Source organism: Hakea prostrata, chromosome 1 (genome assembly GCF_041222555.1).
Source record: "Hakea prostrata isolate BN-2017 chromosome 1, UWA_Hpros_2, whole genome shotgun sequence".
NCBI lineage: Eukaryota > Viridiplantae > Streptophyta > Magnoliopsida > Proteales > Proteaceae > Hakea > Hakea prostrata.
This window is the reverse complement of record NC_142600.1, coordinates 64,389,067-64,461,155: the sequence shown is the minus strand read 5'-3', so window position 1 is coordinate 64,461,155 and position 72,089 is coordinate 64,389,067. Positions and strand designations below refer to the sequence as shown.

The 72,089-nt window shown below is 38.8% G+C and overlaps 1 protein-coding gene across 1 annotated transcript; it reads left to right on the top strand.

Moving 5' to 3' along the window:
* The first annotated feature begins 45,604 nt into the window (after positions 1 to 45,604).
* LOC149029400 (homeobox-leucine zipper protein HAT4-like) lies at positions 45,605 to 47,765 on the top strand. The gene is made up of 3 exons (XM_089141768.1): positions 45,605 to 45,881; positions 46,349 to 46,659; positions 46,739 to 47,765. The coding sequence occupies exons 1-3, from the start codon at positions 45,728 to 45,730 to the stop codon at positions 47,186 to 47,188; spliced, it is 915 nt and encodes a 304-aa protein (XP_088997894.1). The 5' UTR covers positions 45,605 to 45,727; the 3' UTR covers positions 47,189 to 47,765.
* Positions 47,766 to 72,089: the final 24,324 nt, after the last annotated feature.

Here is a 72,089-nt window from a genome sequence, read left to right as displayed (position 1 = left end):
TTTCAGTTACTGTCTCTCATAATTTTATAGTATGACTCATCAATTTGATGCCTCTATAGATATTACAACTTTGAAAATCTCCTTTATTTTTATAAATTAGAACCATGATAGTTTTCCCCCATTGATATGACATTTTCCTTGTACTTATAAGCTTATTAAACAACTTGGTTACCCAAGCTAGCCCATAAGCTCCTATGCTCTTCCATACTTCTATTGGGATTTCGTTGGGACCTTTTGCCATACCTACTTTCATCCTCCTTAGAACTTGTTTTACGTTGGATATCAAAATTATGTGTATGTATGTTCGTCATATACAAAAAACAATGCAACGAATGTATTTTTGCATAGGATCCTCCACGTTTGAGATTGTGCAAGGTCCGAAAGGTTGTGGAAGGCTGCCACATGCAACCATGACCTTGGAAGCTTCTTTCCTAAGTTTAAATACTTCAAGTTTTATAGGAGATTGTATCCAAGAGTGGGCCAACTTTATTTGAACAAAGTTCAAAGACTTTCCAACAAAGGACATTGATCATAGTTGGTGCTCTACTTGGTACTTGGTAGATTTGGAAATCTCAAAACAGTGCATATTTATATGGTGACTCCTCCCTCAATGAGACTTATGGCAGCAAACCAAACAAGAATGGAGTCTCTACTCTTGACATGCATCAAGGGTTATCTACTACCATGTACCTAAACTATCTTAATAGAATAATCCCTAAACAACTCGATCACTACATCATCCACATAGACGAGGCATGGAAACAGAAGACACAAGAAGGTAGCAAAGGTGTTATTATATGGGAGCATGGTGGACTCTTCTATGCAACTAAATGTCAATGAGGATATGGGTTTCTGGCAACAACATTGGAAGCAAAGGCTTCTAGAGATCCTTTACTCTTGGCAAAATCCATTAGCCTCTAGCAATGGTTGTGTATAATGACTTCCCGAAAACAAAGGGTATTAACAATAGTAGGAAAACTTTTACAGACATTTTGCAAATGAAGTAAAAGGCTTTAAGGGCATCTTATAAATGCCACCACAAGATGTCTCTGAAAGATGCAAAATAGAGGCATTTTGGCAAATGCCTCTAAAAGTCTCAATCTGTTGTGACACGAGATATAAAGGCATTTATGCAGCATTTGTAAAAATGCCACTAAAGGAGTTAGAGACATTTGTTTAAACAATAGAGGCCTTGTTTAAACATTAGAGGCATTTCACAAAAGCCTCTAGTGTTAGAATTTGTTGTAGTTCGACTTAGGACTGCAGTACCTTATGTGAGCAATGACCTTGAATTGCTAAGCTCTTATAATGCAGACTTAGGTATCATGTGGACATTAAGACTACTAGTGGCAGATGTCACTTCCTTAGTTCATGTATTGTCTTATATTTTAGCAAGAATCAAAATTGTGTGGCTCGTATTGTCTTATGCTTTAGCAAGGATCAAAATTGTGTGGCTCTGTCTACCATCGAAGCTGAATATATGGCCACCGATTGGTATGGTTCCCAGATTCTTTGAATGAAGTAAACCCTTTAAGGCTAGGACAATTCTTAATGTTTGTCCAATAAAGTGTGACAATGCAAGTTCCATCAACTTGAGAAAGAACCCAACACTTCATTGTCATGCCAAGCACATTGATGTTAGGCACCATTTTCTTCAAAATTGGATTCAAAAGGGTGAGTTTAAAGCTTGAATTTATAGAAATTAACCTAGTGCCAATTGGCCGACATCTTCACCAAACATAAACCCTGAAAAGAATGCACATTGGGTCGAATGATCAACCAGCTCCTAGAAGCTGGTCGTGATGGTCAACCATCACAAAATGCGTATGATTCTTAATATAAAGCCCCACATGTGAAATTACTTTATTCCCTATCTATTTTGTGTCTAAACCCTTCAATTTTCACTCCCCACATACTGTGAGAGAGATTTCGTGAACATACAGTCACACTCACCGGGTCTACTTATGTCAGGCAAGGGTACTTATGTGGGTCCTACACTCATGTGTGTATAGCTGTATGGGTGGAGAGGATCTCCACTATTCGTGAACCCTTAGAGAGATTCTTGCACATATCCCCTAAGATATTGCTTCAAAATCTCCATTCTCACATCCTTGCATCTGGAAGTCTGAGTTCTCTTGCTCTCTCAATTTCAGATCATCTCATCCTTATTTCTTCTTCATCCATCAATCCAAAGGATGATTCCCCCAGGAAATGACAAAAGACTATGGTAAGCAAGTAAAAAAGGCCCCTATTCGATGAGAAAAAAACTTTGTTGGGTCAAGCATGAAAGAAACTGGAGGCAGAAGTCCTAGAAAATAGTTCTTCAAAAAAGGTATGTTGTCATTCCCACTATTAAGGATGTTGACGATAGTGGAAGTGGAAGTGCAAGTGAAAGTGACTCCGAAAAATATTTAAGGATGAGGATTAGATTCTGAGGAGAATTACCCGAGCAGACTTGGATGACTTATGGGAGGAGATCTGCGTTGACCATGAAGTACTAGAGCTCTTGAAGACGATGAGAGCAAAGCATGATGAAGTAAAGAAGTCTCACGAAGAGGTAATGTGTACTGCACACTTTCAACTGGATAACACTTCTGCAACTCTTTAGACTAGGAAACATTTGATGGTTGTTTTCAGTTTGAGTTGTAATGGATATTTTAGTACTCTCTAGTTCTTGACTTCAATTCTTATGTGGTTTGGGTGATTTTTATGGTATTAATCCATGGATGTTTTTTATGATAGCACTCTATATTTAAACAGGTGCATGCTTGTTTCAAATTTGATACAAATATAGAGATTGCTATCTTTTATATTTTTGTCCAATATTTTTTATGCATCTATGGAGGAGGGGGAGGCCCATTCAAGGTTCACCATGTGTGTTTATAAGAGGGAACATGCCTATCATTATGCTCACTATTCCATCCATTAAGGGGGCGAGCCTTCCTTTTTTTTTTGCATGACAAAACAGGGAGAAGAAAGTAATATGATTTAACTACTCAATGGCCAAAATGTTTTTGAATCTCAAATTATTCTTTTATTTTTGAGATAGATACATTGCTTCATATGATACTGTAGGCACAAGCTTTTAATTGTATGTTTTAGTCTCTGTTGAACCATATTTGTTTGTCAGCAGCATTAGGAAAGGCAGGATTTGTTAGGGAGATAACCTAACCACCCAATGGGGAGATTGTTAAGGAAATGACCAACTACCCTTGAAATGTTTTGATCATCACGAACACATAATTGAGAGCTAGCTAATGATCTATTTGTGTGTTTAAGATAGACATGTTGACATACAAAGCTAAACACTCAAGGGAAGAGTATAAATTGCAGGGAAGGAGTCCAAGCACTATGAAAAGATGGAATAAAGGACCCAAAGTGTGGAAGACCAACAAATGAGAATCCCCACGTGTAAAATACAAGTTCAAGGCTCAAGAATGAAGAAAAGACCATTCTTAAAGACCATGCATATAGATTAGGAAAGTGGCAAATGAAATTGCATGCATTTTTCAGGTTAAGGATTTTAAGAAACTAAACATATGGGCAAAATGGACTACCAGGTCAACCTCTAGGGATGTAAATAGGATTTCAAAGTTATTTTTGGAAAGCCATAAAAGAGCCATGGATGAGTGTCAATCGATTGTGGAATCCGGATCATCATCCGACGGGTTTACCACCACAAATTCGGTGAGACTCACCCGTAAAAAATAAAAATAAAAAAATAAAAAAACCCTCCCATCACCCAACCCCTGGGTCCCCCTGTATTTATGGTGGTAAAGTCGTCGGGGTAGCACTTTCCCGACGGGTAGCTGATCCGAACTCTCGATTGTGAGCTAAATAAGCTTGTAGGCCAACACCATTATAGAGAGCTCATGGTACATACCGTGAAAGCCTTTTTGGTCGACCAACAAACCTATCTAGCCCCATAGTGGATGGTCACAGTCAACAGTCAATTGACCATGGAGATAGCCAATCTTCTAATGTCTAGAATGAGTTGGTCAACTGTGAGTTAAAAAAATACAACCATTCCGCCATCATGCATCTCCTTTAGGACCTCTTCTGCTTCCTGATATGAAAGGCATTAGAGCATGATCAATTCCAAGGTGAGAGAGGCCATCATTATTGTGCCATCATTATAGCCACCAAACCTCATTTAGATCCAAAATCCATTTGGAGATTCATTTATGTTCTGATGTTGATCTCAAGGTAAAGATGGAAGAAAGCTTAAGACTACTACCTATGCATTCATCTCATTTCAAAGAAAGCCACCCCTAAGGTCTTGTAAGTATTTGCAATTTTTTCTTTTTTCATTACAGGTAAACTTTCATGTGCATGTGCACAAGTAGACATATACAAAGGTATATCTGACAGAGGAGGGGAGTAATATATCTCATATATATGGCATGATAATTAATTTCTACAAAAAATGGTATAATTAAGTAATTTTGAGATTTGTGTACAAAAGTACTAATAGATCTCATTGTACTTTATCCATCCAGTTTGAACGGTTGATAAAACTTGTCAAAATTATAGTCATCCATAATTTGAAATCACAATTGTTGGGAAATGCCATGTCAACATTGCCAAATCAGCCTCCATTAGAAACATGAATTACTAATGGCTATACTAAGTTGTGTTTGTCTAGTTTAATATGAGAGCAAGTGGACCAAATCCAACTCAATGCCAAATGTCTAAGCCCAAGTCAAGGCCAAGACCAAGCCAAGATGGACATGAAGAATGGAGTACAAGATGACTTAAAGAACATCAAATGATCATCAACTCAAGCTCAAGCAAGAAGTGTCACGCCCTCCCAGCCGGTACCCTATCTGGCATACCCGAGAGTGTGATCCACAGCCCGAAGATCAGGTATCGAGTGATCAACCTCCCACATAAACAATAACATAATCATGAACAATCATAATAAAAGTGCGGAAGATAAATCATAGATCCAATAAAGAAAGAATGAATCATAAATGAATCAGAATAATAGATATAATCAGAGTATCAAACAGTTAAGTAAAGTGAAGCAAAAATCCCACTTTACATCCAGCGGAAAAGTAGCTCTAAAGAATAAACTAGACAAAATCTAATCCCAGTAGCAAGTACATTGGGTAACTAAATTATTCTCCACTTTATAGACGACATCCTTGTATGTATAGATCTCATAAATAGCACAAGGACGCTTCCACTCGATGGTCGGACTAAGCATCGTACGGAGCATAACCACCCGCGGGATCTTCAGAGTAATTGTGGTAACCGCAATCACCTTCCTGGAGATATGTCTCTTCGCCTTGCGCTTCTTCATAGGAACCGTCATAGTACTCAGTACCTGCAGGATAGTCTAACAACATTGTACAATAAAGGAATGAGTTTCGAAGAAACCCAGTAAGGCAGTTAAAATCCATAATAACATAAATGGCGGATTCCGAACAAACATAAATGCAATATGATATGAGACAAACAATGAATGAATGAATCTAACTCTATGGATGCTGGTCTCTATTGGCAGACATGCTTTAAGTCATAGCACCGTACTTCTTTAGGAAAGTCCACTCACATCCTCAACCATTTAAGATATCTTGGATTCTCTCACGGATCATTTCACCGGTCTTGAGCAGCCGATTGGTAATGGGTCCTTCATCCCTCGGGACAAACCTTGGCGGGGGTTAAGTCAACACACTCTCTCACAACCATTTGGTATAAGTACTGGCGCATGTCGGGGTAAAACCTAGCCAAATGCAAGTCTTCTACTTGGTTACATCAAGTCAGATCCGGATACTTCCATTCCTCGTCCACGACGATCCTTTCCGGTATCCTTCACACTAGAGTCGGCGTATCCTATGGCACCGACCAACTCGGACTACGGACTCATCAACCCTATTGATCATCCACATATGGTAAACGGGAAGCTCTCACGTCCTCTCACGGGTTGGTTACCGGTCTTAAGCGCCCGTGAGCCCAAGTCTAACCATATGCAACCCTACCAATAAATGGCCCCCACAATGTGATTCCTGTCCTCTCACGGGTTGGTTACCGGTCTTGAGCGCCCATGAATCCCCATTGCTACCACGGGTCGTTCGGTCTCAATACCCCTCCGATTAGGGTCCGACATAACAGGACATCCTAGCCAAACACTACTAGACAATCCTAGATATGTCATCCAACGGTTTAGGAAGGTGTCCGGAGGGCATCTCCGGAAACATCCCATAATATTCCCGTAGTAGTCCAAGGACAGAAGTGTCGAAAGGACACCTCTCCTTTCCAAACCATACGTAAGCATACACATGCATCAATTCATATCATCACATATATGGTAACTACATATATGGAAAGAAATCGATATTACAATCACTTGTATAACATTGGTAAGTAAATCATATATGAATCAATTCAATATGAATAAGTAATGCTACTGTAATCAAAGTTATGCAACAGTAGTATATCATTGTAAGAATCTAATTTAGGAAACATATTCATGATATTCAAATATAGAAACTAGATTCATGCTATCTATGTAATTAAGAAAATAACCATCCTTACCTTTTATAACTCGCAAAAGAATCCTAAGAAATCAAGTAAGATCTCGGCAAACTTGAGAAGAAGGTCCTAAACAAGTATATACAACATATTAGGAAAGATCCCTAACAGAAAATATATCAAAACATCCGAAACAGACCAATTACGGGAGTTGCTTTGTACCCATTGGTCGAGTGGATTGGTCGAGTGGTCCAGTCGACCAATCAGTCGACCAATGCGACGATAACCTATAAAATCAGAGTTTTAAGATATGAAATCCGAATTTGGTGGTTCAAAAGGGTACTAATCAAGGGGTAGACTACATCAGTAGTATTCTAGCATATAGGGGACCTCAAAACACTAATCAAATCAAGGTATCAAGATCCAAATTAGGAAACAAAAAGTTACCATAATTAACTCAAACATGGATCTTGATGAATTTGAAATAGAAAACAAGGACAAGAACAATAGGAGGATGGATCATTGCTTTCGGTAATGAAAACATGAAAACATGCATAGGTCTTCATGGAATAAGGCTTAGAAGCATAAATCTAAATAAGGAAATAAAACCTACCATATATGTAACTATCATGCATCATGAAGAACACATAGTAAGGTAGGAGAGAACAACTAGAATTCTATGGATTATGGATCATGGAAAGAAAACACAACCATTAACCACTAACATGATCAATGAAAGAAGATCCAAAGAGATCAGAATTCAGATTAGAAGATTAACAGAGATTAAATCATGGTTTGATCATGAATCCTTCAAAAGCTTGCAATGATCTTGGTTAAGATCATTGTTCTAGCCTTAAATCCTTAGGATGATCATGAGAACATGTTCAGAGATGTTTGCAACAGAGGATGCAGCATCTCTTCTACTGTCTCAACTCAAAAAGGAAAGAAAAACAAAGATGGAGGAGAAGAAGAGAGAGTAGACATACCTTTTGATGCAAAAAGAAGAGTTCCGACGAAGATCCGTCAAGAAAACACCAAGGATGCAAGAGAGATGACTTGCAGAGGTCTTTGGTTCGTTCCAGAGGGTTTGGAGGCAGCAAATACGAAGTGGACTCGAGGTTGGGCTTAAATAGAGCAAGAATCAACCTAATTGCCAAAGACAGCACTCATTGGTCGAGTGGATTGGTCGACTGGCCCAGTCGACCAATCAGTCGACCAATGCTGACAGCAAGGCCAAAACAGGGAATTGAAGGTCCAGATCAAATCCAAACCTAAAGGGGTTTTGCACACAAGTCAAGTGACTTACCTAATAGGTAGAAATGCCTTCAAACCAAGATAGAGAGCACTCCAAGTCCATCAACTAATTAGATCTTCATCAGGATTCAGTTTCCATAAATAGAACCTCATCATCAACTTTCATGGATTCAAAGCCAGACACCAAGTCCTCTACTGGGATGGCCCAAAGCTGACTTCTTACTTTACTTCGGGTCATCGGACCTACAAACAACAAGGTTTCCGGGTCAAGGTTAGGGCTGGGTTTCACAAGAAGACTTAGCAAATTAGGATTTAATTCACTTCATGTACACTCATATGTAATTGCACTCAATTATACGCGTATCATGTCACTAGACTGACCTATGACATATTAGGAGAGTGTATGAGGCTTAGGGTTGGCTAGAAATACTAAAAACCCAATCAAGTCTTTGTTTGCACCTAACTGTGCAATCTATGCTTCAGACGGACGTTCATTTGATCCAGACAGTCGTCCATTTGGTCATTGAAGCTCAAACAGAATTTTTGTCAATTTAGATGGAGCTCCGTTTAAGACAGACTACTGTCTAGTTAGACATTTGAGACAGACTAATGTCTAGTTAGACGGCACTCTCTGGTTAAAAATCTGCAACGGCTAAATTTTTAACGGCTACTTTTTAAATGAGACGGACGTCCGTCTGCGCTAAAATTTGCTCATTTTCTATTCGTTGGGGGTTGGGCTAAAGCACTTAAAGGCCATCTATATAAGCCCAATTTGCCCCATTTGAGACTTTGAACCTTGACAATTGATCAACTACTCCCCAAACACTCTTAAGCTCTCAAATTACAAGAAAACACTTGTTTTGCCTCTCACCCTTATTCCACCCTTGAAGAACATACCAAGGTATCTAAGCAAGCTCATTGGAAGCAAAGCTTGAGGTGATTAAAAGATTTTTATTGGAACATACCAAGGTGTCTAAGATAATCTTTGTTTATAAAGGGTGCTCTTGCCCCATAACAAAGATTGTAAAATGTTTGATCTCTACCCATCGTATTAAAAGAGAATTACTAATTAAATACTCTCTTGAGGCCAAGAGAGGAGTGAACGTGGACTTGTAAAGTCGAACCACTATAAATTCTTGTGTTGTGGTTGTTTGCTATTGTTTAAATTTCATTTGAATTTTCAATTTACCTTGTATTTCCAATCAAACCGAAAAATTAGGACAATCCACTAGTTGCAACCTAATCACCCCCCTCTAAGTTGCACCAACAACAATCGTTATCTCAAATTAGTCCAACCAAATGAAGTATTAGAGTTTAAGAAAGGATTGTTTAACAGCGGAAGTCTACTTTCTCGAGATGCTCAAAATACTAAGTAGCGCCCTCATTTATCACTTCAATGAGAAGAATTTAGCACACGGTCACAAGGGCAACTACTAAGTCATAAGTGATCTCTGTGGCCTCAATAGTACTCGGCTTCGTAGGAGCAATCCGAACATGGGCATGAGTCTCCATGTGTCCACGCCTCCTTGCCAGTCGGTCCCTCAAAGAATTCTGATGGCAATGAATTCTCCATTTGAACGGAGTCTTCACAACCTAAAATGAGATATATATATATATATATATAAGGAATGAGTTCAATAGAACTCAGTGAGGTCAACATGACCATATATCATGCATTCATCGCACATTCTAATAAACAATATAGGTATATTCATATAAATGAGATGAATAAATGAATGAATGTGCAAGTATGCTCTAAACTCTAACTATGAAGTCTCTATGGTAGACACAATATTAAGATGTACACTAGCCTACTCTAGCCTCTAGGTGATCTCGTCACTCTTCTCTCAACATGAGACGTCTCTTGGGGTTCTCTATGGCAATTGAGTCGAGTCACATCAAACCGTGGTTGGGGATTAGGTCACCACTCTCTCACATCACCATTGGTCTGAGAATTGGCGTGTGTCAAGGATAATTCTAGGCCAAATGCAAAAGCATAAAGTCTTGTACTACATGTGGTCCAGATATATTCCCTCATGCCCAATGCCCTATTGGTCTAGTATCCTTCTCCACCTAGGAATGATATCCTCAATGAGAAGCATTTGTTGGACCCCATTCCTCAACCTTATGGTCATCCACATATGTTGGGGTGGATGTCTCTCATGTCTTCTCATGGCACTCAAGTTGTCTATTGGATGCCCCATGAGCCCAACCCTTACATATGAAACCCTACTATTACATGATGAAAGTGGGCCTGCTTGATGCACACAGGACCCAACCACTGCCACCGTTGGTCATTCGGCTTCATTAACCCTACCGAAAGGGTAGTATTACTGAAGGGTTACCTAACCCAACACAATTAGACACTCATCGATCATGCACCTAGTAGGTCTAAGTGAATGTAAAGTCCCTAGGGTAATGGGCGAAGCCACAACCCTAGGTTGTATACAAGTATAGGTGGACAGTGTCCTACCATCCAATCCACACAAGCATCATTTCGCAATCATCATTCAAGTAATTTGAATAATAAATAAATATAACATCACATTACCTTCCGTTCATGCAAAATCACACGCAATTCATAATAATTTAAGATATCAATGTAAATGAGAGTTTAAACAAAATTAACAAATACACAAGATATGACAATATATTTTCCTCACCTATCAAAGACAATAACAATCTCAAAAGAAAATGAAATCCACAAAAGAGAGTATAAGTGACTCAAAATAACTCTAAAAACATGAAATAAGCAACAAGCAAGGATCGACCTGGGGTCAAAGGGGGGCCAAAACACACACCCATACTAGGAGGCGGTTGATTGAGCCTCCTAGGGCCGTTCGACCGCTCCTAGTTGACTGACCGCCCACCCTAGGGCTTCAACCAATTTGGTCGATTTCAAGCTCATTTCGAAACCAACTAGAAAGGGGGTTTGGGGTCTTCAATAGAATAGTAATAGGGTCCCCAAAACACCCTTCAATCACCCCAATTAGTTCCCAAAAGAAAAGCCCCAATTTGGGCTCTCCGAGTCTGCCTGCGAGCGTCTAAGAGAGGTTGAATTAGTGTCAAATGTAAAAAGGGTTGCATGAACCAACACATTCAATGGGGTTTGGCGACATAAAAGGGAGACAAGATTAAGCATTCATTGCTACTCAACATCAACAACCACCATCACATAGCATTTAATATCCATAAATACCTTCAACAGTAGTTGGAAAAGAAGGGTTTCATGAATGTCTTACCTCTGCACGTGCTTATCGCGATGAATAGTGCTTTGATGCTTCACCACGTGCAAGGAATCTACCAAACTCTAAGGTTTTCTCCACTCCCAAGCTCTCAGCCTCTCTCTAGCATAAACAAATGTGTTTATGAGGGGAAATAAACATAAAATAGGATTTCAAACCCAAAATTCTGAAACGCCCCCAAAACTAGGCAGGGGCAATCTATCCAAGCATGCAACCGCCCCCAATTGACCGGCCTTGTTTCTCCTTTGGGTGAAGGCTGATTTCAATAGGCTTTAGAGGGTAGAAGGTCTTTTCCAGGCCTAATCAATGGTATAATTTACCTTGGCATTTGAGTCCTCTAGCACCTGTTTTCAGGCATGTCAAAACCTCTTTTTAATGCCTTCTAGACTGACTTTCTCTTTCCTCCTAAACTCTGTTAGAGTGGTTGAGTCTCCTTCTTGGTCATCCACTTCTATAGGTTCAACTTCCGAACCTCTGGGCTCAACTTGAATGGTCCAGAGTTGTCATCTTCTCAAACACCATATTCGCGGTTTTGAAATCAATGCGTTAATGGATTAGGATTCTAGGGGATTTCACAAAGATTGTGATGTTTATCAAAAATGCTAATCACGTAAAGTATAGCAAGAGTACTTCATTTCCTGAACCCAAAAAAAAAAAAAAAAAAAAAAAAAAAAGGTACTTCATTTCCTTTTTCTTTTTTTTTTTTTTTTTTGTGGTAATTTAGAACTACTTTTTTTCTTACATTATGAATGTGAGTTTTTTTTCTTTAAAGTTTTCTAATACCCCATGATAATTGGCAAAAAGCATAGATACCCCAAAACTATATAAAATTAGCAATCACCCATTTTTTTTTTGTTAAAAGTGTTAATTAGTTAAAGGAAATGACAAATATACCCTTAGTTGTATTATTCAAACTATACCTTATAATATAAGGAAAAAAAATTCAAAAATACCCCAGAATATATAGCAAAAATCACAGACATCCTAAAAGTATATCAAATTGGCAGACACCCCCCCCCCCCAAAAAAAAATCTCTTTAAATGGCACAATGATATACTCCGTTAGTAGATCCTGAAAAGTCATGATTAAATAATTCATAATTTCTAAGTTGCCCTAATGTCTTGTGACTTTGCAGTATTACTCTTAACCACTTGCCTCTAATTTTATTTTATAATAATACAATGTTTCCCTTATTAGAATTTTAATCCTAATTCAATAAATCCCAACTAATAGCATCTTCTTTTTTCTAAAAGAAAAATGATCTATCTCCCATCAAGGATGAAGATATGCATCAAAAGGCTACTGTTTTCAACAACCACCAGATTAGTACATATTTTGGGGTGTCTCTGGCCAATTATATATATATATATATATACTAGTAATGACGTACGTGCATATGCACATGTGAAATGTTCCCTAACATAATTTTTTATTTTTGTGTAATTTAATTTTTATCTTCTTCTTTGAGTTGAGTTTTAATTTAAAACATGTATATTTGTGATGCCTAGTCATGGTGATGGTGGTGGAGAGACTGTAAATGATGCTTTACTACTATGATTAGACATGTCACCCTTAAATTTGGACAGATGAGAGATTGCGTGACTCCTCTAAGAGAGCAAAGTAACAATATCTCAACTTTGAGGATTTGGAAGATTATTTTGAAATCAATAGCTTCTTTATTAACGGCTAGGCCCGAAGCACTTTTTTTGCAAAAGGGGGGGAGGACAACCAGGGAGCTGAATGTTGCTCAATAGTCATACACGAAATAGGTCGGGCCTTCCTATCTAAGGAGTCTATTATGCAATTGGACACCCTTGGTGCATGATTATAATTAAAACAAAGATCCAAGGGAAGATCACACAAAGTAACACTTTGTATATTTCATCTTCTTGTTCATTGCGACAATGTCACCGAATAGGATATCATTTTAATTTCTCAATAGTTGTCTCATTACGTTTGAAACCCACATGCCATGCGATATTGCACTGGAAATAGAAGAGTTTCTTAAAGTGCAAACAATTTGTTATTGTTACAATGTCTAGCTCCCACCATCAGACTCATTCAGGACTTTCATTGAGTAGTCGATGAACGGACTATATGTGTACAGGATTTTGATTTTAACAGACCAAGCCATAAGAAAGAATGAGCAAAGAAAGTGGTGTCATGATAAAAGCCTAGGAATTAAACATTTGTTAGGAAATCACAATTGGCTGTTAGAAGGTGAGCGATGAGCTTTTCCACAACAACAATGTCAGTAGGCCATGTCAATGATGGAGGTGATGGCGCCTCCGAAGAGGTGTACCACGCAATGGAGAATTCCTGATAGCCATGGCAAATACTTATTTTCTTTTTCTTGGTAAATATGACCATGGCAAATACTCATTGACCAATATACGTTGGAGACTGGTGAAGAGGCAAAAAACCATGCGAAAGAAATAAATTGGAAGATGGGCAGTTAGGAAATAAAGGGAAAATTAGAAAATTTAATGAAATAGTGGAGAGAATAACAAATTTTTTTCAAACGTTTAAAATTTTTAGATGTTGGAAAATGGTTAAAACCGATTGAGTTTCTTCTTTTTTTTGGGTAATAAACCGATTAAGTTTCAAACTGAAGAATTTTATGTGTTGGAAATTTTAATGGTTAAATTTGTAACTATATTAATTGGAACATGGGCAGTTAGGAAATAAAGGGGAAAATAGAAAATTTAATGAGATAGTGGAGAGGGTAATGGGTTTTTTCGAAGGTTTAAAAATTTGAGGTGTTGGAAAATATTTAAAACCGATTGAGTTTCAAACTGGAGAATTTTATGTATTGGAAATATTATTGGAAGTATAAAATGAGAATTTACAATTTTAGACACAATTAACTATATCAATGTAGTTAGGGAAGGAGACTATTTTAGGAAGCCAAATGTAGCCATGACTTTTGAGTTCATGCTTTTATAATAGTAGTATGATATATATATATATATATATATATATATATATATATATATATATATATATATATATATATATATATATATATATATATATATTTAGGTATTTGTGATTTTTCTATATATTTTGGGGCAACATTGTAAACTCACAAGAGATTAACGCAATATAAAACTTATGAAATTATCCAACTATGACTTAATGGAATTTGCTACAAGAGTGTACCATTGCGAAATTTTAGGAGACATTTCAAGGTGTGTCTGCCAAGTTGATACATTTTTAAAGTGTCTGTGATTTCAGCCAATTGTCTTAGGATGTCTTTAAAATTTCTCAATTTTTTTAAGAAATGCATTATGCATAATTGAAGATAATATATAATCATACGAAATTTGCCTAGATAATAAAAACATTTGTGCTCTTTGGTTATTCTATGTATTTAATTATAGTTTAATACAATGATTTTTTTTTTTTTGGGAAAAATCAATAAGTTTGATATATATATATGGGAGGCAATTGAAATACTACTAACCTATAAGAAAAAAAAAATCTCAAGTAAATCTTTATTATAATTTCTTAACAATATCACAAAATTAGATTATTTATTCTTAATGAGTTGAATGATTAACCAAATCCTTCAATTACAAATCTTCATATATTTCAATATACATAATAGGTGCTTATTGACATGTATTTTTTATTATGAACTATAACTTTGAATGTTATCATATTAGAGCTACTTGAACAAAGTTATAATTTTACAATTTTGAGAGATGTCCTTGAGAGATCAATCTCTCAATGGTGCCTACAATCATTGGTGCAATGCCTGTAATCTTTGTGAAAACGGCAATACCTCTCCATGTTACATTCTCCAAGCTTGGATACGCCCTTGGGAGGCCATTTCAAGATATCCTGCCTTTTGACGATATTCAGAATCTCTGACTGAGGAGTATTCAATGGTGTGTACTCGCTTTGATCGGGAGAATGCTGCCTCCATGCCGAACAGGGCTTTCTGGCTCGATCATGATTGGGTTGCCTAGGCTTCTGTCTTTTTTCAAGAGCCTTCTATTCTTTGGTGGAGGCCTTCGTGTCCCCCTGACGTGCATCCAGAATCTCCGTCACTTCTGCTTGCTTTTGACACCTTTGCACCAGTTCAGCATAAGTGGTTGGCATGTCTTGAAGTAATAACTCCAAGAATCTCCGTTTGTGAGTCCAGTGAACAAAGCAGTTTTAGCGACTTGTTCATCCAGATTCTCAATCTCCATAGTAAATTTGTTGAATGTTTTCAGGTACTCCCGAATTGATTCGTTCCTCCCTTGCTTGATGGTAAACAGAGTCTCCTCTGTCTTTTTGATCTAGATTCCACTTTGGAAATGACCAATAAATTTTCGCGCCAATTCCTCGAAATTGACAATTCTCCCCGATGGAAGATTTGAAAACCACTTCAGTGCCGCACCGGTCAAAGATGACCCAAACACCCTGCAAAGGATTTCATTAGAATTACCAACCACAGCCATAGTTTTCTGATAATAACTGATATGGGCGATGGGATCTCCCGAACCATCGAAGGAAGAGAAAGTTGGGAGTCGGAAATTGCGAGGAAACACAAATCCAGCTATTGCCTCGACGAAAGGGGTCTTTCTGATGACCGAATAGATGTCATCGGCCATCTTCCCTCGGGAGAGCAATCCCAACCTTTGATTAATATTTGCAAGCTCCTGACCAATGTGGACCGAACATCCCCCATCGGTTCGATAGCTCTCACGACCCGAACGTTTTGAGGTTGGTGAGTGAGTGCATACTCCTCTGCCCAATCTCATTACTAACCCGGTTTGACTTAATTGCGGTCGTTCATGCCGACCGTTCCTTCTAGGTAGTTCCCCAGTTCTTCGTTCTCTGTCTCGCTCTCGGGAATTCCCTCGTAGGTTCGGACCATGATTCTGGCCGCCTTCCGGTTGCCTATCTCCTTGTGGGGAATGCCCTCGCTGTCACACCCCACCCAGCCGGATCCGGTCATACCCGAATGCCCGTGGGGGTGATACACCGCAAGATCTAGGTTCAGTGACAAATCCATACAAAACATGATATAGCATAATTAAATGGACAAGAATAAATCAAGTTTATCATACTAAGTTATCAAAACCGAAATAATGGTTACAATCATCCATTACTTCAAAATTAAAATATAACATCAGAGTTTTGAAAAGAAAAGAGAGTATTTTTATTCGCAGCGGAAAAATAAACTAAACTTGTTCTCTAATGGAATCCAATCCAAAAGAGCAGTCTTGATACTGGCATGAATCTCCATGTGCGTCCATTTCTTCTTCGGTCACTCCTTCAAGAAGATATACTAGCAACGAATCCTCCATTTGGAAGAAGTCCTCATAACCTACAGTATAATCTAATAGAAAAAGACATATAAAAGGAATGAGTTCAACAGAACTCAGTGAGGTCAACTCAACATCATATCACACATTCATTCTCAAGATTTCACACCACACATATAACATGAATATCAATAATGTAATTAATGACAATGATATGATATGTGAATGATTATGCTCCTAACTCTATCATGAAGTTTCTATGGTAGACACGCATTAAGTCACAAACCAGTCTTCTTTGGGCGGTCTCATCACTCTTCCCTCACGGCTCTGATGCACGTCTGTTGGGTTCTCCGCAGTTATTGTGTAAAGTCCTGTCAAGCCATGGTTGGGGATTAGGTCACCACTCTCTCACATCACCATTGGTATAAGATCTGGCGCGTGTCAAGGATAATCCTAGGCCAATGCAAAGTCATATGATCTCGTACTATATATGGTCTGGATATTTCCCCTCACGCCTAGTGCTCTGTTGGTTCAATACCTTCCCACCTATGAATGGAATCCTCAATGGAGGCATCTGTTGGACCCCATTCATTAACCCAATGGTCATCCACATATAATGGACAGGACGATCTCCATGTCCTCTCACGGGTCATTTCACCGGTCTTGAGCGTCCATGAGCCCTTATCTATTATATGCAACCCTACCTCTCTATGATGATAGTGGGCCTGCTTGACATACAGGACCCAGCCACTAACATCACCTGGTTAACCGGCTTCAATACCCCCGCCGAAAGGGTAGTAGTACTCATGAGGTCACCTAACCAAACACTTCTAGACATGCCCTAAATATGTAAATTAGTAATCGGGAAAGAGCCAAGGGCACCATAGGAATGCGTCCCATACCGCCTCCTTTGATATCCTATGGCAGAAATGCCCAAAGGGCATTCCCCATTCCCAACCACAATGTAAGCATTCATATAATATCACTAGGGCAATGGGTGAACCCACAACCCTAGTAGAAAATACAAGGTAGAAGAAATAATAATATTTCTCCTCTCATACAATCACATTCCATTTCATAACAACAATAATAGATTTCAAAGCAAGGAGCAACATCAGAAGTAATAATAAACATAAATCATAGCAATTCATATTTAACAAAAGACATAAAATAACCACAAGATAATACTAAAGCAATACAAGATATCAATAATGAAAAGTAACTGACATCATTACACATGTAATATAAAGTTAAGTATATTCCTCACCTTTTACTTTGTTCTTCCTCCAAATCCAAGAATCCACTCCCACAAATTAGTGATTAAAGATATATTAACCTATTTATGCAAAAGAAATAATTATCACAAATTAGAGCCAATTTGGATTTCAAAGGATATCTTAAAATCTTCCCACAAAAACCCAAATCTGAAAACTAGGTTAAAAAGGGGTAGTTCTCAACCTCACTAGTGAATGGTCACTAATTTGCCACCAACTCGAAGTTTATAATGAAGCAAAATTTTGGGAAAATCTAATTGGAAACAAAAGGATCCTACGGGTACCTTCAATTTTATTAAATTTGACCAAAATCAAAATGCCCCAAATTTGGCTCTCATAAATCACCCGTGGGTGACCTAGAGAATCAAAATTCTAAAATCTTTTGCAAGAGGATAAACCATTACTCCCAAACTCAAGGGAAACATTAATATAAGAAAAGATAGCTTGTATGATACCTATCATTATTCCCTTTCATAGATCCCTTAATAGAAGAGAAAATATATCACTCCCACAAACTAGGAAGGGACATTAATACAATAAAGGAAAGAAACCAAGATACCTAACAACCTTCCCTTTCAAGATTCTTCAAAAGGAAAGGAGAGAAAATACTCACAAAATTGTGAGTAAGAGAAGCATTAAAGAAAACTAACCTTTCGTAATGATTTTGCGAAGATTCGGATCACAGACACCTTCGGAAGAATGGAAATCGCTCCTCTCTTTCGTTTCTCCTTTTCTCCAAAGCCTCCGCCTCTTTCTAGCCTCCAAAAATGCGTTTACGGATGAGATAAAACATAAATAGGGTTTAAAAATCCGAATTTCCAATTTTGCCCCTAAATAGAAAATAGGGTGGGGGTTGGTTCACCCAAACGACTCAAACTTCTGGCTCATGGTTGGACCCCCAAACGAACTTCGATTTTGATGATATTTGGCTCGTTGGAAAGGTCTTTCGACGGTCTTCGATTTGATATCTTATTTGCGTCAATCGGATTTTCCATCACTGATCTACAGATATTCCAAAATTACCATTTTTATACTATCGAGACTAATCTTCTCTCTTCACTTAAACTTTAGGAGAGTTTTTGAGTCATTAGAAGGGTCATCTACCAACATTTTTTTAATTTCCAATCCTTCGGGCTCGAATTGAATGGTCCACAATTGTCGCCGAATCAAGGCCCAGGTTCTCGGTCTTAAAACCACGGGTTAAAGGGGTAGAAATCTGGGGGATTTCACACTCGCAGCAATGGTATGAGCGTCTCTGCTTCTCCTACATGCCTTCTGGCCTCCTGATGATCAGGAGCCTGGGGAGCAACCACTTGTCTGACCAATGTACAAAGCGTCTGGTTCATCTCCAAGAATTGGAGCTGCATTTGATCCAACTGCTATTGGTGAGGATTCGGAGGTTTTAATTGATCATTACCCCCTTGTCCTCCATCTTCTCGTACTTCACGAGCACGACTTCCTTCAGGGATATCTTCTGGATTGTTCCAATCAGGAAGTTGAATGTCAGCCTCTTGTTGAGCCGCCGCAGCTGCTACTGCTAACCTGGTAACCATGACTTTCTAAAGCATTTCCCATAGACGGCGCCAAATGATGCGTCTAGAATCTACTCAGCCCTTAAATCACTTAAGAATGACCTACAAAACAATCGTCAGATGTGGCTCGACTGTGGGGGTCGGGAGTCCACCTCCGATGGCTAAGTCAATTAATGAACTGATCACAAAGGCTCTGACTAGTTGCAGAGCTAAAGTATGAATACGATAACTGGGAATACGATTCAGATACCTTCTTTGTATGTAGGTTCTGTCTTATATAGAGTTTACCTCTTAATCTCGTTCATCAAACTCGTACGTGCCTTCTTTTGGTGACTGTTAGATCTTGACGGTTAGACTCGTTAGTGGGGTAATGGTCAACTTCCCTTGATTGCATGATCTTGATGCTACGGGCGTGGTAGTTATCCAAGTTCGCACGATCGTCCGCTCCCGTGAGTACTGATAACCGTCTCTTTGACATGTTATTAATCCCGAGAATCTTGGACTCGTGTTTGCCTGTTGATCGTGTAAGGTTTCTTCCTTAACACGCCATCTTCGAACCCGGTTCGCTCGAACCTAAATCGGTTGGTTCGCCCCCTACCGTGGTTGAGGGTTGAACCAAGGACGGACCTGGTTTAACGATATTTTTCCCCGTATCACATTGATTTTCTTCAAAATGCGTAAATACATTGGGAATGTGAGTAGTTACATGAGAGATCAAAGAGGAATTGAGAAGTTTAAGGAGGGAGAAGAGAGAGTGTGTAACAGATTCATTGATTTTTTTTACAAATGCTTAAATAAATCAATATCTTTTATAGGTTAAAAAATGGTTGGTATTTTAATCTACAATTTGTATTATTCGGTATTTTTTTGTGATTTACTGACTCATCTTATGTAATGTCAGAATTTTTTGACCATCCCATTTTGATATATGAATTAAGGCATTTCAATTTTATATTTTTGAACTTATTGACAATGTTTCTTATTCTTTTTCTTTTTTTAATTGACTCAACATAATTATTATGAATGGTAGACTATACTTTTGAATATCTTTTTTTAATGACTGATGTTTAATTTGAATGATAGGGCGGTTTCTAGGTAAGTGAAATGTAATCATCCTCATGAGTTCATGCTTTTATAATAGTAGTATGATAATATGACTTGTAAGTCAGTAGAATCAAGGATTTTGTGCAGGTGATCTTGCCTATACAAAGTTTCTGTAAGAAGGTGTTGTGTCCCCACCCAATAGTAATCCTTCTAGAGGACTAGAAGGAAGTGGATGTAGATTCAATTGAATTGAACCACCATAACATCTTTGTGCCTTGTCTCTTTACTTAACATTAAAGCTTTCATTTTTTAAATTGTTAATTAATCGCAAAGACAACTAGGATTCACTAGTCTCAACCTATTCACCTCCCTCTCGGTTGGCTTTTAGAGACGACTCCCTTATTTTTACCTGTAAAGATTGGAAAAAGATTTTGATGGATGCCAAGGAATTTACAGTGCGGCCACCTATATGTGTCGGATTATCTACATAGCTAAGGCGCATTAATGATGACATGGCTTGTGGAGGTATCCCATTGACGTAGATACATGTGGGAAGCTCAAAGCTCAACAATCACTCGTGTAATGGCTATTGTTGAGCATGAGTTTGAATTTATAGTGACTATTGGACTTCTCAATGGAGACTGCTTTAGGACACCTGCTCCTCGAAAACTGCACTCACTCGACCCGACGAATTATTTTGCGTCTTAGAGGACCGGGGGGGGGTCGATACTAAACTAGTGATCAAACCAGGAGGTTCATGTTGAGTTTGGAAGCTTCCAAGTAGAGGGCTCAGCCCCATGTTAGATACTTAGATCTACATGTTTAGATTGTGGTTCAAACAATCATGTTTTTACCTCCGACGATCTAGTTAGGAATCCGACTAAGGAAGACAACAAAGTAATGAACAATAATAATACCAATAGTGATAGTTCTATTCAGCATACCTTTCTCTTGTGCTCCCTTACCTTTTTATAGATTTTCTATCTATGAGTTTGAGCGGGACTCAAACCTTAATTAGGTTGTGATCTGACTCTTAGTCATTGAATCTTACTCAAACATGAGTAGTTGAGTCCTGACTGAATACTGTCTCTTTGACTAGAGACTTATTCAGATTTACCTTGTTATTCAACCTTTATAATTATTCGACCGACCTTGACTTAGTCGGTCTGACTTGATCCGAGCTGGTCGGATTAGGCTCAAATCGAATCGGTTTTGTTTCCAATCTGGTCGGACTGAGCTTAAACCGAACTGGTTTAAGCTTATTTGTTCTTTTCTTATCACAACCATTAAAGAGAAGGTAGGGGCTTGGAAAATCACTAGCCAGGCACCATGAAAATCATATCCCCCGAAAAAGGCTAGCCAACTTGTCAGGGCTGCTCTCAGGGTTTGAGATGACAAGATGTAAGCAGCTGACCCACAAACAAATCTACCATGAACAAGATGCATGTCCCCATTGACCCACCATCGAGGCTCTGCAGTTTAACAGAACATATCACATCAGTCTGTACCTGCCCCCACTGATGTTTAACATCTCAACTAAGGGGAAATCAGGTAGAATGTAGAAGACCCAAAGGCTATCAATTATCAATCAATTCATTAATCAGTGATTCACATCAATATGTGTAAGTTCGGATTACAAATTGGTCGATCGAAATTCAGGATTTTACATATTATTGAAATACTGAAATACATAGGGAGTTCAATAAATAGAAGAAATTAATTAAAAAGAATGAAGGGAAATGAGATCAAATGAGAGAATTTTCTTTTCTGAAAATGCTATCAGTTAAGGACTTTATAAAACTTTTCCTTGACAGCATTAATATCTTCCTTCCAATTTTTGCAGATCTCCTGAGAGCTTTTCTCACAGACACCCAAGGTTGTACCCTCAAGTTTCATGCAAAGAGGCACAGCAGCCTTTGCACATTCTGTGAGGGACTCACCTACTGGAACACAAGCCATCACAACCAATGCAGAGAGAAAGAACATGGAAATCAACTTGTTGCAAGCCATCTTTCTTCTTCGTTCTTCTTTCTTCTTTCTTCTTGAAGAGACAAAGGTTTTTATTAGGTTGGTGCGAAAGAAGAAGAAGAGATTTCTGGTGACTGTTGAATAGAATGGAATCGCAGATACAGTGAGTGAGGATTGAGAGATTCGGAGAGTTATATATAGGGAGAAGAGGGGCTTCAAGTGGTTTCACAAATTCATTATTTGTGGAAGACAACACCTCCGGTTGTTTCTAAGGGTAGTGTTGCAGAGATGATCTCGGGGAGGGGAAAAAAATTCTACTACTTTCTGTTACCACTCTTCTTCTTTTGGTCCCTTTTTCTCTCTTTCCCATTGAATTGGTTACCAAGAAGTTCTTTTTTTGGGGTGTTTCTGTTTGCTACCATGGATATCTCCAGCGCAGCTCTCAAATGGCAATTTTGAAATCTAATGACTGATTACAACACAAAAATATCACATTATATTTATTCGATACAGTTCGGTTTTAACAAGACACGGTATGAATTAACACCCTTACATCCAAGAACAGATTGTTTGATACCCAAACATATATATAGATATAAAGGGTTTTAAAGGAGAGAAAAGAAACCAAAATCAATAAGAGCATTAATTATCTTTTGGTTGGATCGACCCAATATATACAAAGGTATTATCCAATACAAAAACTTATGGAGATCTATGGAAACTAATGCCATTAGATTGGCTAGACTAACATAATTACAGCCAAGATTACATGAATTAGAATGTTATGATATTGATATAGATAAAATGATTCTAAACCAGGTTCGACCACAGTTGGGTCGATGACCTCGATCGGAACTGGCTCGACGGTTGAGCCATCAAGTAACGAGAAGAGGAAGGAACCTCAACGGTTATAAAAGAAGACTTGATCCCTTGAAATTCGGGATTCATGATCGTGCCACGAAAAGTAACTACCATTACCTTTGAAAGATGGGTAAAACCCTATGATCGGGCGGCTACAAAGAAAAAACAAGGATTGATCCAACGGTCAAGAACAATAGGTAAACCCTATATAAACAAAAGGTTAACGCACAATGAAGGTATCTGAATCGTTTCCCTCCATTATCATTTTCAATTAAGTTCTGCAACTAGCCAGAGCTTTGTGGTGATCCATTACTAACTTAACTTTCGGAGGTGGCTTCCCAACTGTGCAGTCAGCCCACATCTAACTTTGTTTTGTAGGCAAGCATTAAGGGATCCGAAGGCTAAGCAATTTTTGGACGCATCATTTGGCGATGTATGTGGGAAACGCTTTACTAAAGCCATGGTAGACACTAGATCTATAAGACATCAGAGTCAAAACTTCCAGCCTCCTCTAGGAGAAAAGCCTCCAGAGGGAAATCGGGTTTTTGATGGTGAACTTCATGAAGAAGAAGAAATAGCCAGAGAAGTTTGCCCGAACGACCATAACGATGAAGTTCGAATGGTTCCGATCATTCAGGAATAGATGAATCAGTTACAAATTCAGTTCCTAAAGATGCAGCAAACGCTCCGAACGGTGGCCAAACGCCTAAGAGCCCCAAGAAACTCGAATCTTCATGATTGTGAGGAAGCAAGAAGGCAAACATGAAGGACTGAGAGAAGGAATTCTCTAGTCCAGGTGTGTTCTCCTCGGAGAGACAGACACCTGACCGAGGTCCAGAACTTCTGCTAAGAAAGGAACCAAGGCCCATAAGAAGCAAAGGAAGAGTGATCGGGAATAAGGAGGACCGGAGAGTTACTAAGAAGAGATGAACAAGACGCTTGAGATTGAGCACAAGGAAGTAGAACTGGAACTCTCACTAGGATCGAGCATGGAGTACTAACGAATATGGCTACATCTGAATGCTCGGGCCAGGACAGCGTCCGAATGATAAGCACTTGGGCTGTACAAATTGATCAACAATTAGTTGACATCAATCAAAAATTGGGACAACTCACGAAGGGAAAAAGAACCGACAACATCTATTCAATCATCAGAACAAACCCCGTTTGTGGAGGCAATTGCCAGGTATGAATTCCCCACAACTTCAAGCTTCCAACCTTCTCTCTGTTTGATGGATCTGAAGATCCAATAGCCCATATGAGTTACTACCAGCAAAAAATGGCTATTGTTGACAACTCTGATGAAATCCTATGTAGAGTGTTTGGGTCCTCACTCACGGGAGCAGCTCAAAAGTGGTTCTCGAACCTACCCTCGGGAAGAATAACTGATTTTGATGAACTAGCCCGAAAGTTCATCAGTTGGTTCCAGATGGAATTCAGACCAAGAAGACCGAAGAGACTCTATTCACTATCAAACAAGCAAAGAACAAGTCCATTTGGGACTACTTACAAAGGTTCAACAAGGCAACTATGGAGATCAAGAACCTTAATGAACAGGTGGCCAAGACAACACTCTTTACAGGCCTTTCTAACAGGCAACTCCTGGAGGAGCTGTTACAGGATATGCCAACTGCATATCCCGAACTTGTTCAAAGATGCCAGAAACAAGCAGAAGTAATAGAAATCCTTGACGCTCGGCAAGGAGAGATGAAGGCAGCCACTAAAGAACAAAAGGCTTTAGAAAAAGGCCAAGATTCAAGAGTGGAAAACAACAATCGTGGGAACAGAGGGCGTTCGGGGTGGAGACAACGTCAGCCCGATCGTGCGGAATATACACCTCTGAATGCTCGATGGTCAAAGATCTTAATGTAGATTAAGGATCAAGACATATTGAGATGGCCGCCCAAGATGATAGCAAAACTTGGAGAAAGAAACATGGACAAATATTGTCATTTCCATTGAGATTATGGGCACTACACTAATGAGTGTAGACACTTGAAGGTAGATATTGAGTGATTGATATCCCAGCGACATCTGTCCAACTACATTAAGCATCAAGATGACGATCGGGATAAAAAAAAAAAAACTACTGGAGAGAAGAGAAGGGAACGTTTGGGAAGTAGAGACTATCGGCTAAAGCCTCTCAATCCAAGAAAGGAATAAAATAGTAGGGCCCAATCATTCCCCTATTCACATAATATTCGGGGGGTACAGAGCCTAAATCCCTCAGAAAATTGAAAGCAAAATCAATGTTCGTGGGATTGGGAGAAGCAGTGAAAAGAAAAAGGCCGAGCATAGGAGAAAGCATCGTGTTCAGTGAAGAAGATGAAAGGGGCGTTTGTACTCCCCATGATGATGCTATCGTGATCAAAATCGAGATCGGCCGTTGGGAGGTGCACAGGGTACCAAGAGACATAGGATCATCAGCAGATCCATACGAAGCACATCAAAAGTTAAAGATGGAGGAAGATTTGCTGAAACCAACCTCTACCCATCTGTATGGCTTTGCCTGATCTTCGACAGTGGCACAAGGATCAGTTCAATTGGATATGATAGTTGGAAACTTCCCAAAGGAAACTACCATTCGAGTAAATTTTTTGGTCATTCAGGAACTCCCTACATACAACGTCATACTTGGGAGACCTTCCCTCACAAAGCTGGGAGTGATTGTATCAACTAAGCATATGAAGATCAAATTCCCGATCGACAAGGGTATAGGAGAGGTAACTTCTGATTAAAAGGCCTCTAGGAAATGCCATGTATCTTATCTAAAAGACAAGGCAGGATCAAGTAAAGCCACGACTTTACCAATCGAAGTTTGTGATGATCAGGATGAAGATGTAAATGCAGAGGTCCAAACCCATGGAAAAGCTAGAGTGAATCCAACTGGATTCAACCGATGAAGGAAAAACGACCTTCATCTGGTCAAAACAAACAAAGACTTCAAAGAAGAATTAAAGAAGTTTCTTCGGGAGAACATAGATGTGTTCACATGGTCAACAACTGATATGCCAGGCATAGACCGAACAGTTGTAAAACACAAACTATGGATAGACCCAAAAGCCAAACCCGTAATCTAGAGGAGAAGGAATTTCTCAATCAAAAAGCATGAGGCTATCAGAAACGAAGTGGAGAAATTGAAGGGATCGAGAATCATTGAACTGATCGAGTGTCCAACTTGATTAGCCAACGTTGTGATGGTAAAGAGACAAATGGGAAATATCAGATGTGTACTGACTACATGGACCTCAACAAAGCTTGCCCAAAGGACTACTACTCTTTACCTTGATTGATGCAATAGCTGGCTATGAAACTTTGAGTTTCATGGATGCATATTCGGGATACAATCAAATATTGATGAACATCGAGGACGAAAAATTCACCACATTCATGACCGATCGTGAAAGTTTCTACTGCAAGGTCATGTCGTCCAGGTTAAAAAATGCTGGAGCCACCTACCAAAGAGCAGTGAACAAAATTTTCAAGGACCTGATCGGGAAGAATATGGAGGCTTATGTAGATGACATACCCATGAAAGCCTTTAGTGTTCGAGCCATGTTTCAGACTTAGCAGAAGTCTTCAATGTCTTAAGGAAATATCAAAATGAGGCTTAATCATGAGAAGTGAGCATTTGGAAAGTTATTAGGATACATGGTTTCCCAATGAGGGATTGAAGAAAATCCAACCAAAATTCAAGCTTTGATTGACATGGAACCACCGAAGACCGTTCGGGATGTACAATACTTAATAGGACGAGTGGCTACTCTGAATAGATTCATTGCGAGTTCCAGAGAAAGATGTTTACCCTTCTTAAAAGCTCTGAAAGATTTGAGGGGAAGCAAAGAGGCACGATGGACAGAGGAGTGCCAAAATGCGTTCGAGAACCTAAATTTAATGCTAGGCAAGTCACCCCTGTTATCCCGACCAGAAAAGGGTGAAACTTTACAAGTTTATTTGGCAACTTCGTCCTCAGCAGTAAGTGTAGTTCTCGTTCGGGAAAATGACAAGAAGCAGTGGCCAATCTACTATATCATCCATGTGCTCCTGGTTGCTGAAACTAGATACACAGAGATTCAGAAGCAAGCTTTGGCTTTCATAATGGTAGCAAGGAAGCTGAGGCCCTACTTTCAGGCGCACCCGATTGAGGTATTAACAACTTTTCCTTTAAAAAAGGTACTCCATAAGCCAGACTTATCGGGGAGGATGGTGGCATGGTCGGTAGAGCTTGGAGAATACCAAGTGAATTTCAAACCCCAAACGGCTATTAAAGTGCAAGCTTTAGTTGATTTTGTGGTTGAAACTACATCCCTGCTCGAAGAAGAAACTAAACCAAAAACTCCAGTCAGGTGGGACATCTATGAAGATGGTTGGAGCAAAAAGCAAGGAGCAGGGGTTGAAGTTTTGTTGAAAAGCCCAGGAGGGTTTGTTATTCGGTATGCACTAAGGTTCGGGTTTGAAGCCAGCAACAATGAGGTCGAGTACGAAGCCTTCTTAGCAACGTCTAGCAAAGGCATTAGCCATTTCAAAGATAGTCGTCTATAGTGGCTCTCAGCTTATTGTCAATCAGGTACAAGGAGAATTCGGGATTAAAGAGCCTTGGCTACAGAAGCATCAAGAAGTGATACAAATACTGAAAAAAGAATTCAAAGAGGTCAAAGTTTTTTCAATTCCCAAGGAAGGAGAGTGCTCTGGTAGATGAAATGTCAAGGCTTGCGAATGTGAAAGAGAAAAAACTCGAGCCTTTGGTTTATATTGAGGAACTAAGCTTCTCAAGCACTAAAGGTAAGGAAGTATCATATGTGGAAGATGAACGATGTTGGATGGACCAATCGTAGAGTACATTCGAGATCATAAGCTGCTCGAGGACCAAAAGGAAGCCATGCTCATAAGGATCTAGGCTGCGAGGTTCACAATCCATAATGGGAGATTATACTGAAGATCCTACGCAGGACCTCTACTACGGTGTTTGGGACACGAAGGATCGAAAAGCGCAATGGCTGAGGTGCACGAAGGCATCTGCAGAGCTCATATGGGGAGACAAGCATTGGCACATAAAATACTCAGGCTCGAGTTATATTGGCTGAAGGTACAAGAAGATGCTTTAGAGTATGTATGTCATTGTAAAATTGTCAAATTCATTATGTCACACCCCACCCAGTCGGATCCAGCCATACCCGAATACTCGTGGGGGTGATACACCGCAAAACCTAAGTTCAATGGCAACTCCATACAACATGTGATATAGCATAATTAAAAGGACAAGAATAAATCAAGTTCAAATATACAGTTATCAAGTCTGAATTATCAAAAGGTTATAGTCATCCATTATCTAAAGTTAATCAAAATGGACATCAGAGTTTGAAGGAAGCATAGATTGTTGAAGTGGAATTTAAACTAAATTGATCTCCTAATGGAATCCAACCCCATAAGAACAGTACTTGCACAGGCATGAAGCTCCATACGAATCTGCATCTTCTTCAGTCACTCCTTCAAGAAAGTCTGTCAGCGACGAATCCACCACTTGGAAGGAGTCCTCATAACCTGCAATATATTCTAATAAAAACAGACATATAAAAAGGAATGAATTCAACAGAACTCAGTGAGGTCAACTCAACATCATGTCATGCATTCGTTCACAAGATTCCATATAATATCATGCATTCGTACACAAGATCCCACACTACACATATAGCTTGAGTATCGATAATGTAATTAATGATAATGATATGATATATGAATGATTATGATATTATGCTCCTAACTCTATCATGAGGTCTCTATGGTAGACACGCATTAAGTTTGTACACCAATCTCCTTTGGGCGGTCTCAGTCACTCTCCCTCAACAAGAGACGTCTATTGGGTTCTCCACAGTTGTTGGGTAAAGTCATGTCAAGTTATGGTTGGGGTATAGGTCACCACTCTCTCACATTACCGTTTGGTATGAGATTTGGTGCGTGTCAAGGATAATCCTAGCCTAGTGCAAAGTCATACGGTCTCGTACTACATGTGGTATAGATACTTCCCCTATGGCACCAACTAACTCGGTTCAGTATCCAGTATCTTCCCTCATGCCTAGTGCCTTTTTGGTTCGATACTTTCCCACCTAGGAATGGAATCCTCAACGGGAGGCATCTGTTGGATCCCATTCTTTAACCCAGTGGTCATCCACATATAATGGATAGGATGCTCTCCATGTCCTCTCACGGATCATTTCCCGGTCTTGAGCATCCAGGAGCCCTTATCTATTATATGCAACCCTACATCTCTATGATGATAGTGGGCCTGCTTGACACTTAGGACCCAGCCACTAACATCACAGGTTAACCGGCTTCAATACCCCTGCCTGAAGGATAGTAGTACTTATGAGGTCACCTAACCAAACATTTCTAGACATGCCCTAGGTATGTCAATTAGAAATCAGCGAAAGCACCAAGGGCACCATAGGAATGTGTCCCATACCACATTCACTGGTGTCCAATGACAGACATGCCAAAAGGGCATTCCCCATCCCCCAATCAAAATCTAAGCAATTACATAATGTCACTAGGCATTGGGTGAACCCACAACCCTAGTTGGTAAACAGATATAAGAAAATCTAAGTCTTAAAACCAATCCAACACACATTCTCATATCATCATTCAAAGAATATTGAAAATGGAAGCAAACATACTTTCTTACCTTTCATTCGTGCAAAGTCCCACACATAATCACAAGATAATAAATACTAAAGCAATGCAAGATATTAATAATGAAATTTAATTAACATAATTTAACATGCAAGATAAGGTTAAGTATATTCCTCACCTTTCTAGTTAGTATAAGATATCCAAAGTTCCACAAAGTCACATTCACGAGTTGGTGATTATAACCAAAATAAGCCTAATCATGTAAGAAGATCAATATAAATAAATTAGAAGTCAATTGGGTTTTAAAAGAGTTCCCAAAGTCACCCAACAAAAGCCTAATCTGCCCACTAGGTTCGAACCCACCGTTCTCAACCTAGTTTTGGCAAAAATCAATATTTCGCCATCGATTCGAAGTTGAATCAAAACGAAACTTTGAGAATATCTAATTGGCAGCAATAGGGTCCTAAGGGTACTTCAATTTGATCCAATTCGATCTCAATCAAAAAGCCCAAAATTGGCTCTCGCTAGTGCCCGCGGGTGCCTCTGAGAATCAAAACGTAAAATTGTTTGCAACGATTCACACAAACCACTCACAAATTAAAGAAAAATATAAATAAAACTATTTGCAAGCATTAAATAGGACTAACATTTAAAAACTACCCAAATCCATCATTTATTGCGAAGAACACCTCATAAAACCAAGCTCAAAGAAGAGGGTTTGAGGATTCTTACCTATTCTAACGATTCCGCAATGATTCGGGTGCTGACACTCTTCCGAATGATTAGAAACCTTCCTCTCCTTTGGTTTCTCCTCCTCCTTTAGCCTCAGCCTCGTACTAGCCTTCTAAAATGCGAGTATGAGAGAATAGAAACTGAAAATAGGGTTTTAAAGAGGAAAAACCCACTTTTGCCTCGAACTGAGCAGGGGGCGGTCGACCGGCCGTTCAACCGGCCCCATCTGACCGGCCCTGGTTGAGGGGCCAACCAAGGTCCGATTTTGGTGATTTTTGTCTTGTTGGAAAGATCTTTCGACGCTCTTCGATTTGATACCTTATTCGTGTCAATCAGATTCTCCATCGCCGATCTACGGACGTTCCAAAATCACCCTTTTTACACCATCATGATTAATCTTCCCTCTTCTCTTAAACTATAAGAGAGTTGATGAGTCATCACAAGGGTCATCCACCAACATTGGTTCCATTTCCAAACCTTTGGGCTCGACTTGAATGGCCCACAGTTGTCGCCAACTCGAGGCCCGATTTTCTCGGTCTTGAAGCTACCAGTTAAAGGGGTAGAAATCGGGGGGATTTCACACATTCAACAGTGTCAAAGAAACCAACTACACCCTTGACATCAATCCTTGACCCAATTCCATTCGCCATGTGGGGGATTGACATCATGGGGAAATTCAACAAAGCTTTTAGTGGTCGAGAGTACTTGATCGTGGCAATAGATTACTTCACCAAAAGGGTCGAAGCAATTCCACTGGCAACAACCACTAATGTGAAATCCCCCGGATTTCTACCCCTTTAACCCGTGGTTTTAAGACCGAGAATCTGGGCCTTGATTGGGCGATAATCGTGGACCATTCAAATCAAGCCCGATAGATTGGATCTATGAAAGGGAATAATGATAGGTATTATACAAGCTTATTTTTTCTTATATTAATTTTTCCTTTGAGTATGGGAGTAATGGTAAGAACACATGTTAAGGTTTACGCATTTTGACTCTCTAGGTCACCCACGGGTGATTTATGAGAGCCAAATTTGGGGCATTTTGATTTTGGTCAAATTGGATAAAATTGAAGGTACGTAAGATCCTTTTATTGTCAATTAGCTTTCCCCAAAATTTCGTTTCGTTTAGACTTTGAATTGGTGGCGAATTAGAGACCATTCACTAGTGAGGTTGAGAACTACCCTTTTTAACCTAGTTTTTCAGATTTGGGTTTTCGTGGGAAGATTTTAGGATATCCTTTGAAACCCAAATTGGCTCTAATTTGTGATAATTATTTCTTTTGCAAAAATAGGTTAATATATCTTTAATCACTAATTTGTGGGAGTGGATTCTTGGATTTGGAGGAAGAACAAAGTAAAAGGTGAGGAATATACTTAACTTTATATTACATGTGTAATAATGTTAGTTACTTTTCATTATTGATATCTTGTATTGCTTTAGTATTATCTTGTGGTTATTTAATGTCTTTTGTTAAATATGAATTGCTATAATTTATGTTTATTGTTACTTCTGATGTTGCTCCTTGCTTTGAAATCTATTATTGTTGTTATGAAATGGAATGTGATTGTATGAGAGGAGAAATATTATTATTTCTTCTACCTTGTATTTTCTACTAGGGTTGTGGGTTCACCCATTGCCCTAGTGACATTATATGATTGCTTATATTGTGGTTGGGAATGGGGAATGCCCTTTTGGCATTTCTGCCATAGGATACTAGAGGAGGCGGTATGGGATGCATTCCTATGGTGCCCTTGGCTCTTTCCCGATTACTGATTTACATATTTAGGGCATGTCTAGAAGTGTTTGGTTAGGTGACCTCATGAGTACTACTACCCTTTCGGCAGGGGTATTGAAGCCGGTTAACCTGTGATGTTAGTGGCTGGGTCCTATGTATCAAGCAGACCCACTGTCATCATGAGATGGTAGGGTTGCATATAATAGACAAGGGCTCATGGGCGCTCAAGACCGGTGAAATGACCCGTGAGAGGACACGGAGAGCATCCTGTCCATTATATGTGGATGACCATAGGGTTAGGGGTCAACGTAGTCTAAGTTGGTTGGTGCCATAGGATACGTTGACTCTAGGTGGGAAAGTATCGAACCAATAGGGCACTAGGCATGAGGGGAGATATTGGATACTGAACCGAGTTGGTTGGTGCCATAGGGGAAGTATCTATACCACATGTAGTACGAGACCGTATGACTTTGCATTGGACCTAGGATTATCCTTGACATGCGCCAGATCTTATACCAATGGTGATGTAAGAGAGTGGTGACCTAATCCCCGACCATGGCTTGACAGGACTTTACACAACAACCACAGAGAACCCAACAGACATGCTTGAGTGCCGTGAGGGAAGAGTGATGAGACCGCCCAAAGAAGACTGGTGTGTGACTTAATGCGTGTCTACCATAGAGACTTCATGATACAGTTAGGAGCATAATCATTCATATATCATATCATTGTCATTAATTACATTATCGATATTCATGTTATATATGTGGTGTGGAATCTTGAGAATGAATGTGTGATATGATGTTGAGTTGACCTCACTGAGTTCTTTTCAACTCATTCCTTTTATATGTCTTTTTTTCTATTAGATTATGTTGCAGGTTATGAGGACTTCTTCCAAATGGAGGATGCGTTACCAACATATCTTCTTGAAGGAGTGATCAAAGAAGAAGTGGACGCACATGGAGCTTCATGCCAGTATCAAGACTGTTATTTTGGATTGGATTCCATTAGAGAACTAGTTTTAATTTATTTTTCCGTTGCGAATAAAACTACCCTCTTTTCTTTTCAAAACTCTGATGTTATACCTTTTATTTTGAAGTAATGGATGATTGTAACCATTATTTCGATTTTGATAATTTATTACTTGAACTTGATTTATTCTTTTCCGTTTAATTATGCTATATCATGTTTTGTATGGATTTGTCACTGAACCTAGATCTTGCGGTGTATCACCCCCACGGGTATTCGGGTATGACCGGATCCGGCTGGGTGGGGTGTGACAACTAAGAAGAAGGTAGAGAAATTCGTGTTGGAATACATCATACACAGATTCGGTATCCTAAAGATCCTTGTGACCGATCATGGAACACAGTTTGATAATCCACAGTTCACCCAATTTTGTGGAACATACATGATCGAGCACCTAATGTCTTTCGTAGAATACCCCAAAGCAATGTCCAAGTAAAGGTAACCAACCGAACTTTGCTAGATGGAATCAATAAGAGATTGGAGTCCAACAAATCTTTATGGTCGAAGAACTCCTAAACATACTCTAGGCTTACCAAACAATGGTTCGAACACCAATAGGAGAAACACCGTTTAAATTGGCCTACGGGTTAGAACCTTTGGCTCCAGTAGAAATAATGTCGGGGACCCTAAGAGAAATAGAATTTGAAGAAAAAGCTAATGAACAAGGCTTGTTAGATAGCTTGGATCTATTGGACGAAGTCCAAATAAAAGCTATTGCCCGAACTCAACGCTATCACAAAATTATTACATCACACTACAACGCTCGAGAAAAGCCTCGACAGTATCATTCGAGAGATCTAGTCCTAAGAAACACTCTTGCTTAGAATCCTTGCCACCAAAAGAAGATGGACCCTTCATGGGAAGGACCATACATGATCGTGAGACCAGCAGGATCGGGCGCTTATAGGTTAAAGAATCTAGTAACTGATTGAGAGTTGGACCGATCGTGGAATGCAAGATGTCTCAAAAAGTTCTATCCTTAGTTGTTTTGTATTGCATATTCATGATTGAGGTTTTGCAGTATGACTCAAACCAAATTTCCAATGCAATACAAGTTTCAAAAACCAAACCTCTTTTGAATGGGGAGCATGGGAGTACAAAGGTACTTAGAAGAATAAAAGGCTTCGGTTATGACTGAAGAGACCTTCTAACACTTAGAGAATTTCATAAAAAATTCCTAAGTCAAGGCTTCGGTTATGACCGAATGAGACCTTCTAACACTTATAGAAATTCACAGAAAATTCCTAAGCCAAGGCTTCGGTTACAGCCGAATGAGACCTTCTAAACACTTATGATAAGTCTTCGATTATAACGAAAAAGTCTTAACATTCATGGCTAGGAGCTTTCAGTTCCTAGAAAATCATTCGAGAATGATTGAGTAAGGATCTACCAATATTCATAATGGCCAGAGGGGGCCAACCCTTACACACACAAGGAAAAAAAAAAAAAAAAAAAAAAAAAAAAAGAAGAAGAAGAAAAATACAAGGAGAATTACCGAATGCAATCGGTAAGAGGGGAAAAAAAGGAAGTGAGAAGAAAAAGTTTTGCTTTCATTGTTGTTTAGGGGTTGGGTCTTGGTTTGGCTCAGAATTGGCTGCCTCTTCTTCGAGAGTGGCTAGAGGAGAATTGCTTAAGTAACCCTCTATGTTCTGATCCACTGGTGGGAGGTTAGATTTCTGAAGAGCCCATTTGAGGACTTCTAGTTCAGTTCCTCGAACACCTCAGCATGACAAATTTCATGATGAGGGTTGGTCACAAACGAAGGGTTCTCCTTGAGGATGGATCTCAATACTTCATTTTGGCCGTCCCTGTAAGCCACGGCATTATAATTTATCATTAAATTGCCAAACGACTTCAAGTTGAGATATTTCCAAACGCAGCTCTTCCGGACGTCCGATGCTATGTTCGGGCTTGGAAGGGATCCTCATGTCTTGAAGAGCATCCCTCTCCTTGACCAATTCATCGATCTTGGCATCCGCCTCCGAAAGAGCCCCTTGCAAACGGGTAACTTCATCCTCCAACTTCCCGATCCTGGAGGAAGATGTTGCAAGTTCCATTGTCACCTTCTTAAGTTTGGAACTATCATCCCGAAGACAGTAGATCTCCTTCTCTTTGGTAGCAACCTCCTCCTCGCAGTGCTTGGATCGAACACTAAGGTACCTAATCCTGAGCAACGCCTCCACATGCCTATGGAAGACATCCGCAATCACTCTGCATATTAGAAGCATATCAGAAGGGTTAGAAACTTAGAATTAAGTTCGGGAAAGAAAGAGAAATTGTCACACTTACTTGACTAAAGAGTTGATAAACACTTCATCGGGGGCAGCATCAAGGCTCTTGCACTCTGCTGGCATCTGAGCGTTAAGGGCCCCATCAATGGCCTTGTTTGAGTCCGAAGATACTTGGTCGTATACCGAAAGCTTCCAGGGGGTACATAGGCGTCCTCTACCCTCCTCTTCTTGGAGCCAGCATCATTGGCAAGATCCTTTCTCCTCTTTGTCAGAACTATTGTCATCTTGAGTAGACTATGAGACATCAATCGGGGTTTTCTTTTTTCAGAGGGGGGAGGTGAACCTTCAAAACTCCCTTAGGGGCTGGAGGAGTAGCTTTCGGGGTCGGTTGGGCAGGTTCGGTCTCCTTTCTTTTAGCCCAAAATGCTCTTTCCTCAGCTACCTCCAAACCCTCAGAGGCTCTGGCTTTAACTGCCTTCAGATTATATCGAGGAGGCACTGCACCAAGCAAAGAGGCAACAGTTAGACCAATAACCAAAGGAAAAAGAAGAACAGGAAACGACAAACATAAAGAGGTTAGAGGAATGATCGGGAATCTCACCAGGGGCTAAACCCCACATTTGGAGTACGGCCTTGTATTCCATGGCGATTCCATGGATCTCTTGACGAGCTTGAATGGACTTTATCTTCCGAACAGCATTGTCTTTGGCAGGAGATAGGGCCAGGGTCGACTCGCTTGTTTGAAAGAATTGTGGTAATTCCAGGCGATCAGGAAGTTCAAATCCTCAGGGGGCGCTTGGAAGAACATAAATCGATGACACCACCCTGTATGGTTAAAAGGGTAGGTGCCCTCGGCAATTACACTACCCGACCACCCTAATACCTGCTTAGGGTATTTGGAAAAGAAAATCCAGCCGAGAGGGTTGGATTTTCTCAAATAGAAAAAATGGGAGAATAAAGGGAGGGAGGGAGTGAGTTATAATTCAAAGCAGAGACTCAGAAGACCCACAATGAGGCGCCAACTGTTTGGGAGAAGCATGCCTAGGCATATCTCCCAGTGATTGAGAATTTTAGAGAAAAGAGGACAGAAAAAGGGAAATCAAACTCCACTCTTTAAGGTGTCGGTGTAAATGGAGAATTCGTTAGAAGGGTTAGAGTTAACCCTCTCATCCAAATTTAGGACTTGAAGTAGATAAGTGAGAGGAAGGGAAAATTGGCTAGAGAGAGGGTCAACCTCCTCGGGACGAATGTGTGAAACAAAGAAAGAGGGGCCATGGGAGGGTCTCTTTGACGGTTGGGGGGCCAGCTTGTGTTGGGAATTTTTGCTTTCGGGAAGCTGGTGAAGAGGCCTTTTTCTTACTCACCATTACATTCCCTAATGGTTCTCTCAGGGCAGAACGAATGGAGGCCAACCAACGGTCAATGATCCTCTCGTTCTTATCAGTCGACAGTTCAACAGACTCTGAAAGGCTGACTTGGTTTGCTAAATCGTCTCCATCAATCATACAATCAATGGAGTCATCATCTGAGGTCCTGTCACTACCCATTGTTGGATGAACTAACTAAGGAGGTAGGAAGAAAGAAGAAACAAGGGTTTTCTATGAGCCATAGGAAGAGTCTCGAATTTAACAGAAAAGAAAAAGAAAAGAACAGGAAGATTACCTAAGGAAATGGCACTTACTTGTGATAGAACATAGGTGGAATTCTTCAATACTTGGAGCTTGAGAAGATGAGAACTTGCAAACAAAGGCGAAATTCACAGAGACAACAACAGTTCGCAAACACAGTAAAGTGAAGAAGTGAAACAAAGAAGGAGAGGGTTTAAATAGAGCTCATGGAAAGTTTGGACGAGCGAGATTAATCTAGATCAATGGACGAGGGCGAAAGACAATTCATTTTTTGCATCCAACGAATGAGATATGTTCAGAATCGACGGCTAGAGATTGAAGACGGTTCGTGCATAGGATTGCAATGATAGCACTTGCACATTCGTGCCACGTGGCGTTTGTAGCATGAGTCACGAAAAGCTTAGGCGGCTCGATGAACGTACCATTGTGCAGTAAAGCAATAAATGCGACATTTCAGAAATAGGAGGACGTTGAACCTTTTGACCAAAAATCGTGATCGGAAAAAACAAGCCAATCAGTAATTGATCCAGAGGGCTTCTCCCGATCGCTTGGCCTAGGGGGCTCATGATATAGATAAAATGATCTTTAACCAGGTTCAACCATGGTTGGGTCGACGACCCCGGTTGAGATTGGCTCGACGGTTGAGCCATCAAGTAACGAGAAGAGGAAGGAACCTCAACGGTTAATAAAAAAAATGTGATCCCTTGAAATTCGAGATTCACAATCATATGCCATGAAAGGTAACTACCATTACCTCCAAATAAGATCGGGCGGCCACAAAGAAAAGGCAAGGATTGATCCAACGATCAAGAACAACAGGTAAATCCTTAATAAACAAAAGGTTAACGCACAGTGAAGGTATCTAAATCGTTTCCCTCCACTATCATTTTCAGTTAAGCTCTGCAACTAGACAGAGCTCTGTGATGATCTATTGCTAACTTAACCTTCGGATGTGGTCAACCCACGTCTAACCTTGTTTTGCTGGCAAACATTAAGGGATCCGAAGGCTAAACAATTTTTGGACGCATCAAATATAATAGTTTTTTTTATTTACTAGTAAAGCTTAATTTGATTAGTCATCTCTTCATCATTCAATTATGGCCACATGGCTAGCTATAATGTGGTGAAAAGAATAATTATGTTTCTAAGTAATATTTAAATACAGCCTTAATTAGCATTTCATATGGGCTGATTAAAATTTTAAGTACTAAATAAAACTGCATTTTTACAAGTAATGTTAAATAAAGGACCACTTGCTTACATTTTATTAGTGAATTTGAATTAGAAGGAAGCTTCCCTCTAAGCACAACTTTTTAAGTAGAAATGCATCAAGATCCCAAAGGACTCAAAGCTTTTCCTATTTATTGTCTTTTCACACTCAGACCCACATGTTGCAACTTGCGTGTGCATGTGCTTGTCTTGGGTTATGCTTTCATTAGATAAAAATCAAAAATAAAAAATCATTAAACTTGTTATAGTTTTTATGTGCACGCATGTACATAATATTTTAGAGAAGGTTCTTGATCATGGAATAATATATGTACCTTCTTTGTTGTATTCTTTGTGATTGTTCTCTCTTCAAATGTTTTTTATTTTGTTAATGATATTGTTTAACTTAGGGTTTCCATGAAACATTTACTATGTAATTCTATTCTTACATTGATTTGATTACAAATCTTGAATCGGTATCCTTAACAGTGTAACTCATTAGGATTAATTTAAACATTTGATTATATTGAGCCTCTAAACTAAGTCATCTTAGAAAATGATTTGGTTACCATGATTATGTGAGTGAAGGGTTTTTATACTCAGATGAATTTGGGAATTCATGTATGTAACTTCAAACAATGAACTATTACAGAGATCCTGCAACCATGGATCAAAAATAGGCCAAAGAGTCTGGCACACAACAAACACAGCCTTAAACACAAAAGAGTCAGCAACAATATTACAGTCTCTTTAACTAAACAAAAAGAAATGTTATCAAAGCAAGGGATAAGATAGAACACGTCTTCTAGGATATTTTGAATAGCCAGAGGAGCAGGGGCTCTCTCCTTCACCCACCATATCACTTTCTGGGAGTCTAATTCCAAAATGAGGGTGTGACACCCTCCTTGAGATTTATCTAGAGAGATTTCTTTGGCCCTTTTTTCGAATGTGAAATACCAACACTTGACCACCCTCCAATATTTTAGAATTTATTTCCCTAAAGAGACCCTCCAGGCCCTCTTTTCATGTGTTTGCGCCCCTCCCTGCCATTTTTTGAAATTTCCCTAGAGAGAATCCGCTGACCCTCTTTTTGTGTATGAAATACTAGCACTTGCCCTCTCCCCCCAATACGCGGGTTTTCCATTTATATAAATAGGTAGGTTCCTGCATCGGACTTTGTTGAAAGGGGGTCGGAATTGCGTTCGTAGTTCGTAAAGGAGGATGAAACTGTTTTTTAAACACCTGGTATGGATGTGGAATGTGGATATAGACAACTGTCCTTATGAAGCCATGAATGCATAAGGTAATAGATTATCAGAATCGGAACAGAGCTTACTCCTTCAAAGCGAAGCTATCTCGAAGCACAAGAAGAAAGGCAACAAACGTAGAGCAACTGCACATGTAGGCTCTCATGTGGACTTCAACATCCTATTGGAATGGATTTTGCTAGGTTAATGCCGTTGATATATTGGTGTCTATGATAACCAGTGTTGAATGGTTTCCCCACTTAGTCATCACTTAATCTCAACCATTCAAAACACAATTCGATTAGTTTTAAAGAAAAATTAATTTTTTTCACTTAAGTTGGTTATATGTACCCTTAGTGTTTTGAACGACTGAGATTCATTAGATCGTGAGATGTTAATTTGGCCCCGTCATTAAATAAACACCCGACCAAGTTCCCCTTTTCTGCTACCAAACTTATTAAATATGACTTGGAAATCATAACTTAGATCGTAAAGAAGCTTAGGAAATGATTAGATACGAATAAATTCTAGAAATAAATGAAAATCATTAAATCTTCATGTGCTTTTTCATCATTCCCAATTATATATTATGGGGTATATCATAAATTAAAATAATGGCATAATAATTTAATGAACCAAATCTACCAAACATGCATTCCACGAAAGTACCAAAACCTTTTATTAATCATACTTGACAACCAAATTATACAATTAATTTGGCCCATGTACCCTGGGATACTGTCTCGAAAACTTTAAAAGTAGAAAGGATTAACTTAGAGATTTCACATCCTGATATAATAGTGCATTTGCAACCAATGACTTTTTTTTTTTTTTTTTTTTTTTTTAATGATATTTTGTTCACTCTTATATGATATTTTCTCGTACAGTTTTCAGTGGCATTTTTCAGATTCGATGGTTATGACATTCTTAATATTTATAATCTCAAGTGTTCAAATAAAAAAAAAAACTAATCACGATTTTTTCAGGGTTGCTCTTAGCTACAGAAGAAGGTAGATGTTCGTTCTAACTCAGAGATTGCAATTCGGTTGGTTCTTAGATTATGTTAGGGCCTGTTTGGTTACGTGAATCCAGAGATTTCAAATCTCTGGATTCACAAATGGGAGATTTTTACCTGTTTGGTTGTGTGAATCCCTAGATTCATGAAATCTAGAGATTCACATTTTTACACTAAAAACGTGAATCTGTAGATTTATGGGTATGAAGTGAAATCCAGAGATTTCACCCATACTATCAAAGCGTTAAACATTTAAACCATAATTCAATAAATAATTTTTTACGATAAATCTAGAAATTTCATTCAAAAAATTCAAACTAACCAAACAGTTAATTTTATGAACCATGACTCTAGAGATTTGAAGTCTGTAGATTTGAAATCTCTAAATTTTTGAAATCTACAGACTCAAGTAACCAAACAGGCCTTTAGCCATCGCGATTTGACTCTAGATCTCCTCAAAAAGATTTGGGCACTGGCAATAGGGTTTGATGGTTGCATTTTCTCTCATCATTATTATGGGGTAATGCACGGGCTGATTATGTAACTATGGACTAGGAATTAATTTCACCTGGATTTAGGGTCCCTACATTAGTGTCTCTGAGAACTACTCAGTGAGCTCCCTTTAACCCAAAAAAAATGATGCTATCTTTTGGAAATCATATTGTGGATTATTAATTAAATTGATTAATAATTGGATTTTAGTCATTTTTTGTTTTGAAAATTGTATTTAGATAATACTTGGTTCTTTTTTAAACCTGTTGGAAAATGTCATCGTAGTATTGCCACATCAGCCTCCATTAGTTTTGATAATAACAAACACAAATTAATAATGTTTACATTAAGTTGTGATTGTCCAGCTCATTACTAAAGTAGACCGATTCCAACTCATTGGACCAAACTCACCGAGCCTAAGTCAAGATTGAGCAATCTTAGACAAAGAATCAAAGTCAAGATGAGTATCAAGTTCAAAGCACAAGAAGATGCGAAGATCAAGTCAAGAACAAAACTTAGATGAATTTAGGACTTAATGACACATTCACATACACTCATATGTAATCACATTTAATTATATGCGTATCATGTCACTAGATTGACCTAAGACATATTAGGAAAATGTATGAGGCTTAGGGTTGACAAAAAAGACAAAAAACCCAGCCAAAGTCCAAGTCCCAAAATTCCGTTTGGCCCCCTGTGACCAGATGGACGATATGAGGCTTAGGGTTGACAAAAAAGACCAAAAACCCATCCAAAGTCCAAGTCCCAAACTTGACTGGACCTTTGTGCTACAGACGAATGACCGTCTGAGCCAGATGGACGTTCATCTAGCTAGACGGTGCTCCGTTTGGCTAAGCCAAGCCAGACGGACGACTGTCTGACTAGACGAAAGGCCGTCTAGTCTTGATATAAGCCTAACTGCTATATTTTAACGGATACAAATTGAAACGGAGCTTCGTCTGGACTAAAATTTCATTGAAATTTTCTATCTATTGGGAGTTTGGGCCAAACAATTGAATGTCTTCTTTATAAGCTCAACCACCCCCATTTGAGAGTCTCTACCTTGTCTATTGAGCAATTACTACCTCACCACTTTTAAAGCCCTCAATTTGGTGAACTAGCATTGATTACTTGCCTTTCAACTCCAACCAACTTTGAAGGACATTCCAAAGTTGTCAAGCAAGCTCATTGGAATCAAGTTTGGAGTTATTGAAGGTCATTGATACTTCTTAGTGGTACATCTCATATCTTGAACATTCATTCCTCATTGCATCACATTCATACAAGGGATAAAGTGTCACTCCCCTTATTAGGTATATTCTCCACTTCTTCAAATTGTATTGATTGTTCAATTCTAGTATAGGTTGATTAGAATTGGTAGAGGGTGCTATTGCCCTACTTAAAACAAAGATTATAAGGGTGCTTTGCCTTACTTAGAATAAAGATTGCTCTTGCCCTAGTAAACATAAATTGTAAAGGGTTTGATCTTTACTCATTATATTGAAAGAGAATCACTAGTGGAATACTCTCTTGAGGCCAAGAGAGGAGTAAACGTAGACTTGTAAAGTCGAACCACTATAAATACTTGTTTTGTGGATTGATTACGTTATTTAATTATCATTGAAATACACAATTTACTTTGTATTTGCAATTAAATCGAAAAATTAAGCAAGTTCACTAGTAACCTATTCATCCCCTTTTATGTTGTATTAACAAAACCAATAGACCACTATTTTAAACCATTAAACCAGTAAATTGTAATAAAGTGACTAAAACCAGTTAAATTAAGTCTTTTGTAACACAATGAAGGCTGTGAATCCACCAAAGGCTTGTGATGTTAGCCATCTCTACCCCAACCAATGTTTTTGGGGTTCAAATGGGAAAAGCTTTAACAATTTGGACAGCATTGCTACATGCTTTAGCAGAGGACTTAGACAAAGTGATTGTTGAATCTGATTGTAAAAGTTAATTGAAATGATCTCACGATCAAACACAACCTCCCCCCTAGATTTCCAGCCCATCATAGCTAACATTCAAAAGCTTGGGCTTTATTTTGCTTCTTGCTGTTTTGAACAGGTTCCTAGGACGGCAAATTCTGTTGTGCACTTTCTAACACAGAGGACCCAGTTGATTGAAGACTCAACACCCGGTTCTACTCCTTGGTTGTGGGATGCTATATCCTCAGACTTGGCTTAGTCTTCTTATTGAATAAATGAAATTTTTCTAAATTCTTTTTTAATAATAAGTAAACTTTCAACGGAAGGATGAAACTAGGAAAGGTCACGTGATGACCAGCTAAGCCAATCACATGGCCAGGTATTTAGTCCCACTTGGCACGAGAATATTCGTGCAAAATTGGAATGAGCCCACACGTGCAGACCACTTCAACACCAATCATCTTTTGGCAAATGCACGTGGGGCAAATCACGTAACACACGGAGGAAACGTAGATGATAATTCAATCGGACGGTTGGGAAATCTTCCTACTATAAAATAAATCCTTACCATATGACCGCTGACCAGATCCAGCAAAAACTGTAGATAACTTTGACTTGCATGTGCACACGTACGGGTCCCTAGATCACACGTTCGCTTCGCTGTCTTCGATTTACTGTCCCCGGGGTTTCCAGTTTTCCACCACCACATGAGCGAAGATCTACACGATAACCAAGTGGGCATCAATCCATCATGAAGTTGAACTTGAATTACGAAAATGCCCATATCTTAAAGTGGAACAACGGGCCAACAGCTCAATCAATTGTGGGTAGGTAACGACAATAATGATGATGATTACTGATTGGTCTGTACTTGTTGAGTTGGACCAATCAAGGATGGTGACCGGGAATGGCAATTTGGTAAAAAAGATAATAAGAAGAGTGGGACTGTGAGAAAGAACTCAGAAGTAGGGCCAAAATCACGTGGATATCACATGGAAGGTGAGCCTCGTACGTACGGTGAGGAAGAGGTAGAACCGTAGAAGCGCCAAGCATGATAGGATATGATGATAGGGTATTGTCGGATAGGATAGGTAAGAAGAAGGTGTGATCCATAATTGGAGGGGGAACACGTGGGACAGCTAGCACGCACCTGTAGGGACACTTAATCATCACCCGACAGCTTGCCGGATTCGAAATTAGTTTAGTATTAACTAATGTCGTTTCAGTCCCACTTGTATTTTTAATTAATTATGTAGAATCTACCTCTATTCTAACATCTTCATGACCTCCTTGGATTAGGCCCCTAGTGTTTATTTACGTTTGTACCCTTATTTCTTGCTTTCCTACTCTCCTAATCATTGATCTTTCCTCCATTCTCCACCAATAATGAGTGCCGCCAGACACAAGCCTGCCCTCGTTTCATAGACGCCATTATTGTGTTTCCAATTTATCTACTTATGGTTAGCGAGGAAATTATTTCTCAAAAGCTACTCTGTAGTCTGTCCCTGTTCCTCTAGGGTAATGAGGTGTGACACGTGGTATAATTCTAGTCTCGGGGCCCACTATAATTCTCTAATTAGAGTACAATCATTGTTCCTATCTGGGGAACCCTTTTCGTAAATTAAATTTGTGCTTGGGTGCTTTAAGGTAATTTTGTTTAGAAGGAGATGACGATTGACGAGGAGGGGGAGGGAGGTGGGAGTCCAATGATTGTGAGAAGTGGGTGTCGGGGCATGGAGGGACAAAATGACAAGCATGGCTGTAAGCTCTGCCGGACCCACGTGTCACATCTTTCAAACCATCTTATAAGCACGTGTCGAGCACAACAAGCTCAGTCCACGTGAGTTGGGGCAGGGTTTTATTAATTCTCCTTTACCCGCACTCTCCCCTTCCCACGTGACGTCCACTCTCTGTTGTCATCTTGTCTCTCCCGTCCTAAAACGCTAAACCCATCCTTCCCTTCGACCCGGCTCCGAGTGAAAGTGCCAAAATGATGGTAGCCGTTAGATTAGCATCTAATACAACCCAATCTAAAAGAGGATAGAAAGCGACTCGGGGGAATCCACAACGTCATTCTTACTCTGCAAGAGTCAATCATGACCGTCTAATCAACAATTCATGATTGATAACTCCAGAAGAACCATGGCCATTGGGAACTCAGAAGAGGTGCCCCACCAACTGAAAATTATCAATATTCGAGATCCACGGATAGGGTTCTCGGTTTCCGGGTTTGCGGATGGAGTCGACAAAAGTACTCAACTTTCTGAAAGACAAATGACCACTGTGGGAAGTGCTAGTTAATTAGTTGACTATACTATAACGCCCATATGATTTTAAAAGAATTCATACACTCAAGCGTAACAGTTTATTCTTCCGTATGGGGGTCATTTTTGTCATACCGAAATAATTAAAGTGGAATCTATTTATTACCCCTAGCGAATGTCAATGTTCCCCTTCATTAATAAGAGTCGAGATAGTAAATAGAATTGATAAATGCATGGTATATTTGGAAGGGAATTTAACAGAAATGTCATTAAAGACACTTTCGTCCACTTTATCGCAAGTTCCGTATAATAAAACAGTGATGGGAGTCAACGGTCAACCCGAGACAAGCAGGTTTTATGCAGGAGCGTATCATGAAGTTAGTATTGTTGTTAACCATGGTTAGGTAGGGGAGTTGAGTTGAGTTGAGTTGGGGTGGGGGTGGGTAAAGGTAATGAGAGCATGATTGAGATAATTGGTGCCCCTGACACAAGTCATGATTGATCAAGAACATCTCTCTATATAAAGGACTCTTCCCCACTGTACCTGCTCAAAAGCTGAAATCGTCGCAAGATCTCTATACCTCTCTTGCTCTTCCTTCTTCTTCCTCCTCTTATTTTAGAACCCAAGCCTCTGATCGTTTTCTCTCTCTGGGAGAACAATGATGGTTGAGAAGGAAGATCTAGGGTTGAGTTTGAGCTTAAGCACTATACAAACTCGAAATCCGCTGCAGCTGAATCTCATGCCATCTTCGGTTTCATCTTCACCGTTTTTACTGCAGAAGAACTCCTGGAGTGAGATGTTTGCCCATTCAGGTACTGGAATGTTCATCCATTATTCATTTTCCCCTTGCATGCATGTTCTATCTCAGATCTGGTGGCGATTCTGAGTTTCTACTTTTAATCTCAAGATCACAGGAATTTCGAATTAGACTTTGCTTCTGCTATGTTAAATGCAAACGACTTTAGATTTAACTATTCTACTTTCCCTCCATTCTGACAAAACAAAGCAGGATTCCTTAAAAATTAACTTCAATACGGTTGATTCGTTCTTCTCTCCACTTCGGAATCTTTTCCAGCTAAAAGATAGCTTTAAATCCCCTGTTTTCTTTAGTTCCTTCCCTTTTCATTAGATCTATGAAATTTTCTTCTTTCATTTCCTAGTTCCCCACTGTAAAGTGTTAGTTTTCCAATTTTCTACTCAATAATGGAGACGGCTCCCTGATTTAACCTCGTTTAATTTGCATGTAGATAATATTGTTCTGTTCTGGTTTACTCTGCAGATCGGAACTTAGAAATCTACAGAGGTGACGCAAGGTCGTTCCTTAAAGGAATTGATGTTAACAGATTGCCATCGACCGCTGAGTGCGAAGAAGAAGCCGGAGTCTCTTCTCCAAACAGCACCATATCAAGCGTTAGTGGAAAGCGAAGCGAAAGGGATACAAATGGAGAAGAGAATGAGTTGGAGAGAGCTTGTTCTAGAGGAATGAGTGATGAAGAAGACGGCGACACATCCAGGAAAAAACTTAGATTGTCCAAGGATCAATCTGCTATTCTCGAAGAGAGCTTCAAGGAACACAACACTCTCAACCCCGTAAGTACAAAAACCGTTAACCGTTAATCTGATCCTCTTTTAGCAGCGCAGTTTCTGATCTTATTTTTGGCACTAACAGAAGCAAAAGCTGGCGTTGGCGAAACAATTGAACCTTCGACCTCGACAAGTGGAAGTTTGGTTCCAGAACAGGAGGGCAAGGACGAAGCTGAAGCAGACGGAAGTAGATTGCGAGTTCTTGAAGAGATGCTGTGAGAATTTAACAGACGAGAACAGAAGATTGCAGAAAGAGGTACAAGAACTGAGGGCGCTGAAGATGTCTCCGCAGTTCTACATGCACATGACTCCGCCAACCACTCTCACAATGTGCCCTTCATGTGAACGCGTTGCCGTCTCATCAACGTCCTCCGCCTCCGCCGCGGCCGCGGCCGCATCAACGCCGCCGTGGACGTCGTTCACCACCAACCCACGATTCCTCCGCTCCACCACATCAGCAGCAGCAGCAACAACCCATGGGTTGTCTCTGCCATCCACTACCGACCCTTCGATGCCACTGCTTCCTCGATCGTAATTAGGTCCCAAAGTGAAGGGTATAGTGGTCAATTCCAGAAGGTCAGTTGGTGGGGAAAATGGATTAGGTGGGATATTGTACGGAAGAAGAGGAGAAAGCAGTTTTATTCGGGCACTCGCTCTTTGACTGGAAGAAGAAAAAAAAAGCAATTTGATTGCCGCGTTCATTACGTGTAGAACTTAGTAAAGCCGTTGATCTGAAGTTTTCCTTTCCTCAAATGGGTGGTGGGTTGGAAACTTGGAGATAGAAAATTGGGTGGAAAGAGGGATTTTCAGTAAAGATTGGGTGGTTGTGGTGGAAATGGGAAATGGGGACTTGAGGATCTTTGAAAGTTCACCACTTGAGTAGATTTGTAAAGTTGTTATTTAATCTGGAAAAGTTAATATTCTTGAGACGATAGTGATAACAGTGGTTTCGGTTTCCTTCTATTGTTTCCGTCAATGTTTCTTATGATTAGAGGAGTGAGGGACCACATATATGAAAGGTGAAGTTCTGGAAATTATTGCTCATCATGCATGCGCTCTCAAATAATTTCATCTGTTTGGAAATTTTGTCTGAATTGCCTAAACTTTCGAAGGCTTTTGTTTTTTTCTCCCCCCACTTAATAACGAGTGTCAAGGCGTTTTTTCAAAGGATCCACCAACGGTACCGCGTTTGGTTGATATCAATCATCATAGTTTTTTAAGGGTTTTGTAAGTGATGTTCTATATATATATATATATATATATATATATATATATATATATATATATTATATATTAATTCGATAATTAAATGGAAGAAAGATTCTTACCTGGATTCACTTTCTCAAATATAAAATATATGCAACGGAAATAATTTAGATCCATGTTCTCGTTCCTTTACAATCCCATCATCAAACTTTCCACAATCTCTAGGAAAGGAAATAAATTCTATAACTCCGATGCCGTGTAGAAGGATGGTATAGAGATCTAAAGTAGGGAGAATAAACTACCAAACAATAATGGTTACCAAAATATATAATCCTATATTTTGTAACCGCCCTAAAAGTGATTTCCAGTTTTGCCCTTGAGTATATAATATTTAATAAAACCCGACATCTCCCTCTTGCACAAGGGCAAATGTTAATCTCTCAATGTGTCCCAGACACACATGTATATCCCAGATATACACATTCGATCTCTTTAACATAGTGTGTCCCACAGACACACACACACCCACATTCCAGATATACAAATATTGATCTCTCTGCTATGTATCCCTGATACATAGACCAATTGTGTCTTAGACACTAACATCCACAAGTCATACTGGCAAATGAGTTGTGCAATCATTAATATACCTGCAAGTGTGAGCCCCAACCTAGAAAACTTCCCAGAATGGCAGAATGGTACATCACTCAAAGAAACGCATCAAATAAGCATTAGTATACCACAGTGTTCTTGTCACACCCCACCCTCCAGTCTTGGTTACCCGCTCGACAACCTGTGGAAGCGATCCGTCACAGGATCCACGGTTCTAGTCTATCAATAATAATAAATGCAAGTAAAGACAATCATGAGCAAGAATAGTTCAATAATTAAATAAAAGGATTCCAGGAGTCCAAATACTCCAATAAAGTAATAAAGGAAAGAATAAATAATCAAAATATAAATGAGTTTAGCGAAAGCAATAAAAAAGAGTTATATGATTTTCTTTCCAGTTTCCTTTTCTAAAGCTAAAAACTTAGACTCAAATTTATCAAGATGAGGGGTTCTCCAATTCTCCTCCATACGGTGAGCAAATTGTTTGGCAACTTGTCTCCTCCGCCCATCAATGGGTGCTATAAGCGCATTCCATGCACTCGCAAGAGCTCCCGCATAGGCTATCTCCATTTTTCATTGTCGGTGCCACATTTTCTTCATACGGGAAGGTTCCTTCATAGGAAATCAATCCATATTCTTGCGTATTTCCTCCATCTGTACAAGCTAATAAAACATAGATAAATAAAGGAACGAGTTCTGGAGAACTCAGTAAGAACAAACAATGATTCCCATCCATATGTCAAACCAATCAGAAATGCATAAATGATATGTATGACTGCAAAGTATCAATACCACAAACATCTAACATGCAAGTCTCTAATAGTTGACATGCTTTAAGATATACACCAGCCCTCCTCTGAGTAGGTCTAGTCACTCTGATCCGGCAAGGACTGGTTACCTCTGTAGGGATTCTGGGTAAAATGGAAAGTCCACACCTAGCTCTCAAACCATGGCTGGGGTTAAGTCGACACTCTCTCCCCATGACCATTGGTATGAATACTGGCGCATGTCGGGGTTTCTAATCCAATGCAGGTTTTAAAAGTAACATACTACATGAAGTCCAGATACATCCCCTATGGCACCAACCAACTCGGTTCAGTATCCTTCGCAACCTAGGAATGAGAATCTTCACGGACTAGCTACCGCTATTGGACTCCATTCCATAACCCTATTGTCATCCACATATTGTTAGGGCGGAATGCTCTCACGACTCCTCACGACACTCGGTCCGTTCCTTGGACATCCATGAGCCCAACCCTAATATATGCAACCTTACCATTTATATGACCAACAGTGGACCATCGTCACATCACTGTCATCACGGGTCATCTGGCTTTAATTCCCGTACCGAAAGGGTAGTAGCATGTGGGGTACCTAGCCATGCAACTCTAGACTCTACCTAGGTATGTCATCTAGTAGTTATGATAGTGCTAGAGACATCAGCGAGCATGTGTCCCATACCACAGGCCTCTAATATCCCAAGCTAAGATATCCCAATGGAATACCCCATCCATCAGAATCACAAACCAATCAACATCAACATATCACATTCATGATCAACAAAGTATAAGTAAAGACAGTACAAGCAACAAGCATATCATAAGGTCAGCATGCTAAACAAGGTTACAACAGTATATTAAAAGAAAGAATAGTAATAAAAGACACTGGACTAGCATGTTCAAGTCATTACATAAGAATAGGATTGTATGTCCTTACCTGTAATTATGCAGAATTCACTCTAACTTGCAATCTAGAAACTATTATAAGACTTTTATTTAAAACAGAGAACACCTATATACAGGGTTACAGTAAGGTATAAGTCGAATGAATCAAATTGGATCAAAACCAAAAGTCATTTGATCATTGGAAACCAGCTGGTCGCTCGGGCCGGTAGCTTAGGTTGAGCGACCGCCACTAGTGACTGCCCCTATAACAATCCCCGTATTTCTAACCCGAGATCCGTATTTCAGGTCCAAGAACCCGAAGGTCTAGTCGGGTAAATTTGTGGAGTGTCCAGATAGAAGTCCATGATCCATACCCTAAACCCATGGATCTGGATCCTTTGTCTGAAGAACTGAAGGACACCCTACCTTGAGATTCATGAAAAACACTTTTTTAACTTAGAGAAGGAAACTGGGAAGAAATTGATATAACTCTTTTGTTTACTTCCGCTGACCCTTATTCATTTTTATTCATTATTTCTTTCCTTTATTATTGTTATTGGAGTATTTGGACTCCTGTAATTCATTTAATTCATTTATTGAACATTTGTTGCTCTTGATTATCTTTATTTGTATTTAATATTGTTGATAGACAAAAACCTTGGATCTTGTGACGGATTGCACCCACGGGTTGTCGGGCGGATATCCGAGACCGGCGGGTGGAGTGTGACAGCCCAAAAAACAAAGAGTTTCAATCTGAAATTCAGGCTTCTAATCATCCGTTTTCAATCCGAATTTTGAATGATCATAGTCCGAATCTCAAATCTATTACTCCCATAACCACAGGTGATACAAAACCTAAACAAAGACATCAAATTGGTTATCCAGAATCCTCCCTCTTGATTAAATCAGCCCTTTTCACGAAAGCAGGGTTTCGTTTTCAGATCTGATCTCACCAAGATTAACAAAAAGGTAGGCAATGCAATAGAAGGATCAAGAACAACCAAAGGGAAACACTAATCTACTTTTACTATAGCAAGTGGTGAAACATAAGTGAACAGGGAATCACTTACCTCAACCAGATTAACTATGAAAGACAGTAGAACCTTCTGGAACTCTAACAGCACTTTAGAACTGCTTCCAGCACGTCTCCACAACTGTTTAACCTCCAAAAATGGTAATCCCGAATATAATATTCATAAAATAGGCGAGGGTTACTATTTATAGGAGTCAGAGGGCAAAATAGGGCAAAATCCAACAATCAGGACCAAGCGGTCGCTTGGTTTAATCAACCGCCACTAGCAACCGCTCCCAAGTATATTGCTATACAAGGGTGCTTTGCTCAGGGGGTTGATGCCCAAGGACAACCTAACCCTAATGAAGACATGGGGGAGATCTTACCTTCATTCCAAACATCTCCAGACATCACTTGCCTTCCAGAAGTCCAACTACCAAGCAAGGCAGGCTCTTCATCAAGATAATCCAGATCCATGGGTTCAGGGTATGGATCATGGGCTTCTATTCGGACACTCCACAAATTTGCCTAGCTAGACCTTCGGGTTCTCGGACTTGCAATACGGATTCCGGGTTAGAAATACGGGGGTTGTTACAGTTCTAGGTTTATTCAAACTCAGTAGATTAAAAGTATCTCGATACCTCTGTGAGATCACCTTCTTGTCCTTAAAATGTTTATTACTGTAACACATACAATTGGCGCCAGTAAACACTTTTAGGGTGCAGTTGAATCAAACATTTCCTTTTTCCCCAGACCATCACTACACTTAGGATTGGCTCATTTTCCGGTAATGCCCCTTTAGATCGAATCAATCATGACCATAGGTAACACCCCAAAGTAGCCACATCAACCTTTCATTTCTTGATGTCGTCGAAGTCACTAAGAACACTAATGGACCATAAGGTCTAGGACTCACATAATAAAAAGAGCAAGGATCCATCCTCTCATTTCCAATGATCGCTAAGCAGCATTCTATACACAATAGAATGTATGTCCCTCTTAACACCATACAGGTCTTAGTCTAGTCGCAACCTTTTGCGCCTAACCCGAGTTTCTTTATTGTCGCCATCCTAGTGCCACATAAAGTACTCACACTTGGTTTCTATAGGCAACATGAATAGTGAGAACATTCATGTCGATTCTCTTCACAATAGAGAAACTCATATTGATTCCAAATTAAAGCGACATCATGATTATGAATTGACCTACAAAAAGTCATTAACAAATTGTCTCATCTCTGCTTGCCTCCAAGGCGCCAGAGGCGAATGCTCGTGTGAGTGAGCCATTCTCTTGCCTATTGATACATCTTGTTTTATACTAGAAGAACACAATCACACAGAAAGTGAAAAATAAATGCTGGAATGAACTCATATTACTCAATAATAAGAATGTTTTAGTACAAAAGTAAGTCACAATCTACGCAAGCCCAAGGATTTTACATAAGAAATAAAAACATCCTTAGCTATAGGTTTGGTAAGAGGGTCAGCTACCATCTAACTAGTAGATATGTGCTTAAGTACAGCTTTCTTCCTTGATATAATGTCTGTAACAAAATGATATTTCAAGTGTATATGTTTGGTCTTCCCATGATACTTGGGGTCCTTGACATTATTAAGAGCTGACGTACTATCACAGTAGACAAAGACAGCCTCTTTGGATGTCAACACAAATCCAGTATGTCGTAGGAGTCTCCTCAACCAAACAGTCTCTTGAACTGTTGCTGAGCATGCCACATATTCTACTTCCATGGTCGAGAGTGATAGACAAGTCTGCTTCTTGCTTCACCACGAAATGGCCCCGCCATTCAGCAAGAAAGCATATCAAGATGTCGATTTGCGCTCATCAATGTCTCCAGCCTAGTCAGCATCACTATAGCCAACTAACCGCAAATCCGATCCTTGGTAACAACGTATGTAGTTACTCGTTCATCTGAGATATCATAATATCCTCTTAACTACCTTCCAATGCTCTATGCCTGGGTATGATTGAACTGACTAACCAAACCCACTGCATAACAAATATCTGGCCTAGTACACATCATAGCGTACATAAGGCTACCCACTACACTGGAATATGGAACTCTTTCCATCTTGGTTTTCTCCTTGAGAGTCTTAGGACCCATATCAAGGCTCAAATGCAAACCCTTCTCCACTAAATATCCATTGGTTTTCAGTTGTGCATTTGGTACCTTGTCAAGACACTGTCAATATAGGTCTCCTGAGATAAACCCAATAATCTCTTTTGCCTATTTCTGACAATCTTGACACCAAGCACATAGCTTACTTCACCCATGTCCTTCATATCAAATACGGAGGACAACCATTTCTTAATGGTTTTCAATAGCTCCTTGCTATTGCTAGCCTTGAGTATGTCATCTACGTACAGTGTCAGAATGACATAATTACCATCAAATCTCTTGGTGTAAACACAATGGTCCATAGAAAACCCATTTTCCATCATAGCTTGGTGGAAGCGCACATTCCACTGTTTAGATGCTTGCTTTAAGCCATATATGGACTTCTTGAGCTTGCACACTTTTTGTTCAAAGCCTTGAGGTTGATCCATATAGATCTCTTCCTTAAGTTCTCCATTGAGAAAAGCAGTTTTTACATCCATTTGATAAAGCTCCAAGTCCAACTAAGCAACAATGGCTAGCATGAGGCGGATGGAGGCAAACCTAATCACAAGGGGAAAAGTTTCCTCATAGTCAACGCCCTCTCGTTGGGTGTAGCCCTTAGCCACTAAACGAGCCTTGAAACTCTCAATAGATCCATCCGCCTTTCTCTTGATCTTGAGAACCCACTTGTTCCCAATTGCCTTTTGGCCCAGCAGTAAGTCAACTAAGTCCCAGACATGATTACCTTTCATCGACTCCAACTCTTCCTCTATCGCTTTCAACCATTCCTTTGAGCTTGTCCCCGCAAGAGCTTCTTGCACACTCTTCAGTTCATGCTCATCGACTGGAGTCATATCACAGTCGATCTCTTCAAGAGTTACCATGCAGGCTTCATCCTCTATGTCGAAACATCGACAAGGAACTAGCCCGCGCCCACTATGGCGCAAGTGCATGCCAGATTGCTCACCCTCTGAGGTAGCTATCATATCTACACTCCCACTCCCACTAGGATCTTCTGGATGAACCCCAGGTTCATTATTTAGAGTTTGAATCCCTAGAGTGATAAGATCACTATCTTGTATCTCAAAGAATTCCGATGATTCTTTGTTAACTCCTGAAAGAGATGGAAAATCATTCTCCAAGAATGTTGTATCCCTAGACTCAAGTTTCGTTCTCCTCTCAAGTTCACCCTTTGAGAGTTCAGAATATCTTACAAAGATACACTTTCTTCCTCTGGGTCCAAGCTTCGCATATTGGTGAGAAGTAGAGTGAATATATGATGCACATCCTCATGCGTGCAACTAACTCAAATCTGGTTTCCTTCTGGTCCACAACTCATATGGTGTGGAAGGAACCAATTTGGTCGGAACTCTATTGAGGATATAGGCCGCAGTCAGCAAAGCATCTCCCCAATAAGAGATGGGTAGGTTTCCTTGTGCCATTATGGATCTCACCATGTCTAGCAAGGTTCTATCCTCCTCTCAGCAACCCCATTTTGCTATGGAGTCCTTGGAATAGTAAGTTGCCTAGATATCCCCTTTTCATCACACAACCCTTTGAACATATCGGAGAGATACTCTCTACCTCTATCCGTTCTAAGAGTTTTAATCCTTTTATCTAACTGATTCTCAACTAAGATCATGAATTTCTTAAAACATTCTAGAGCTTTTGACTTATGAGAATTAGATAAATATGACCATACCATGTATGGTCATCTATGAATGTGATGAAATAAGCATGTCCTTTTCTAATATGCACATTCATGGGTCCACATGCATCTGAATGAATAAGTTCTAGAGGAAGAGAGGTTCTCAAAGCATTTTTGAATGGTTTTCTAATTGCTTTTCTTGCTAGACATGACTCACAGGTTGGCAAATTAGATTGTGAACCTTGGCCTAAGAGACCTTCTCTTGGCAACCTATTCATCCTATCTAAGCCAATATGTCCTAGTCTAGCATGCCACATATTAGAATCAATACACACAGTATTTTAGCAAACAAAAGCATTACTAGAATTAGATAAATTATCAATTGTATTTAATACAATAAAACCATTCTAAAGAAAACCATAACCATAAACTATATCACCTAGATACAAAACCAAAGAATTGTTCTCAAATACAACTCTAAAACCATGTCTCATAAGAAAAATAACAGAAACAAGATTCCACTGAATGTCTGGAGCATACAACACATCATGGAGTAACAACATCCGGCCACCTCGCAAAACTAATGTGCACGTGCCAATGCCATGAACCTCCACACTTGAGCTATTCCCCATTGTTATTCTTCTGCTTCCTCTTGGAGCATGATGGTATTCCAAGAAGCTCGAGCGTTCCTTTGTTATGTGTTCTGTCGCACCTGAATCAACAATCCACAAAGGATTTAGTTCATCAAGCATAGTAGAACTTTTTACATAATAAGATGAGGTATTACACACAGTACATACCTCCTACTCAGTGCAATCAGGAGCAAAATGACTAGGCTTTCAGCAGTTGAAGCAAATCAAAGGTGATTTCTTCTTGCTAGCACTAGTCCCCCTTGAACGCTTGGGGCCACTCTTGTTTCTGTTCCCACCTAGGTTACTTTGCCTGGATTGTGAGGTTGAGCTTTCTCCTTCTTGTGCTTGAAGCCTGCACCCTTACTAGTGCTCACTTTAGTGACAAGTACTTCAATGTGAGGGGCATCAGCCAACATCCGATCCTCCTCCAGCTCAAGGTGCTTGGCAGCCTGATCAAAAGTCTTGACCTCATCAGTATGAGTCAAGAAGATCTTCATATGCTCCCAAGACTTAGGCAATGACCTGATGACTGCAGAGACTTGCTCCTCATCAGTCTTTTGGCGCTCACATGCGCTCAATTGACTAATCATGTAGGACATGATGGTTATATGTTGCCTCATGATGTGACCCTGACGCATCTTATAACTATCAAAAGTGAGTCCGAGCTGGCGACCTCTTGTGGTGGAAGTCCCTCCATATTGAAACTTCACAGCCTCCCACAAAGACTTTGTAGTCCTATGCTTCTGAAACCAAAGCATCAGGTCATCCCTCATGGAGCTTAGGATAATAATCCTAGCTACCCAGTCTTTCCTCTTCCAGGCATTATAAAGCTCAAGGTCCTTATGATGTTGTGCAGTGGTACCTTCCTCAGGTGGGGACATTGTCTGGTTTATGGTTTCCAGTATGTCCTGCTCTTCCAGTAAATACTACACATTTCGGTACCAGAGATCATAATTCCTCTCATTTAGTTTATCTCCTTTCGTGAGATTAGCAACTATGCTCTTTGTAGTAGCCATTAATTCTAAAGACATTATACACAAGGATGAGTTCAACTATTCTACCATAAAACACAACACAAGCAACAACAAATCACACTAGCATAATCAACTTATGGGATAAACATTTAAACCAAAAGAGATGCTAACAAACATTCAATCAAATTCTCATACAAACCCACAAAGACTTATACACTAGTTTCATTCTGTGCAAGAAACATGATTAAAAGACCCATAATCAAAACAATTTTAATAAAAATAAAACATCAAATCATGTTAATGCTATGAGATAGTTCACACAAAATGCTCCTACCTCATTAGCTCCCACTAGGCTCCATTAGGCCCTCAATGCCCAAACATCACACAGATTGTCAGGCCATTGGCGTCCAGTAAGTTAGAAACACATTCTAAGCTGGACAAACCAAAAATCTCAAAAAATCCATCTCCCAGATGGACTACCGTCTGGCCAGACGGACTTCCGTTTCCCAGACAAAAAGTCCATCTGGTTCTTCAGTGACCGGACGACCGTCCGGTCCCTAGAGACCAAACAAGTGTCTCCGCAATTATTCATAAACTACAGAACCGGGAAAACACGGAAAAAATTCGTTTTTCACCAAAAAATTTCCCAAAAAACGCACGAAAAATCCAGCAATCATTAAACAAAAATGCATTCTCATGGATTATCAATTCATGCAGTTTTTACATAAGGAAAATCACAAAGATCCTCCCACTTGGATTCGAACAAAAAATTTAGGGTTTTGAGTTTCTTAAACCTTGGACTCTCACGGGTTTCTATAAACCGTTGATCCTCCAATTAGAATAATAGGGAGGAACTGAGAATTGTAGGAACCATGGCTCTAATGCCAATGTAGGTAATATTCTCTCTCTCTCTCTCTCTCTCTCTTAGAAGTAATTTGGATCCATGCAGTGGCGGACCCAGGATGCAATAGTGGGGGGCCGAAGAATGAAAGCCACATTACCTTCCCATTTGGGGTCCCACCTCTAAACTATTTTATTAAATTAAAAAATAGAGTCACATATTTTGTAGGGCCCACACATATTTGAAAAAATGATAAATTATTGATAATTTTTTTTGCCGACAAAATATAGGTAAAATTAAAGCAACAATGTAAAAAAAATAATACACATGACTTCAATCCTAAAAAGTTAGATGCAAACCAAAATTTTCTTTGGTAGGAGATGTAAACTAAATTTTTTTTTTTAGGTAAGAGATGCAAATCAATGATAGTTAATTACCTACTAATTATAGACATTTTATTCACAATACAAAATAAAATAACAAAAATTGCAGAAGAAATAAAGAAACATAGAATATAAAATCGAATTAAAAACAATAAATAAATTGAGAAAGAGACCTAATTGTGGAGTAGATTTTTTTTTCCAAATTTTGTTAAGCCACCCTTATAGAAAGGGAAGAGAATAAATAGGAAAGAAAGAGGAGAGAGAGGAGATAGGAGAATAAATAGGGATTGAAGAGTTAATTTTTAATTAGAAATAACATTTTGATTTTTTAATACCTAATAAGATTTTTTTTCAAAAATTTCCTTTAACCCACATTTATAGAAACAGAAGAGAATAAATAGGAAGAAAAAATGAGAGAGAAGAGAGAAGAGAATAAATAGGGATTGATGAATTAGTTTTTTATTAGGAATGACATTTATACCTATCATTTTACCTTTAAAAATTGTTCACAATATTGGGGGGGGGGGGCCAAATAGTGACATTTCACATGTGGGAAGAGAAAAAATCGGAAAAATTAAAGGAATTAAGGGAATATGCATCAAATTTTAAAAAATCCGGGGGGGCCATGGCCCCCTCCGGCCCCTTCATAGGTCCGCCCCTGGATCCATGTTCTCGTTCCTCCACAATCCCGTCACCGATTTGATTCCACAATCTCTAGAAAAGGGAATAAATTCCACAACCCAGATGCCGTGTGGAAGGATGGTATAGAGATCTAAAGCAGGGAGAAGAAACTACCAAAGAATAACTCCTTCCTGCGTTTTCTTGGAGAGAGGGAGAGAGAGAGTGAGGGAGCTGCCTTTCTCTGGAAATTTCACGTAATGCAATCACACTCACTTATGTGATAGTTACCAAAATATATAACCCTATATTCTGGTAACCCCCTAAAAGTGATTTCCGTTTTGCCCTTGGGCATATAATAATTAATAAAACCCAACAGGTCTGTATGGTTATATGAATCCAGAGATTTCAAATATCTAGAGTTTTTGGACGAAAAAAAAAACTCTAGATTCATGAATGATTCATAAAACCTAAAGATTCATATTTTTACACTGAAAATGTGAATTGTAGATATTTCACCTCATACTATAAAAGCGCTAAACATTTGTGCATTCACAAAAATCACGTCAACTAAATAAATTTTCAGGATGAATCCACATATTTACCAAACAGTTAATTTTATAAATTATGACTTTATAAATTTGAAATTTATAGATTTTAAATCTCTATATATTTGAAATCTCTAAATTCATGTAACCAAACAGGCCCTAATTCAATTTAGGGGCGATTTTCTCTCTTATTCATTTTACCCATTTTACAATGGCATTATCCCTTACCCTTCTTAACACAGCTCTTAGATCCTAAGATTTGTCTCATTTGAGTCATGTGATAGACTTTAGTAGGGAAATTTTCAATACCACCTATTGAGTTACCCTCTAATATTAATGCTTCATTATATTCTATTTCTTTATTTTCAATATTATTTCTACATTTTAAGCTTAAAAATACTATTCATAAATTATATCTGCCAAACTATGAGATAATTTATGATTGGAAAAGGAAGAAGTTGCAGGATTAGTAGAGAGGTAAGATCCATACTTCTCAATGGAGAGGTCATGGGTTTGACCCTTGAAGACGACAAAGCTCCCTCTAAGGATGTAATAGAGGTATGCGCAAGCCTCAAACTGGCCCAGATAGACCTCAGACTCCCAAAAAAGAAAAAAGAAAAAAAGGGAGGAAGAAGTTGCAACTTGTATAAGGAGACATAGAAATGAGTCCAACAAGGTTTTTTTTTTTTTTTTTTTTTTTTTTTTTTTTTTCCTTTTGAAATATCTAACTTACTTACATCAGTACTTAAATGTAATTCTCTAACGGAAGATGATGACTTTGATATATTTTCACCCAGTAGGAAGTCTTATTGATAAATTTCCCATAGTAAAGTTCATTTAATAACAATGCAAGCAAGCATCCAATTGGTGCCTTGTGTGCTAACAAAAGGGGGTGGGGGGTGGGGTTGGGGTTGAGGGGGAGAAATCAAAGATAATGGTAAGGGACCTAACATTAGGCTTAGAAATTTTTTCTTTCCTTCAATTTGTTAGATTTCTTCTTTTTAAAAGCAATAATGGTTGATGATAATGCAAGTCAACCAGACAGGAAATCGCCTTAGAGTGAAGAGTATTTATTGATCATGGGTTTTCACAAGGACCCCAACAGATTGATTAGTTTTCCAAGCAATTCTTGCTTTTGACCTTTTCTCAATCATGATTTTTCCTTCATCTTCAAGCATTAATCATGATTAGTAACACAAGTCTATCAAAGAAAAATTCTCCAACCAAAATTAGAAAAATTAATTATGGAATTGAAAATGGTCTCACTGAATACCCTTAACTTCATCCACCTCTAGCTGCATTTCAACCAAAACTTTGGTGCAGTGAGGAAGAAGCCCCTTGAAGGGTTGATAATATTGCAGGAGGAACTAGTTTGATTCTTATGATCCATTAAATTTTAAACGTTTCTGATGTGTCGGTGAATCAATTTTAACCTAAACCTGTTTATAAGAGAAACAGTGAATGTGAGCCGACATAGACGATCGAGAAACTGCCTCCAAATCAAGTCTGTGTAAAGAAGCAACACTAACCTAAAAGGTTGATGATATCACAGGTGGAGAGCACATGCACGAAAGTACTTAGCTTCTTATGACCAATCAAAGTTTTAATGTTTCAAACAAGAAAAACTATTCAAAAGAAAGGAAAAAAAACAAACTCAATTGCTCAAGGAAGCTGGGCAATCCAATCAATTCTCTCAAGGACTAAATGTCCAAAAGAAGAAAGCCAAAACACATAGTGATGGGTCAGTGATATTGGGATGATGATGATGATCTGAATTATTGGATAGTTGAACATCCAACCCAGTTCATGGTAGGAAGACGTCATTTCCACCCTTTAATTTGCTTTCAACTTTTCATAGATGTGATGTTAAAACTTAAAATTACTGTTGATTCTTAAATCATACGTATATCAAACAGGAGATGAAACTCAATTCAGCTAGTTTCTGATACTACTAATCAGATGTGTAAATGGATTGATGGGCGACCCATTAAGAGATGAATTGTCTCATACCCAGTTGAGTTGTGGTCCTTGGACTGACCTAGAGGTAGAAGCTTGGTGTTACATAAAAACTGTAATCAAATTCAACTAAGGAAATTATCTAGGAAGGGGAGGTGTAGTTGGGTGTCCATCATAATTCCAATGTGAAAATATCCAAAAAGAGAAAAATTCAACTTAGCTAATATGTCAGTCCATCAGAACAGACTAGCTAGACATTCCTCAGATGAAAAAGAAATAGGTAGGTGATTCACCCAAATGAGAAGATAGCTAGAATGATTTGATATGTGAATCAAGTTCATCCAATTGGCTCAGTTGGCAAAAGATCAATGCCTCCTAGTATGAGGTTAAGAGTTGTTCTCTCCTTAGGGTCAGGGGCGAAGTCTAGTCATATATTTAGATCATATACAAAAGCTACCTTGAGGATGGAGTCAAGCTGTGCATAAGCTAAACTGGATGAACCCCATAAAAAGAACATCTTATTTTGTGTACACCGTTTGAAAGATTGACTTGTTTCAAGATATTTTGTTGGCTAACAAAATGGATTCATCTGTTTACCCTCACCATTCTTTTGTAAAGTAAGAGAGAGGATGATTATGAGAGATCTTCATAATCTTCTTCCACATATAGTAAAACCTTCTTTGAGTTCACTGGTGGATATTGTTAGGTTTGCATGTCTTGTGTTCTACGAGTCTATATAATTATAGCTTAATTATATTTGTAATTGGAACAGGGTTTTGGGTCAATTACTTGTATAGGGATAAAGTTGTAATTTTATGAAAATTCGAGTTTTAGGTTTCCCTATGTATAGCCTATCTGAAAAATCAAGATATGTCATCATTGTAGGGGGTTGGGGAATCTATCTTGGGGATCCATAGAACATTGTGTCGGATTTTTGTCTTAAAATAAAAATAATATAATATAATATAATATAATATACTATTTAGATAAGTTTCAAAACATTAAAACTCTATCTCCCTAGTTTTGTTTTAGGACTCTTGTTTAATTCTTACTTTATAGGACTTTTCTGAATGTATAGATTCTAATCAAAGGGTTTTGGCAATTCGACATATATATTAGGTAATTTAATTTACCATATGTGTCTAGTCCCACATCGGATGGAGTTAACGATTATATGGTTTATATATACATATATAGCTCCTAAGTGGGGTGTATGCCGGTAGAGAGCTAAGTGTGGATCACGCGCATGCACCGAGCTGGACCAAGTCGGGCGTGGTTGCGGTTTTGGTCCGTAGACCATAGTCTAACCAGGCCATGGGGCACTATAATATTATACAAATAATATTAAGTGTCTATGATGGGACTTGGGACTCGGGGATGTGGGTCGTGGGTCATGGATCCAGAAAACCCGGTTTTGGGTTTTGTTGTAGGGAGGTGACTGATCATACAGTCACAACTCTCTAAAGATGACCTTACGTACATATGTAGCTCTCTGAAGGTGTCCATATGAGTCTATAAATAGAGGTGAAGCTCTGAACAAAGGACTTACTCGGATTTTGGGCTGAACAAAGGACTTACTCAGATTTTGGGAAAAAACAGAAATTCGTATTCTAGAGTTAGAAAATTCCGTTTTGTTTTCTTCATTCCTATGCTGTGTACTACCTTCGTATCTCCTTAGCAAGTAGACTTTGTTGGAGTGCAAGCCTTCAGATCTAAGGAGTTGTTGTATCTTGGAGGTGAGAACATCAAGGTCAAACCCAGTCTGCATAAAAGGGGGCGTTCAAATACCTTAAGGAAAAGTATGATACATACGCCTCAACTCACCCTATTCGTGCTTGTGCTGGTTTTGTTTATGCTTTTCCTACTTCATTCAGGTAAGTGGTTTTAACATAAGGTATATTATTTTGTATACTTTATATATTCGTTTATCCTTGATTCTGTTATTGGTCTATCTATACTGTGCCTTTGGTCTTCTGGTTCTAACACGTTGTGAGGTATGAGAGTGGTGTGAGATTTCTTGGAAATAGTAGAACTTCTTTTTCTCTCTGGTGGATGTAGGTAATTTTGCCAAACCGCGTTAAATTTTCCGTGTGTGTTACTTGTGTTCTTCTGTGTTTTGTGCATCCATCCCAAACAATTGATATCAAGTGAGGATTGTCGTCAGAGGTGTGCAAAGATTTATGAAGAGGAATGGTGCAAAAAGAAAAGAGAAGGCTTCAACAGGTTGATGTACAACTCTCTAGACTAAGAGATGGAAGATTTGTTTTTATCCTTTTTTCAGTGATTTGGATTGGAGACAATCAGAGTTAGGATTGTGGATTAGAAGGAAGAAAAAACACGGTGACGATCCGTGGTTAGACCATCCATCGTGGAAAGGAAAAGAAAGGTCGATCTAGTTCAGATCGTGGAGAAAGAAAAGGGAGTCGTTGCTATTTATGAAGGGTTCTCCCCCCCCCCCCGCCTCTTAATGTTTGAAGTTTTACCTTGTTAAGTTTCGAATTTGAAAAGAAGATGAAGAAAAGAACATAGATATAGAGTGATGCTGTGTGCAACCCACATCCACTATTGAATGGGTTATCTTAGTTGTTTATTGAAGGAGGTGGGATACCTCTTATAGAAGTTTTACAGAGAGTCTTAGACTTATCAGCCTTTAGATTTAGGATTCGTTTTACATTTGAATTTACTAAATCCTTATCACAAACAAGATATAGTTGGTACACAACTCTCTTAAATTTGAAATTCGAAAAAAATTGTTATCCTTATCCTTTTCTCATCTTGAGTTTTCTTGATGTATAACTGTTGATAAAATCAAATTCAAATTACTAATTCAGTTGCTGAGATCAAGGCAATTTTTATCCTTATCCTTATCCTTTTCCCTTCTTAAGTTATCTTTATGTAGAACTCTTGATGAATTCAAATTCAATTTCAAATCCAAACTAATTCAGTTATTGGTATTCTAACGTCCCCCCCCCCCTATAAACTCAACGAGGTTAAGCTCATGTTGAGGTTGGGTAGAAGAGTTTTGAACCATTGGTGTGATAAAGGCTTTGTAAAAATGTGAGCTAATTGGTCTTTAGTGGAGAGAAATCAAACTACAAGCTTCTTCATGGCTACTTTGTCACGCACAAAATGGAACAATTTCTATATGTTTTGTTCTGGCATGGAATACCGGATTTGCAGTCAAATCCGTTGCGCCTACATTGTTGCACCATAAGATTGGAACTTGTGGCAAAAACACCTCTAGTTCTTGAAGAAGAGATTGAATCCATGTCAACTCTATTGTTGCATTGGCTAGAGCTCTATATCCAGATCCTATGCTAGATTGGGCCATTGTTACCTATTTCTTTGAACTCCAAGAGACCAAATTTAGGCTCATAAAAATTGCATACCCTCCTATAGATTTCCTACATCTAGACACCCAGCCCAATCTGCAGCAGAAAATTTAGAGAGGGTGAGTGTAGTATGTTTGTGGGGGGGGGGGGGGGGAAGCCCATGAGTTAATAGCAAAGAATTCCTTTGACAAGAGCCCATTGATCTTTCGTGGAACTATGCATGAATTGACAGACTTTATTTACTATGTACTGAATATCAAGTCGGGCCAAAGTTGCATATTGCAAGGCTCCAACAATGCTTTGGTATTGGGTTGGATTTGTCATTGGTTCTCCTTTACATTTGCTAAGATTTGTTGTGGTGGAGATTGGAGTGAGAACTGGTTTGCAATCACCCATGTTAGCCTCTGCAATGAGGTCCTTAATATTTTTGGCTTGATTGAGATGGAGGCCATCGAAGAATCAAGTGACAGACATCCCTGAAAAGTAGTGTAGTTGCCCATATCCTTGACTGCAAATGTACCTCCAGGTTGTTCAAACATTGTATAAGAATGGAATCATTACTACCGGTCAGAATTATATTGTTTGTGAAATTAAAAGTAACCGCAAGCGCACAGTATCGTGTAGCTAACAGGTCGATCTCAGGGAGATATGCCACTTAGAATTCAACTTCTTAATAGTAATGCGAGAGTGGAATGATTCAATTTTTGTTAAACTAATTAACTAAACTAAACGATCCTAATCCATACATCTAATGCAATTGAATTGAAATGAAAAATAAAGCAGACACAATCAATGCATAAATAAAAGACAGGAAAAAAAATGCGAACAATAAAAATAAAAGGAAAAGGGAAGTGATCCGAGTGTCAGCTCTGGATCTAGGGAAGGGGAATATAATTATAATGACTTTGACTGTGGACCCTTTGCCGTAGCTTACAGTCCACCGATCGGGAGAGCGGATATTGGAGAAAAAGAAATTGCAGAAAAGGAATAATTAAAGCAATAAAAGGAAAGGTAAACCTTAACCAAAGAGAGGCACGACTCTAGGCATCTCTGATCAAGGACCCAGGGGAAGGGAGAACAATAAATAAATGCTGAAAGTAAATTGCAGAAAGTAAATAACAAAGTAATAAAAGGAAAGGGAAACCTTAATCAAAGAGAGGCACGACTGTAGGCATCTCTGATCAAGGACCCAGGGGAAGGGAGAACAATAAATAAATGCTGAAAGTAAATCCTAAATTAAGAATATGGAGGGGTAGATAGAAGCGGGAATGGAGGGAGGAGAGAAGATTATTGAAGAAGGTTACTTATTTGCAAATCGAACAAACGATTCAAATCTCAACCAACCCTAACAACCAGATCTAGATCTAGAATGATCTTGATCTAGATCTACAATTGCTAGACCCAGAGAAAAACGAATCTTAAAGCTTGAAACTTGAACTTGAATTGCATTACATAGACAAATTAAACCTAAACATTCAATCTAAAAATTTAAATCTCACAAATGCAAGCAAAGAAAACTAGAGAAAGCCTAAATAAACTGAAGAGAGAAGAAAGAGTGCTTCTATTAAGCTCTAAAAAATGTTCCCCTTTGATGGAGTATGCTCTCCTTTTAAATAGTTTACATGAGATATGAATCTTGACAGAACTTGAATCAAACTCAGGGTTCCTATCTGACTCAGCCAATTAGGGTTTTGACGTACTAATCGGACCGCCTTAGAGAGATCAGATGCACAATTCCACCGTTGGATTTGAGTTTAAGAAGTCATGAAGCTCTCCTCCAAAACTCAGCACAATCGGACACCGGATGACCGTTCGATGAAGGGCTTGATCGAAACTGGACAGAGACATTCAAAAACGGGATTTTTGCCTCTTCCTTCTCTAAATATAATTATTTTTCCTCTTTTTCTTTCTTCAATCAAATCACAACTAGGAAATAAGATATTGAGGTATGCAAGGACTCTTTTCTCCATTTGGACTCTCTCATTAATATCTCTGTAGATTTGATTGATAATTTATAATCTCAGTCGTAGATCAAATTTGCCTTCTTTATCTCTTAAATATTTCGGAGTTGGCTCATAATCACATCTCTAGCCCATCATGCTCCAGATCAGGCCCATTTTCGCATTTGAGGATTTGAATGGACCTCTTGACGTGTAAAATTGCATGATTCATACCCAAAGCTCCAAATATTTGCTTAAATCTTAAAAAGTCCTAAAATCTGCAAAAACAACATAAAACCCAAGGTAGCTCCACTCTAAGTGTGTAAAATGCATGCTTTATGCCCTAAGATTTCACACATAAATGTGCTCATCATATATCATCAACATAAATTAGTATATAGATAATTCTTGTTGCCCTTGAATGAAATAACAAAGAAGTGTCAATTTTAGAACTTCGAAGACCAGTTTCTAATAGAAAGTTGCTCAATCTATCACACCAGGCCCTTGCAGTTTGTTTGAGTCCATAAATTGAGCGATGCAACTTGCAAACTTGAGTAGGATACATAGGATCCTCAAACCTTGGTGGTGGTTTCATGAAAATTGTTTCTTGTAGAATCCCATGCAAGAATGCATTCTGAATATCAATTTGACAAATGGAAAAAGAATTGGTTTGCTATTGATAATACTAACCATATGGTTGTTGGTTTGATCATTGGACTAAAAGTTTCATTATAATCTAACCCATTTTGTTGGTTAAGACCTTTTGCAACCAACTGTACTTTATAGCAATCTATGAATCTATCTGCTTTCTTTTTTATTCTAAAGACCCATTTGTAGGTAATAATGTTTTTGGTGTTGGGATTTGGAATGAAAGACCAAGTGCACTCAACTCAAAATCCATGGCTTTTCTCCAATGTAGATATTTATAGGCAGTGGTGAAGTTGGTTGGTTCAATTTTCGGTCATGCCCAGAGTTGGGGTTTTGGCCAAAAAAAGTTTAGCTTTGCGAGTACCATCTTTATTCCTAGTTATCATAGGACGTGTATTCCTTGGTTCACTAGGTAATGTCACCTCAAGTTGGGTTGTGGGGAGGATATTGGTGGATTAGGTTCAATAGATAAGTTTGGATTTTGGGCAGATTTTGTGGGAAGGGTTTGTTTTTGAACCATTTCAAGCGGAGTTGGTTCGATTGGGGTTTGGTTTGGATTATCTATAGTTGATTGGAAAGGGTTGTCTAGAGGAGAGGGTGGAGGTATTTCACTCATTAAAGGATTGTGTGACCTATTTGAGGTTGAACTATGATGGATACTGATCAATGGTGGTGAGAATTAGGATAAAGGCGTGGGCTGAATTATAGGAGGTGGTCCTAGGAGGGATGTTAATTGAGATTAAGATGAGGGAAGAGATGGTTTATCTTCATTGAATGGGAAGCGACTCTTATAAAAAACAATATGGCGTGAAAAGTGAAATTATAATATTTCTAGTAGATCTATTCAAGCATTTGTAGCCTCTATGTCTATTACTATAACCCAAAAACACATGAATGCTAGATCAAAAATCCAACTTATGCTCATTGTAGGGTCTCAACCATGATAGATGCACGTCCAAAACACGTAACAAATCATACTCAAGCTGTTTTCCAAACAATTTAAGTAGTGGAGATGAATTTCCAATGACTTTTGTTGGTAGTAGATTGGTCATAAAAACTATAGTCTCAAATGCATGAGGCCAATATTTTTTAGGTAACCCAGAATGAGAAAGTAGGGTTAGACCATTTTATACTATGTCTATCCCCCTTCTTTCAACTAGTATGAGGACACGATATATAATAAACAATTCCACAGTAAGATAAAATTTTGAAATTGACTTGTTTTCTTCCCCTCAATCATTGTGAAATTGTTTGATTTGGCGATCAAGCAAATTTTCTACTAAAAGTTTAAATTTCTGAAAAATACCAAGTATTTCAGATTTCAAAGTAAAAGGATAAATCCAAATAAATTTGGAATAGTCATCAACAAAGATCACATAATATATAAATCCTTCAACAAAAATAGTAGGTAATGGTCACCAAACATCAGAGTGAAGCAAGTCCAAGGCCCTTGTGAAACTGAAAATGAAGCTCTAAAGGGTAGTTGATAGTTTTTCCCTTGTTTACATGCGATGCAAATAAAACGATCTTTTTCAGACGAAACTGGTAAATTAAATGCAGAAACTAAAATTTTAATAGTGTGAAATGCAGGATGACCCTATCTATTGCGCCATTGGTTAAGAGAGGTTCTTTGTCCAATCAGAGCATGAGAAGAAGAATTTGCTACTTTTCCTTTGCTCAAATTCAACTGAAATAATCCATTCTTAGATGTTCCATGTAGAAAGCATGTCCCCGTTGTTCGATCATTTACATTAAATCATCAAGATGAAATTCAAATAGGGCATTATGATCACGTGTAAATTGAGAAATTGATAACAAATTCTTCGTGAGACTAGGCACATGCAAAACATATTTAAGCATTAACCAATTGAAAGGGGAGTGTAAGGGAACATTACCAGTGTGATTGATGGATAAGGCTGACCCATTACGAATCTGCACTTGATCAGATCCTGTATATGGTGGAAGAACGTGGAGATGCTCATAATCAACAATCATATGGTTAGTAGCTCTTAAATCTGGGTGCCAATTGTTATCACCAATAGAAAAAACATGTTATTCTGAAAAATCCACTATAGGGAAGCATTAGATCCAATCTGAAAAGCATGATTAAACCTCTATTGACCGTCAAAAGCCTTCTGTCCCTTACGACTACAGATCTGACATTTTGGAGCATATTTATTATTTATTTCCAATACTGTTACCAATCTAAGAAGCACAGATTTATTATTATTTCATATCATCACCATTCTAAGATGCATAGTTAGGCTGATTTGAATTGTAACGACCATGATTAGATTGGCCATGATTTTCAGTACGGCCTCATCGTGCAAGTTGATTTCTCATATAACGGTTGCCATCATAATTGTAATCGTTTGACATGGCAACATTTGCAACAACAGTAAAAGATTCAATAGTGGAAGCATGTTTCATGCGAATTTCTTGAATAAGTAACATGCCACGGAGTTTAGAGTACGTTACCAAAATGGTTTATGTAGAGATAGAGGTAACAAAATACTCATAATCAGAACTGAGTCCATTAAGTGCATGTAGGCAAAGATCTTCATCGCTTACTCTTCTGCCAATGATCTGCTATAGCCTTAATTTTAGCAGATATTCATGAATTATAGCTCCTTCTCTTTTGATATTCTTGAGTTGCAAATGAAGTTGCATGAGGCTGATTGTAGAAGTAAAGATGACATAGTTGCTCGAGCAATGTTGCATCCAACGACTTGAGCATGAACTGGCCCAGTAAGGAAAGCTATGAGCTAGCACATGAGAAGCTGATCTTGTTTCTCCCATTCGACATATGCAGGATTGGGAATGTATCAAGATACAATGCATACACAATTCTCTTGAATTTGAAATTCAAGCAATTCATATCCTTATCCTTTTCTTGTATTGAGTTTTCTTAATGTAAAACTCTTGATGAATTGGAATTCAAATTCAAATTACTGATTCGGTAAGGTCGAAACAATTCTTATCCTTATTCTTTTCACGTCTTGAGTTTTCTTGATGTAGAATCCTTGATGAATTCGAATTCAAATTATTGATTCAATTACTGAGGAGTCCATGCATAATTGGTACTCTAACAGTTTCTTGTAATGATACATTGGGAGTTAAAAAAAAAAAGTTGAAAAGAGAAAATTCTGAGTTATTGGGATGGTGAGCCAGATATGGAGAAAGGGAAAATGCAGTTGTGAAGGAAAAACATAACAAAAGGAATTGAGGTTTTTGTGCTTTTCCTTTTTTTTTTTTTTTTTTGTTGTGGGGGGGGGAGATATTGTCATAACACTTCACTGGGGCATTTCTGTCCTTTCACTTTTAAAATTGGAATCACTTAACAGAAACAAGGCCAATTTGTTAAGTGTGGATAACCAATAATTGTGAAGTGGGTCATCAGTAATATTTGGCACTTAAGGGAGGTTTCTTTAGTTTCACCCCCACTTAAGGGAGCCACTAGTAAAAAAATTCTAGAAGAAATGGATATAAGAATCCATTTTTTGTCAAAATGAAAAATGGTTTGGTAACTCTTGTCTAAAGTAAATTATGGAATAAAAAATAAGTTTGGTAAGTGAATAGCTATACGTAATTTTGTAATATTTTTTAAATGGGATGCAAGTTGGAGATGGTCTTGGAAAAGTCAACTAGAATTTAAGAGAAGTATAGGTGGGGCGGGACATGTTTTTCTAATTTACAGAAAATAACATTCTTACCCTATTTTTAAGTTATATAAGCACATGCTTCTTAAAATTACTAAAAAAATGATAAGAATGAATCTTAGGCTTGGACATTTATTGTCAAGCTAGTTGTCAACGAATAAATTTGAAGAAATCTAGGTTGACTTTTAGCACAAACACTCCAAGTAAATTTAAGAGGTGGTTTTCAAGGGTGTTGAAATTATCATATGGGAAAAGACCTTCCAAGTACCTTGGATTGCCTTTAGAGTTTGGTGAGTCAAAAAAGAAGGCATTCAAAGAAGTTAAAGAAAGGGTGGAGTCAAAATTACAAGGGTGGAAAAGTAAACTTCTGTCTCAAACAGGTAAAGAAGTTTTATTAAAATTTGTAGCTTTTGTTATGCCCAACTTTGTTTGTTTACATTTCAAGCTACCAAAGTCAACTCACAAGGAGCTGAGATTAGAGGCTACTAATTTTTATTGGGGACGGGAGGAATTCAACAAGAGTATACACTGGATCAGTTGGGAGAGAATGTGCTTGCCTAAATCTAGGGGGGGTCTAGGTTTCAAGGATCTAGATTTACAAAATTCAGGTCTCTTAACCAAAGTTGCATGGAGAATTTGGTCCAATCCCAACTCTTTATGGGCAACCCTTTTAAAGAGCATATATTTCCCCCCATAACTCATTCATGGAGGTTAAGTTGGGTTAAAGCCCATCATGGGCATGGAGGAGCTTGTTGGAAGGAAGGAAAGGTCTTAAAGCTGGACTATGTTGGAAGGTAAGTATAGGAGATCTCGTAGATTGGGGGGGGGGGGATAACTGGATCCCAACTCTACCAAACTTCAGATTGAAGTCTAAGAAATCAGAAAATTTGTAGGTATATAAAGTTTCATACCTCATTGATCAAGTGAACAGAATGTGGAAGAGGGAATTTATTTTTTTCTCTAATGTCTAAGGAGGAAGCAGAGGAGGTCCTCAAGATTAATCTAGGATTGTTTCCCCAACAAGACTCACAATTCTATGCAGCAAATTCAAATGATCAATTTTTAGTGAAGTCTTCATATGATATACTTTGCAAATAGAGATTGAAAGAATTAAAGCAAAAGGCATCTTCTTCAAGACAGAAATCTGGCTACAGGTGGAGGATGAAGTTGGGGACTCAATTTAGTCATGTAAGGCTCCCCCAAACAACTAGGAGATAAAGACATCAAAGTCCATAAATGGATACAGTCATGGAACTCTTTGAAAAATTCTACAGGAAAAGATTTCGATCAAGTTTCCAGTTTGGTGGCTTTTTTAATATTGTAAATTTGGATTTCAAGGAATGACCTCGTATTTTAACAAGAAGATCATCTCCCCAATGGAGGCCATTGATAGAGTGGAATCACAACTGGGAGATTTCATAGAAGCCAACAAACCATCCATGAGGGGAATCCAGATATAGCAAAAGGAGAAAAGTTCGGAGTGGAGGCCTCCTGGTCATGGCTGGGTGAAATTGAACTCAGACGCTGCTATGAAAGGAAATAAAGGCAAGTGTGGGTTGGGCTTCATTATTAGGGATTTTAAGGGGCAATGTAAGCTACCGGTCTCTAAACCGACCCAGGCCCAAACTCCTCTTGAAGCTGAAGCCA

Coding starts and splice junctions, on each gene's coding strand:
- LOC149029400 (XM_089141768.1), top strand. CDS start 45,728: ATGATGGTTGAGAAGGAAGATCTAGGGTTGAGTTTGAGCTTAAGCACT. Junction 45,882..46,348: donor TGAGATGTTTGCCCATTCAG/GTACTGGAATGT, acceptor TTTACTCTGCAG/ATCGGAACTTAGAAATCTAC. Junction 46,660..46,738: donor AACACAACACTCTCAACCCC/GTAAGTACAAAA, acceptor TGGCACTAACAG/AAGCAAAAGCTGGCGTTGGC.